Here is a 70,202-nt window from a genome sequence, read left to right on the forward strand (position 1 = left end):
CGGGAAGGGCTGAGGACGCAAACTTCAAACAGAAGCCTGTGCCTTCCACTCCGGCCCTGCCCCTCGCAGACCAGGACCCCTGCCGGGTTCAAGGCCCTACAGCGTGGGCCCCGGGGCCCCGACTGCGCTCGGTGCCGGGCAGCCCTGGCCGCCTCGCCCGCAGGGGACAGTGACCCCGACGGAGAGCCCAATACAGGGGTGCACCCCTCTGGGGTCAACCCACCTGCACATCCCCTGCGAGGTGCAGACCGTTTTACGTAACAGACCTCTGTGTTGTCCCAGGTAAGGTGGGAGAGCGGCGCCCGGGCTGCATCCAGGATTTGGAACTGGCCGAGATCTCCTGGGGGACGTGAGGGGGGGGGGCCGGGCCGGTTAAGAAAGAGTCTTAATAATAATCCCTAGGGAGGAAAATGCTAACAGCAGCAGCAATAAAACAATCGCTTAGGTTCGGGCCTCCTCGGCTTATCCACAACAGCAGCTTCAGGGCAGAGAAAGACACAGGGTAACACTGCCTGCCTTCTTAAAGGGGGACAGAAACGGAAAAGAGTCTTTAACTGCATAGCCTTTTATGTCTATGGAATTCTGATCCATGGGGATGGATTATCCAAAGACGTACGAGGGGAATTTTTAACTATTTTGAGTGGGTCCGTAGTTGTCCAGTAACCCTGAGAGGTAGACAGAGCAAATCGTCCCATTTCATGAAGGAGGAAGCCCAGGGCTCCAAGCAGGGAAAGCAACTGTCCAGGGTTGGGAAGAGGCCGAACGGAGCCAGGCGAAGAGACCCAGACCTCCAGACCCCCAGTCCAGGGGTCTCCTTCAGAGACACCACTGCTGAGAGGCCCGCAGCCCCCAGAGCCCCCTCCAGGTTCAGGCTGAAGGCCGGAGCCTGGTGAACGCACCCACGGCCAGAGCCTCCCCCCAGCAGAGCGCTCCAGGAGCCCCGGGCGCGGCCTCGTGTTCTGTTAGCGGACAACACCCCAGAAAGTCCTTGGGGTTTCAAGTTCAACCCTCATTCCTGAAAATCTCGGAAATGCCCAAGTCCACACGCTATTCTCCAAGTGTGGTGGCCACAACTGCCTTTTCACGAGTCATTAACATGCGGAATCTCAGGGTCATCGTTATGGACTGAGAAGGACTGAGGGGCGGTCAAGTGTAAAAGTAGGCGCTGGACTTAGAGCCAGTGAGATCCTGGGTCCAAAGCCTGGTTCTGCCACTGACGTGTGTGTGTACTGGTCACTTCCCTTATTTTGGCTTCAGCTTCCTCCCATTAAATAAGAATTAAGGACCATGCATAGAGTGAGCAACGTACATTTGACACTGGCAGGTGTGAGGAGTCCCAAGGTGTGGGGTACGCAAGGCAGACTGGATCCACAAACAAGGCAAGGTCGAGTCCTGACAAGCGCTATGAACGTACCCTTAAACTTACCCTGCAACGGGGTGGAGGGCCTCGGAGGCCAGGAAAGCCCTCTCTGAAGAGGCGCCCGGGGCAACGGCAACCGAGTGATGAAGCAGCTGTTACACGGAGATCTGGGGGCGGAATGTGGGCAGGCGGGGCAGCAGGGGAAAGGGCCTGAGGCAGGCGTGTTGGAAGGACCGCAAGGGCTAGTGAGGCTGGACAGTTTGCTTGAGGCAGGGAGATGACGTGGGCAAGGCAGACGGAGGCCCAGCCCTCTAGGAAAGGACTTGGGATGTCATTCTGGTTACAAGAGGAAGTAACTATTAGAAATAAAGGGATTGAATTCCATCTGTGATGGTCCTAACTTTCTATTTCTCAGAAAGCAGAACTCTTTATTCAAATAAGGACAAGTAGAGCCTAAACATAAAGCCAGACACAAGTACTAGCCCAGCTCTACTGGGTGAGAAGCGAGTTAAGGCCCTTCTGACCCCGCGGCCTCTTGGCCTCCCCGCGTCAGCCCACAGCACCCCAAACCCTGCGGCCAGAGGAGCCAGCAGAGCGCTGGGTGATCTCTCTCTGAGGTTCCTCGAGCGCTAACAAGAGCCGCCCCGCCTGTGCTGGCGGGGCGGCCTAGGAGATCACACTGGATACTCGCTGGAGCCTGGACAGGCCTGGGAGGGTTTTAAAGTAAATCTCTGATGTGGACGAGCCTTCTGCAGCAGCAACAATGAAATCTGGCTCGTCAAGGGCTCCAGTTAAAGTCACGCTGCTGAAACCAGAGAGAAAACAGATGGGCGGTTGCCAGGGCCCGGGTCGGGGGAGGACGCTGACACAAAGGGACACCCGGGAACGTTCTGGAGGGAGGAATCGGCTCCCTGTACATGCTGGTGCGGGTACAGGGCTGCCCGCATTTGTCAAGATCACAGACCTGGGCACCTGAGGTGAGAGAGACCTGCTGTGTGTAAGCGGAACTTCAATAAACTTTTTTGATTTTTTTTTTAAAGTCACTTGGCTGGAAGACACCCCAAAGATATCTTATGGGTGAGGAGAAAGGACCTGCTGAGTCCAAGAGCGCAGAATCCAGGAATCGGAAGACTGTCTCCCCGCTGCCAACCCCCACCTCCCAGATTCAGGTCACAGTCTCTTCAGTGCTGAGGTTCATGTTTCTCTGGCTGCAAAATGTAAATAACTGCCTATTTTTACATTGCCTGTTTTTACAACAGGCTTTCCCACTCCACGCAAACGGAAGCAGTGGTCGGGTGTAGGGGAAAGACCCCGATGTGGTGGAGTCAGAAACGCTGGAAGAAAACTTCCTCATCCGTCGCCTCCCAGCTGTGTGCCTGGGGAGGCCTGGCCTGTGTGAGGTGGGGCTGAGCACCAGGGCACATCTGTGCAACCGCTGGCACACTGCAGGCTCTAGAGAGGGTCAGCCGCGTGACCCTAAGGGGGGCTGGCATGTCTAAACCGCTTCCCCATCCCAGACCCAGACCCGGTTGCCCCCGCTGCCCCCCCCCCGCCCCCCAGGAAGAACACCCTGGAGGTGACCAGCAGGAAAGGGAACTGCCGAGCTCTGCCCTGCATTGCACAACCCACTCAGGTACACAGTGCACCCCGGGCCCTGCAGAGGCTGTAATCTGGCCAGGTAAACAGGAACACCCTGCCCCCTCCCTGACCCCCGTCAGCAGCCGGGGAGGGGGGCAGAACGCCCCATCCTTCACGCCCGTCCTTCAGCTGGCCACTTCCCCGGGCTGCTGGCGGCGCCTCAGGGCACAACCCATCCTGGACACACTCCACCCAGCCCACAGCTCTTCCCTCCACCTGCTCCAAAGGGTGGTCCTGAATAATGACTCAAAGCTGCCTGCCACACCTTGTTCTTTTTTTCTATCCTAAGGAGACCCAACACACACAAACTCCAAAGACTACGAAAAAAAAAAAAAAAAAAGGAACCCTCGGGGCAGGGAGTTTCTGCTTTCCCTGTCATCTACTCCAAAGGCGCTAAGGGCTTGCTGAGGGCTTGTAACCGCTGTTGGCAGACTTCTCCATGGTGAGGCAAGCGGGAGGTGACACCCAGAAATTATCCCTATTTTGCAGAAACAAAGAGCTGAGCTTTCTGGCAAAAGGCAACCGGTAGCAGACCCAGGCAGCCCAGCGAAGCCTGGCCCACGGTATGGGGGCTCAACCAGAAAACATGGAAGAAAGGGGGGGCACCCCTGCCCAGGGCTCCTGGGAGCCAGGCCAGAGCCGGTGGGAACGCAAAACCACGAAAGAGAGGAAAGGATGTCAGTCCGACGCCGTTAGGCGTTCGGCGAAGCTACCGAGCAAGAACAATGGTCTCTCAATCCAGCACGGAGGGCTGACACCCAGGTTAAGAGACTGACGGGCGAATCACAAACGCTAGTTGTCAGACCGTCGCCAGGACGCTTCGACAACTACATCCTGCGGTTCTGCAGAGCCACCGCCGGAGCCCGGGGCTCGCCCCCACCTTCCGGGCCGTTTTCAGTTCCCGTCGGGCGGCAGCTGGGGGAGGGGACTCGGGCCGCCCGGCCGAGTCAACTTCCACCACCCGGTCCACAAAGACACTGCAGGGAGGCGTGGCCAGGCCGGAAATTCTGACGAAAAAGTTTTGGCCCTCCGGTCCCAGAAGGAACTACTTCCTGCTCCCTCCTAGTCGTGCGGGGTCGAGGGGGCGAGGATGTTCCTTGAGGCCTGGGGTCCCCACCGAGGGCTGAGCTGGGGGCCTCGACCGCGGTGGGGCAGGGACAGGCCGGCCCGACGCCCCCGGGGCCTGCACCCGAGGCTCCGCACCGCCGGGCACCGGAGACTGGAGCAAAGTCCCCGGGGGTAGGGGGTGTAGCTCGCGGAGCAGGGCCTTCTCTCCGCACCCCCCAAACACGCGCACCCCCGCGCCCCGAGGCCCCCGATCTGCGCACGGAGGCCGGCCCCGACGCCAAGGCCCAGGCCTGCTTGGACGGGAGGAAGGGTAGGGGCCCAGCCGCCGCGGAGCGGTCAGGAGCTCGCCGCGGTCCCCGCCCCCGCAGGGGAGACCCTCCAGGGCGGGGCCCGACCCCTACAGCCGTGGGGGCCCCGGGCCCGGCCTCCCACCTTGACCCGCTGGCCCTGGATCTCCAGCGTCTTCATGGTGAAGTCCACGCCGATGGTGCTGCCCTGGCGCTCCGAGAAGGTACCGGTCTTGAAGCGCTGCACCACGCACGTCTTGCCCACGCTCGCGTCGCCCACCAGCACCAGCTTGAACAGGAAGTCGTACTGCTCGTCCGGGTCCCCGGGGCCTGGCCCCGCCATGGCGCGGGAGCCCAAAGGCCGGCGCTCCGGACGCTGGGGCGGCCTGGGCTCGCGGAAGCTGCGGGCCGCCTGGCGACGTGGAAGCGCCGCAACACCTGGGGAAGGGGCGCCACCGCCCGCCGGCCGCCCCGCCCCGGCCCGCCCCGCCGGCCAGGCCCCGGGGCCGCGGCTCCGCCCGGGACGCGCCGGGTCCGGCCCTCCGCGCCGCGCCAGGCCAGTCCGGCCCTGCGGCCCGCGCCGGGCCCTGCCCCCGTCCTGGCTCCGCCCCCTACGCTGCCCTCGGCCCTGCCCCCAGCGAGGCCCTCCCCCAGGCTCGACCCAATCAGAACCCAACCTCAGGCCCGCCCCGGCCGGACCCCGCCCCCAGCACTGTCCTCGGCACCGCCCAGCCCCTGAGAGCAGCCCTCAGTAGGCCAGCACCCTCGGCCCCGCCCCTAAGCCCGCCCACAGCGCCCCCGTACCCGCCGCGCCCCCACCGCCTATTGACGCCCAGGGATCTCTATCTGGGCCGTCCCAAACTCAGTCTGGAGCGGCTTCGAGAGCAGGGGAGGGTCTCTGGGACTGTTGATTCAGCCCTTGGGCCCAGAATGGCCTCCTGTAGAATGGATCTAGCGTGGACAAGCACGGCAGTGTCACTTCGGGGCTCATACAAGTGGGGCCGACAATGCATTTCCCTGTATTGAAGAAGGGAAGAAGCCAGGAGGAAAAGAGAAGAGGCCAAAACTCAAGCTGGCTACAGAACTGAGAGAACTTGTGGGGCCATGTGCTCAAGGTGACCCCCCAGAAAGCTGGGACCTTGGGACTAGGGAGACCTGTTTGGTGGGGGCTAGTTTTGGGGGATCCAAAGGGCTGGGAGATCCCAGCCCAAAAGGCTGAATAGCAGTGGTGGAAAGTGAGAAGTGAAAGTGAAGTCGCTCAATCGTGTCTGAATCTTGGCTACCCCATGGACCGTAGCTCACCAGACTCCTCCTTCCAGGGGATTTTCCAGGCAAGAATACTGGAGTGGGTTGCTGTTTCCTTCTCCAGGAGAGCTTCCCGACCCAGGGATTGAACCCAGGTCTCCCGCACTGTCAGCAGACGCTTTACAGTGGTGGAATCAGCTGCCCAAATGGGCTGGCTCAGTTGGGAACTTGGGTCCAGTTGAGGGAACTGACCCACCTGAGAAGACTTACCTGAGCTGAGGAACAAGGGAGGGTTGTGGGGAGTTCTGTGGAAGGGCAGACCAGCTCCTCAGACAGTCTGGTCCACCAGAGCTCTTCAGAGAAAGGAGACCCAATTGTCTATAAGGGGCTTTGTTGTTGTTCAGTCACCCAGTTGTTCCTGACTCTTGGTGACCCATGGACTGCAACACACCAGGCCTCCCTGTCTTCCACTGTTTCCCAGAGTTGGCTCAAACTCATGTCCGTCGAGTCGGTGATGCCATCCAGCCATCTCATCCTCTGTTGTCCCCTTCTCCTCCTGCCCTCAATCTTTCCCAGCATTAGGGTCTTTTCAAATGAGTCAGCTCTTTGCATCAGGTGGCCAAAGTACTGGAGCTTCAGCTTCAGCATCAGTGCTTCCAGTGGACACCCAGGACTGATCTCCTCTAGGATGGACTGGTCGGATGTCTTTGCTGTCCATGGGGCTTCTAGATCAAATGGGACCCATTCCCCCAGCGTCTGCACAGTCATCTGGATGGACAGGAACTGATAACATTCCTGCCCTTTGCAAGGGGGCTCCTATAGAACTCCAAATCCATGGGAGTTTACATTTTGATTAATGTCTGTTATGGGTCAGGTATGCTTCTAAGACTTTGGAATATTTAAACGAACAAGGCAGAGAAACATCCATACCCTCCCCAGCAGACAAGGGAAGAGGGACTTCCTGTAGCTTATGGAGACCACAGAGAGCAAGTCCACCAGGACGCCCAAGAGCCTGGACCACCTTTACTGGCTGAGCGAGTAAGACAAACTGAGCCAGGAGGTAAGGCAGACCCATGGAGAAGGGGAAGAGTTACTGAGCTCCACTCCCATGGGAAACGCCCAATGGCACCAGGCAGGGCCCCCCAGGTGCCAGGGAGAGCAGGTCTGGGAGCCCAGCTTTGGTGCATCAGGTTAGGGCCATAGGACACAGCCTCTATCCAGGGCAGAAGCAGACTGAAGGGCCTGGACAGAAGGCTTCCACACACTGGGCTAGCTCTGGGACCTGTCAAAGCCCAGGGCCCCAGAAAGCAGCATCTGCCTTCAGCTCTGAGTGGCCTCCCGCACCACCAGGTGGAGAAGGAAATGTGTGTCCAAGAGACAGGACAGGCCAAGGCCCTGCCACTGGAGGCAGGGGAGAGGAAGGCCGGATGGCTGTGGGTGCACTGGACACCTGACGAGCTGAACTGGCCTTTCCTGGAACTGGTTTGCGGGGGTTGGAATGCTGACCTGGGTATGGATTTTGCCAGAAAACCCAGCCACCATTTGCATTTGTGGTGTGATGGGACGGTTGTAAAACTGGACTGTCGTGAGGGCTGCATGACCCAGATTTATTAAAATCATTAAGCTGTAAGCTAGCAATAGGTTTTTATGGTCTGTCAAGTATATCTCAGTCACGTTGTGAAAAAATTACCTGCATTTCCTCTCTTTGGGGGCAAATTCCTGAGTGGCATTTTATCTGAAACTGAATTATGCTCCTTTGAACTGCAGTAATGCAAAAATCTTGATCTCACCTAATGCCCCAAATCTTAGATAAGTAACACATAGCCCCCAAATTTTTCACAATGTGTCAAGAGGGACTTCGCTGGTGGCTCAGTAGTGAAGAATCCATCTTGCAATGCAGGGGAGGCTGGTTCAATGCCTGGTCCGGGAACTAAGATCCCACACGCCTCAGAGCAACCAGGTCTGCCTGCTCCAACTACTGAGCCAGGCTAGAGGGTCCATGTACAGCAATGAAAGATCTCACATGACACAGCTAAGGCTCAGTGCAGTGAATCAATCAATCAATAAAAATATATTTTTTAAAAATGTGTCACGATTTTAACATTCTTGGGCTTCCGTGGTGGCTCAGCGGTAAAGAACCTGCCTGTCAATGCAGGAGATACAGGTTTGATCTCAGGTCCGGGAAGATCCCACATGGTGTGGAGCAACTAGGTGTGTGCTCCACAGCTACTCAGCACACTTGCCACAACTACAGAGCCTGTGCTCCCCAACGAGAGAAGCCACCGCGATGGGAAGCTCTGCAGCAACAAAGACCCGCAGGGCCAAAAAGAATTTAATATTCTTAAAAGCGAACGGTGGGTTGGCGGGATGAACCTGCACTGTGTGTGCCCTGCCACACGGGGGCGCAAGGCTCGCCGGCAGACGGAAGCATCTGCTGTGACCCCCGAGTCCTCCGGGTCAGAGCTCCGCCAAGAGGAGAGAGGAGGCCTTTCTCCACTTCCTTCCTCCCTTCTTTTCCCACCTTTTCCTGTGTACAGTCACCGCTGTTAAAATATACAGCCTCGAACAACGTCATCCGAGTTTTCTTTCATGGGCAGAGCCCAGGCTAGGGCTGAAAACGTGCCCTGGATCAGAAATAAAGGTGGAAAAACACCAGGAAGACCCAACGCCAGGCATGACAGCGTGCTCCTAATGCCGAAGCACGCCTGCTGCAAAACGCGAGAAAATAAGAGCTGCAAAAATGCAACAATACGCTGCAGCAGCTGCTGACTGAGGAGCTCTGGGCCGGTGCTGGCTGAGGGCTGGGAGCAGCCCCCGGTGGCCAGGGCAACATCAGCATGGGCCCTCTCACCCCTCTGCGGCCCCACCCCGGGGCTGTGCCCCGCCGAAGGACTGCCCTGGCTTCCTCCCCTCGCAGCTTCTCGGCCCCCAGTCCCCACCGAGCAGGCCTGCCACATGCCAGGACAAGCCCCAGATCCTGGGGAACCCCGCTCACCTCTCCCCTGCCCCGCGGCCCCTCATGGCCGTCTGGCCCCACAGGGGTACCAGGGGGCACATCATCCCCCCCGGGGCGGAAACCCAGGCTTGGTGATGCAGATAAGACCGGGCAGCCCTCAGGGGGCCCTCCCTCCACAGGCTGCCCAACTTGTGGGGGAGAGAACCAGATGGTGTGACACCGCCCCCCCCACTGTGGACCTGTCTGCTCTTTGGGGGCCCTGACACTCCCAGGCAGATGTTGCTGTCAGGGCTTCGATGAGAGGGAGGGCACCAGCACCGTCCTCCCACGGGGCTCTGGGAGGAAGCAGTGAGCCACTGATGCCGGCAGAGATGGGGTGCGGCCGTCAGGGGGAAACAAGGCTGACCCCAGCGCCTGCTCACTTCAGGCTGGCCCAGGGTGTCAGGCAAGAGAAAAGTTTTCATCTCCTCCTGGCTTATATACTGCCCCAAAACCAAAGCACAGGGGTCGGGGGGCAGAATGCAGGGGACGAGGGCACTGGGGGCCAGGCTGGGGCGGGCGTGGGGAGGAGGGGAGAGCGGAGAGCGAGCTAGACATGTCTATGTTTTGGAAACTGCTGGCAGAGCCAAAGCTCGTCTGAGCCATGAGAGATATTTCATCAACCAACATTTCCTGGGACGGGTTCTGCTGTATCTGGGCGTGAGCTTCCGTGACCATGGTGATCACGGCTGGCCAGGGGCCACGCTCCCCAGACGTTCCAGGCCTGGGGGAACCCCTGTGAAGTCCTCCAGGGACAAAAAAAGGTAGGGCCCGCGGGGCAGGAAGCCTGGGGCTGGGCCCGTCTCCACCGGGGATGCCTGTGGGTCCTCAGCAAGCCGCTTCCCCATCAGTCCCCAGTTCCCTCACCCGGGACGCTGATGCACACACTGTCTGCAGCCATCCCGGGAGCGACTGCGAGGCCCTGGGCATCTGGAGCAGAAGAGGGAAACCCCTCTGGGCCATCTGAGCTGGGCCCCGCCTGCCGCCTGGCTGGGTCCCAGGCCGGGCGGTCTCAGGGCCCACCTCCCCTCTGCCTGCCCCGTGGGGCTGCCTGTCGCGGGGTGGATGCACAGGCACCAGGTCCAGTCCCGGCCTTTCAGATGGAGATACGGAGGCCCAGGCCAGAGGAGCTGCTCCAAATGCCCCGCATTCTCTCCTGAGCCCCGTCCAGGCCAGGCCCGGGTGGGAGCTGGGTCCCAGGGCCAGGTCTGGCCTTGTCCACCCCTGGGCCCCCAGCCCTCCGGCCTCGACCCCTCCCAGCTCTCCACACATGCCTGCCCAGGGGCTCGGCTGAGGGGCCCCCGGGTGGTCCCCAGCCCAGTCCCGTCCCTCCCCTCCTCCTCACAGCCCTGAAGCTCTGGGTGGTCTCCCCATGGCTGCCACCCACCCGCCCGATGCCCTCCATCTCCTGCTCAGAACTTCTGTTAGGCAGGTCCTGGCTGACGACTGCCCCTTACTCAGGCTGGCACAGCCTGCTTCACAAGGCCCACAGGGCTCTGCCAACGTGCTCAGGACCCCTCTTGAGAGTGGGGATGCCCAGCCTCACCTGCCCCAAGCTGGGGCCCCTGCGGTGGGTTCTCCCCATCAGGAAGGAGAGACTAGGCGGGGTTGGCAGGTCTGGACCACCCTGGGGCACCCTCGGTGCTCCATGCGGGACGCCCCGCACCCTCAGCGCCCGGATGGGCCGAGCCCCCCACACGGGCCCCGTGGACCCCCTCAGGTCCTACCTCGGACAAGGCCTCAAGACAGACAGCCCGGAACCCGAGGCTGCCTTTTGTACAAAAATCTTTAATAAAAATAGCTCTGTGCAGAACCACTCCCAGACGGAAGCGGCAAACGCGGCCCCCCGGCCGGCTGAGGGCGAGACAGGCGGCAGGGCAGCCCCGAGGGTGGCGGGACGTCTTCTCAGCGCGCAGGAGGCATCACGGACATGTCTGCGTGCTCAGGGGCATCCCCAGCTGGCCACCCCCACCACTGACAACACTCGCAGGCCGCGGGACCAGCCTGTCCTTCCCACTCAGGACACGTGTGCGTCCGCTCTCGCGGCCAGGGCGACGCCAGGGGCCCAGCCGCCCAGCCAGGGGGGTGCATGGTGTGAGCAAGGAGGGCGGGGGAGGCTGCAGCAGGGCCGCCTAGCAGCCCAGGAGCCGCCGGGCCTCCTCGCTCTGGGCCTGCAGAGTCTCGCTGGTGTACTTCTGCAGCAGCTCCATCTTCTTCCTGCGCACGAGCGCCTCCTCGATCTGCGGGCGGCAGAGGCGGGGCTGGGGCGGCGTCCACTTTCCCCGACACCTCCTCCCGGCGCACGTGAGCCACAGGGACCCACCGTGCACAGCGGGGCAGGCCACTGCCTCTAAGGTGGATGGACTCCCGCCTTCCCTGGACCCACACCCTAAACTGCGTGCGGTCACCGGCGCCCCTGGAGTCAGAGCTGCCCGCAGGGACGGGAGGGACCCAGAAAAGCGCCCGGCGGGCCCAGCATCCTACCTCCTGCTGCGACGGCACCGGCACGTGCGCAATGAACTTCTGCTGCCCGTCCTCCCCTCCTCTGTCCGGGCCGCCCTCCTCGTCAGACTGCAAGAGAGAACAACCAGAGGCTGTGTGGAGGAGACGCCACGAGAGGCCCGGCCTGCAGCTGTTTAACAGGAGAGACAGCCCCGGGGACGCGCTCTCCTCAGAGACACCCCCAGGACGCAGCGCTGGGCACAAGGGCCAGCAGAACAGTGTGGCCCGCGCGGCCTCCTGCCCGAGGAGGAGAGGAAGCAGAGGAGCCAGTGGCCTCAGTGGGAGCCGGGCCGAGGTGGGGCTGCGGAGGAGGAGCTGGGTGAGACCTTCGTGTGTTTCTCGGGTTGTGAGTCTTGCGAATATATTATCTTGCCGACCCCATGGACTGAAGCCCTCCAGGCTCCTCCGTCCATGGGATTCTCCAGGCCAGAATACTGGAGTGGTTGCCATTTCCTTCTCCAGGGGATCTTCCTGACCATGGGATCCAACTTGCAGGCAGATTCTTTACCATGTGAGTCACCAGGGAAGCCCCGAATATATTATTTTTAAAACTAAACTTGTAAAAACGGACCACATACACAGAAGCATCACTCAGAAGCTGCGTATGAGTCAGCAGCGCTCACTCACGACTAAGGAACGGCCCTGGGGGCCTGAGGGGAGAGGAGGCCCGTGCGGAGCTCTGTCCCATCCACCCCCACCCCAGCGCTGGGCGGACGCAAACAAGAAAGGCTGTTGTGGTCCAGGGAGCCACCCAGTGACGGCAGGCCCAGCCCTGCACACGGGCCACAGCAGGCGGCTCCTCGTGGACACCATGTCGGCAGCATTCAGGATGGGGCCTCCGGGGCCCGGGGGAAGGACGCGCGGGGCCTCTCACAGCTCCTTAACGGCTGCCCTGAGTCTGCGACAGCTCCAACATGCGCGGCTGTCTAAGCCTTCGGTGCCTCCATCGCCCTCCATCGCTCTCCATCGCCCTCCATCGCCCTCCATCGCTCTCCATCGCTCTTACGATGAGGGAAGACCCGCCCCCCCAGGGGCCAGGGCCCCTGCTGGTCCCAGCTCACCTCCCACTGCCTCTGCTCACACCAGGGCTCCTGCTCTGGGCTCCAGCCCTGGGCTCCAGCCACCGGCCGGTCCTCTGGCCCCGGCGCTCCCCCGGGGCTGTCGCGCGTGCTGCCCTGCTGCCCCTGTGCTGGTGACGCCTCCCTGACTTCTGAGCTCAGCTGAAGGGTCACCTCCCCAGGAAGTGTTCATGGCCCTGCCCGCCCCGCGTCGCTACCCAGAGCTCCTGTCACACGTGCCGTTTTCCTGCGGGGTCTGCTGACCGGGCTGCCCCTTGGATCCTGAGCTACCGACGGAGCGTGTGGCTGCTATGCCCCTCGAGTGGGCCTCACTCACTCATTAGTGGCCACCAAGGAAACAAACATCCTTTGAAAACGCGAACAGGTTGTTTGCACCCAGAGAAAATCTTCGCAGGGCACGCTGCCATCCTGCTTCAAATGCCTGCCTGAGGGCCGCCCCGCAGGCCTGCCGGACCCGTGCAATGGTGAGCCGGTCGCCAAGCTCCCCCGAGCCTGCGCCCGTGCCGCTGTTGTGCTGGCGCGCCACGCGACGCCTCAGGGGCTGACCTGTCGTCCCGGCCCGGCCGGCTCCCCTCCCCTGGCTCAGTCCACACATCCACTCCATCCCGGGCCTGCCCGACGCGGGAGCTGGGAGCAGGGGCTCTGCCTGCGGGACCACAGCTCCACCCCACCTGGGACCCCCGAGGGAGCCTCTGCTCTGGTTTCCCACGGTAAGGTGGGCGTGAGTGCTTAGGGCCCACAGAAGCGCTACCGGCTCTGGCACTGAAGCTCAAACAATGAGGTCAGGGCTTCAAAGCTGCCTACAAATCCAGGCCCAGCAGGTCCGGAGGGCCCAGCTCTGAGACGCAGGTAAGTCACCCCGACATGGAACGCAGGTCCCCGAGTGCTCTCAGTGGTCCTCACTGTGACCCCGAGGGGACCTCCACCCTCCATCCAGGGGCAGACCGGGCCTTGACCCTGCCCAGGCCTGTGCGCCCTCCCCCAGCCGCTCTCCAAGGCGCCGCAGCGGCCACCCTACCTCCTCCTCGGCCACAGCGTAGATGTTCACCTCCTCCTCCTCCTCCCCCTCCTCTTCCTCTCCTCTCGCCAGGCGGGCCTCTCGCTCTGCCTTCCACTTCTCCACTAGTTCGGCTCTGTCTGCAGACGAGGGACAGCAGGCGTCAGTCACCCTGACCTCCGAGAAAGCCACATGCTATGCGGGGCAAAGGTGACCAAGGCCTGCCCTCTGCGAAGGGTGACCCTCCTCCGGCCCTGGCGGGAGGGCATCAGACGGGAGGGCAGGGGTCCCACGGCAGCTCCGGGGCGGCTGGCGGGGGACACGCCTGGATCCTCCCCGGTTCAACACCCTGAGGTTCCTCAAAAAACCAAAACCAGGACTAACACAGGATCCAGCGATTCCATTCCTGGGTTCACACACGAAATAAATAGAGATACTAATCAGAAAAAACACAGCACCCCAACGTTCAGAGCAGCACCATTTACAACAGCCAAGGCGTGGAAGCAACCGAAGGGTCTCGACAGATGAACGAATAAAGACACATCACGGACTCCTACTCAGAAAAGAAGGGTGCTGCGCCACCCGCAGCGGCATGGGTGGGCCTGGACATTGCCCACCAAGCGAGGTAAGCCAGGCCAAGACAAACCCTCCAAGGTATCACTCACGTGTGGGGTGTAAAGAATACAACAGGATATACTGTGCAACACAGGGAATGTAGAAAACAGGTTTCGAATAACTTGCCAATGGAATGTGCCTTTAAAAACTGAATGATTATACTGCACACCTGTACGTAATATTGTACACCAACTAAACTTCAACTTTTCACGAAGTCCTGATAGAAAATAAATTCCTTACAAAAAGAAAAAGAAAACCTCCTTTCCCAAAGGCAAGAAAAGCAAGCAGAGGCCGCCAGTGAAGCGGAACGCCCGCAGACCTACGTCTCTTTTCATATTCCTGCTCCAAGGGCACGATGACACCGTCGTCTTCATCGAGGTAACCGTAGTATTCAAAGTCGATCGCCTTCATGAGCTCGGCTCGGGTCTTTCTTGGAGGAGGAAGCGCTGAAAGAAAGAACTCTTCAGCTTAGCCGGGTTCCCCGTCACGGCCACACTCATGCCTGCTCCCCAGTCGGCGCGACGCAGGCGTGCAGTATGTGCGCTCCTGAAAACGGCACCAAACAGGCACTTCGCCACCCGAGCAATGGGACCACACACGACACTACCCTTTTTAAAACCAGCGCTGACGTTTCAGACGCAGTCCGTTTAGAAGGGATCTATCGTTCTTTAAAAAGCAACAACAAAAGCCGGCAAAGCTTTATGGACAGAGATGATCATCATGGCATTGTTTATACAACAGTGAAAACTTGGACCCCCACGGGACTATGAACGCCTGGCGGGGGGAGGGTGTCCTGTGACCCCCCCGCCCGCGGCTTCACGAGCTGCTTTCACAGGAAATGCCATAATAGCTAATGAAAAAACATGAGACAAAAGAAACTACAAGCAAAAAAGATACATGAGAAATCTCCTGAAGAAAATACATTCAGACTAAGTATTACTGTTCAGGATATGTAGCAATTCTGGAAAATCCAAAGGAAAATGAAAGTCCAGCTGACTGGTCAAAGAATAAAAGCTGATTAACTGAAGGAGAAGAAACCTCTAAGTATGAACATTTCAATAATTAATAGTAACTGAATTCAACTGTCAATTTCATTAGGAATCAGGGAAACAAAAAATAGAAACAGCATACTGTTTCAAGTACCAGCAACAATGTTATAGTTGCGAAGATGCGGAAGTAACTACAAGTCTACACAGGAGGGGTGGGCACAGCCGGCACGGGTCACCCAAGACTCCTCCATCCTTTGCGTCACTCGGCTTTGTAAGGAGAACTGTGGGGCACAGGGACGGCCCACACACGACGGCACAGGCAGGGGAAGCCCCCTTCCACCGGCCCACGCAGGTACCAGCAACCCTGCCCAGCCTGGGCCACGAGGGCCGCGCCCAGGACGGGCTCGGAGCACTGAGGGCATCCCGGCCGCAGGAGGGAGCTGGGATCCAGCTGACGCCAGCGGGGATCACCCTGCGCCCGTGCTTGAACCGTTTGGGGGGCGGGGGGTGATGGAGGTAAACTCTCGCTGAGAGAGGACAAAGCCTAAGTGGATGATGGACAGCCTGCCACCCCAAAGGAGACTGAGGCATAGGGAAGCGCTCGCAGGATGGAAGCTGAAACGGCAGCAGGAGCAAGGGCTCTGGGCCAGCCATTCCTGAGGACAAACGCGTCAGTTACAGGAGCCAGAAACGGACTTCTCTGCCTCAAGGGAGCCGGGCTGACTCAGCTGATGAGATATGCACAGAAGAGCACGGGAAGGCCTGGCAGGGAGCACTCCAGACAGTAACGGCGACGGGGCATCCCTAGCAGAGCAATGGGACGGCGGCAGAGGGGGCTGTGCTACCATTTAAATTATACGCCTGAAGACTAACTTCGGCACTTTCTTCTTAAAAAAAAAAAAAAAGAAAATCGATGCCTGGAGTACATAAGAACATAGGAATAAATTTAAAGCCAAGGTAAATGCAAAAACAAAAAATCAGGACAACCTCACTTTACAAGCCTTAAAAACTGAAAGGAACACACCCCAACATGTCAACAACCATAAACTGTAAGATGTGAAAACGTGGGTGTTTTTTCTGATTTTCTGTATTTTACGTGTCTGTAATAGGATTTTATTGCTTTAATAATAAATAGAAAAGGTCAGTTTTCATTCCAATCCCAAAGAAAGGCAATGCCAAAGAATGCTCAAACGACCACACAATTGCACTCATCTCACACACTAGTAAAGTAATGCTCAAAATTCTCCAAGCCAGGCTTCAGCAATATGTGAACCGTGAACTTCCTGATGTTCAAGCTGGTTTTAGAAAAGGCAGAGGAACCAGAGATCAAATTGCCAACATCCTCTGGATCATGGAAAAAGCAAAAGAGTTCCAGAAAAACATCTATTTCTGCTTTATTGACTATGCCAAAGCCTTTGACTGTGTGGATCACAATAAACTGTGGAAAATTCTGAAAGAGATGGGAATACCAGACCACCTGATCTGCCTCTTGAGAAATCTGTATGCAGGTCAGGAAGCAACAGTTAGAACTGGACATGGAACAGACTGGTTCCAAACAGGAAAAGGAGTACGTCAAGGCTGTATCTTGTCACCCTGCTTATTTAACTTATATGCAGAGTACATCATGAGAAACGCTGGACTGGAAGAAACACAAGCTGGAATCAAGATTGCCGGGAGAAATATCAATCACCTCAGATATGCAGATGACACCACCCTTATGGCAGAAAGTGAAGAGGAACTAAAAAGCCTCTTGATGAAAGTGAAAGTGGAGAGTGAAAAAGTTGGCTTAAAGCTCAACATTCAGAAAATGAAGATCATGGCATCCGGTCCCATCACTTCATGGGAAATAGATGGGGAAACAGTGGAAACAGTGTCAGACTTTATTTTTGGGGGCTCCAAAATCACTGCAGATGGTGACTGCAACCATGAAATTAAAAGACGGTTACTCCTTGGAAGGAAACTTATGACCAACCTAGATAGCATACTCAAAAGCAGAGACATTACTTGGCCAACAAAGGTCCGTCTAGTCAAGGCTATGGTTTTTCCTGTGGTCATGTATGGATGTGAGAGTTGGACTGTGAAGAGGGCTGAGCGCCGAAGAATTGATGCTTTTGAACTGTGGTGTTGGAGAAGACTCTTGAGAGTCCCTTGGACTGCAAGGAGATCCAACCAGTCCATTCTGAAGGGGATCAGCCCTGGGATTTCTTTGGAAGGAATGATGCTAAAGCTGAAACTCCAGTACTTTGGCCACCTCATGGGAAGAGTTGACTCCTTGGAAAAGACTCTGATGCTGGGAGGGATAGGGGGCAGGAGGAGAAGGGGATGACAGAGGATGAGATGGCTGGATGGCATCACTAACTCGATGGACGTGAGTCTGAGTGAACTCCGGGAGTTGGTGATGGACAGGGAGGCGTGGCGTGCTGCGATTCATGGGGTCACAAAGAGTCGGACACGACTGAACGACTGATCTGATCTGATGATGTTTAAATTCTGAACGATTCTAAGCAATGTGAATGACACATGCAGAGCCAGCTTGCACACAGAATGAATTTAAGAAGAAGCAGGGCTTGGGAGCTCCCTGCTGGTCCAGTGGTTAGGATTCCAGGCTATCACTGACAGGGCCCGGGTTCAATTCCTGGTAAGGGAACTGAGATCCCACAAGCCTCCCAGGGAGGCCAAAAAAGAGAACAAACAGGGTTTCATGAAAGTAGACTCGGAAAGGGTCAGCAGAACACCAGCAGTGGGAGGAATCCTGGTCTTGCCCTTCTCTGCTTTCCAGACTTTTTCCTATGGGATGCTTGGACTGCTTTTCAAAAAGTCAAAAATCAGACGCAGGCAGTCCAGACCAGTGGCATTCTGGAGGTCCCCAGAGCCAGGGTGTCTGACTCGGACCCTCTCTTCTCCCAGCGCACAGCAGCCTTGGCCCGAGGTGGCGTCAGTCCTTCAGTTAACAGCTTTTTCAGCCCAACAAGTACCTGAAACATGGACCTGACTGCATAGACTTGAGCCGCCCCGACAGGCGCCAACGGGGAGGCTCCGCGCCCACAGCGTCCCTGCGCTCACAGCGCCTCTGCGTTCACTCGGAGACGAGCCTGTGCAGGGCCTGCGATCTGGTGCCCGCAGCCCTGGGTTCCCACTCCCGCCCAAGGTGTGCCCTGGGCTTGCCCCTCAACGCCCAGTGCTCGAGGGTTCCCATTTAAACCCTGGGAACGATAATACCCTGACGACACGGGGCTGCCGCGCAGCTGAGCACACGAAGAGTGCCCTGCACACAGCATCACTTACAACCAGAACCGAGACCTAGGCTGACAGCCTCGCCAACGCCAGCCACTCACGTTCTTTCTCGAACAGCTCTCTGACGCCAGGCAGGTCTTTGGCTGCTCCGAAGTACTTGTAGCCTCGATTTCCCGGGACTTCCTTCCCTTCGTGATCCAGCATTTTAGGGCCAACTTTCTTATGGGGAAGGAAAAAGAGAAAATGGACCTGATCTGTAAACCCACTATTTCCACGTTTGCAGCTACAGTTGAAGACAGTGGTGCTAAAAGTAGCAGGCACAAAAATTCACTTCGGTACTTTTTTTAACCCTTTAAAAATCAACCTAAATACCTAATGGTAAGAGGATGATTTAAATAAATTATAGTATGTTCCTGGGTGGAATATATTCTATGGCTGACAAATGACGGTTCATATGAAACACTTATACTGGCCGAGAAACTGCTTACAACACAATGTTAAGTGAAGAAAAAACAAAGCTTTAAAAAGCTGCAAAAAATCTAAATGACAACTAGTAGAAGAGGAGGAGCAATGAAATATCCAGAAGATGGAACTGCTAAGTCATTTCAGTCGTGTCCGACGCTGTGCGACCCCACAGACGGCAGCCAACCAGGCTCCCCCGTCCGTGGGATTCTCCAGGCAAGAACACTGGAGTGGGTTTTCCAATGAAAGAAAGTGAAAAGTGAAAGTGAAGTCGCTGAGTCTTGTCCGACTCTTAGTGACCCCATGGACTGCGGCCCACCAGGCTCCTCCATCCATGGGATTTTCCAGGCAAGAGTACTGGAGTGGGGTGCCATCGCCTTCTCCGAGAAGATGGAACCCCATCCGTTAAAAACGATGACGGTAACAGCCGCAGGCCACAGGCGGTGCGTGTGGACGAGGCTCTGTACTGCAGGTGGGAGGCCGTGAGGCGTGGAGCGTGGTGGAGCGTGGTGAAACAGCCAGATGACGGAGCCAGAGGTGAATGCGTGGAGCGTGGTGAAACAGCCAGATGGCTGAGCCAGAGGCGAATGCCGCTAAGTGTGTTACCTTTACACCCAGGAAGTAAACGTCAACTTCTTCCACATTAAAAAGCTCCAGAAGGAATTAGACAGAAACATTACTACTGACTTGGGAGCTTCTGTAACCCTCCAGGAGGGTAACAAGCGGCACTAACGCCGTCCGACGGAGAAAACCAGGGTCACAGAAGTAACGAGGGTGCGGAGGCAATGCTCCCAGCACGTGCTCAAGGAATGGGAAGATATACGCCTCGGCTAGGCCAGGCACTGAGCTGAGAATTACGGCTCTGTGTTAAGAGGGGGCCGGACTAAGACACAGAAACACCGCCCACGTTTCTTACCTGACAGTCCACTGCCCAGACACAACTGGTTCAAAGACCTGGGCAAGTGGGGCAGGTCTGGGTCAGGAAATCCACTACATGGGTCACAACTGTGAACTTTTAAACCATCAGAATAGAGCAGAACAGAAAATATCAAAGTGCAGCGACGCACAGCAGGCATCTTCTCGGCACATCTGCGTGCTGCCCGGCTGTGACACAGTGGCCGTGGGCGATTTATGGACATAATCAGGGTCAGGGTCCTAAAAGCCTGAGGTCACTGTTCTAAAATACTGCCTTTAAAGAATCCAGAGGGAAAAAAAGAATTCAAAGCAAGCACGGAGCGGCCTGTCTCAGGGCCCCCTCAAGCACAGACGCTGCGGTGGAAGGGCCGTCCCAATTCTCAAGGAGCTCAGAGACACACGTGCAGCACCAAGGCCATCTCACGGGGCCCAGGAGATGGAGCGGCTCACTCTGGACGCCTGGCTGGTACACACTCCCAGGCCCGCGCTGGGGCCTTCTGCACCACCGGCCCTGTGCTTTCCCAGTTCCCATGCACACAGAGCAGGCCCTTCCAGGCTCCTTTCATTTCTCAGGGGCCTCGTCCCAGGCAGGCCTGCGGGGGCTGCAGTGAGACAGGACCCACCCTGCCTAGAAAGCCCGAGCCGGGCCCTGGGCCGCTGCTTACTCACCCCGTAGTCAGGGCCGCCTAGCTCCTTGATCCGGACCTCCCAGTGTCCTTTCTCTCGAAGCAGCTTGTTAATCTCATCATTCAGGTCGCGAATCCGGAATTCACCTAAACCAGCTAAGAAAAGAGAAATGTCGTATCATTTCCTGACAATACCGCTTCATGTCACACCCGTGAGTGAGTGTCAACACTGACAGAGGTGGGCAACGCAAAAACACTACTTCAGCTTACGAGAAAAACCATCCACCCCGCAATCACGGGAGGGTGATGATCGTGAACAGAGTTCCAGCGGCACCAGAAAAACTCTGAAAAAAATTTCCTCCCCATTAGCAACCAGAGAAATACAAACTGAAGCTGTCCTGCAGCTCCATTTACACCAGCACCAACACATCACATCTCAGCGGTGGGGCGCTCAGCGTCTAGGACGCAGGGAGGCAGCGTCAGCAAAGCAGCCTGCCGGTCCCTGGGAACACCTCTGACAAGGAGCCCAAGGGGTGGATTTGAGGGGACAGCACAGGAGGCTGCTAGGGCGCTGTCACTGGTGACCGGGACGTCCCACCAGAGGCGGGAAGACGGTCAGGGATCCCCGGCGTGCTGACGTGAAGCACCCTATGCCCACAGGGAGGGAGACGGCCTCTTTCCTCCCCTGAATCGCTTCTGTTTGTCAGGCTGGCAGACCACACGCATGTGCCCCTACGTCTGGACTCCTTATGCTGTTCCCTGGTCTGTCTGTCTGTCTCTCACCAGGACCCTGTTATCTTGACACCTTTAGCTTTACACTGAATCACAAATTAGATATTATGGGTACTCCAGTTTTGTTCTTCAAAGTTCTTCTGGCTGCAGACAGTTTCACACGGAAAGGCAAAGCTGTGAATTTTACAGTTCGTCAACAGAAACTGGAAAACCACGCTGGGGTTCTGTGATACCTTGTAAAAAGGAAAAGAGCTGACCTCTTTCAGATGTTGAGTCTTCCCCTTCACAAACACGATGTCTCCATTTCACTGGTTCTTGACTACCTGGCACCACTGCTTCAGTTTTTACCATACAGACCATGTGCATATCTTACTAGACTTATACCTAAGTGTTTCTTGCCTTTTGATGCTTCTGTAAAGTAATATAACTTTAAAGTTATATTATATATATATATATATATATATATATATAAAGTTAAAGTAAATAACACTTTTAAACATGCTCTAGTTCCAAACGTTCCTGCTAGTACAGAAATCAAACTGACTTTGTTTGTATGCACTTTTTAGTCTGTCATCTGGCTAAACTCAGTTGTTCACTGTGGAAATCCTTCTGTAGATTCCTTGGAATTTCCTACACAGAAAATTAAGTCATCTTGGAATAGAGCATTTTTCTTCCTTTCAGTCTTTGGGTCTTTTATTTCCTTTTCTTGCTTTACTATACTGGCCAGGAGTTCCAGTGCAATATTGAGTGGAAGGGGTGAGAAAGGAATCTTCACCTTGCTCCTGATCCGAGGGGGAGAGCGTCCAATCTTGCCGCAGTAAGCATGATGATCACTACAGGCTTTTTGGTAGAAGTGTTTTATCAGGGAAAGGAAAAAGTTCCAGTTTATTCCTGGTTAGCTGAGTTTTTATGAATGAATGATGAACTGTGTCAAATACTTCTGCATCTACTGAGATGATACGGTTTTTATTCTTTAAAATGATGACACAGTGAATTAATTTTTGAATGCTGAATCAACCATACAATCCTTTGTTGAGATTTTTACGGCCAAATTCAGTAAGGAATATTGGTCTGTAGTTTTTTTCTCTTCTTATAATGTCTTTTTCTGATTTCAGGATCAAGGGAACACATACTAAAATACATAAAAAAGTAAATTAGGAAGTGTTCCTTCTTCACTCTTCTGGAAGAAGCTGTAGAGCTGGTATTCCTTAAACATCTGAACTGGCCAGTGGAGCCATCTGGGTCTGGAATCTTCTTTGCTGGAAAGTTTTTAACTATGAATTCAATTTCTCTAATAAATAAAGCCCCCTCCAGATACCACGAAATTTCCAGGGCGGGGGGAGACTGGAGGGGTAACACTGCCGATGGTTAGGAACCAGTATGTTAGCATGTGTCTTTTAAGGAGCGGCCCATTTCATCCAAGTTGCTGAGTGATAGCCCTGAAGTTGTATCTAATGTCCCCTTATCTTTTTAATGGTTAGTGAGTAGTGACATTCCCAATTTCATTCTTGTTGTTTCTAACCTGTGTCTTTTTTTCTTGATCAGTCTAACTGGACTAGAAGTTTATCGATTTTACTCAACCCACTTTTGATCTAATTTCTCTACTCATCTTCTGTTTCCTTCTTTCCTTCTGCTTACTTTGGAATTAATTTGCTCTTCCTTTTTGGTTTCTCAGGGGAGAAGCTTGGATCACTGACCTGAGACCTTTCTTATTTTATTTTAACGCTATAAATTTTCATCTAAGCACTGCTTTTTTCATACCCTGAATTGTGACATTACATTTTCATTATCACTCAATTTAAAATATTTTCTAATTTTCTTAAGGTTTTCCTGTAGGTATATGGGTTGTTTAGGAGTATGTTTAATTTCTAAATATTTAGGAAGTTGCCAGGTATCTTTCTGTTACCGATTTCTACATTAACTGTGTTTTAATCAGTAAATTATACTTTGCAAAATTTTAATCATTTTATGTTTGCTAGCATTTATTTTACAATCCAAAATATGCTCTATTTTGGTGAATATTCCATTTGCTCTTCAAAAAGAAAGTGTATTCTTTGTGAGGTGAGTGCTCTATACACGGGAAGTAGGTCAAACTGCCTGCCAGTACTGCTCAGTTCTCCTGTCCTTACTCCTGTCCCACCGACTACTGAGAGGCGGCTGATGCCCCTACGCCTAACTGGAGAAGTGAGAATCAAGCACTTTAAAGAGAGAGGCTGGCTTACCATTCTGAATTTGAGCCACTTTTTTTGAGATCTCTCCAATGATCTATGAAAAAAATAAAAGGTAATACATTTTTATGACTTTTGAGTAAGTCTGAAACCATAAGAAATATCTAATTAAAAATGCTTAGAAATGTGGTTTAAGAGTCATGCAGGTAATAGAATTCAGAGACTTGTTACTTCTGCTAAGATCAAATTCGCCCAGACCGCACCTGTCGTCTCCACTTCTCGGCCTTAGGCAGCTCAGTGCATTCTGAGGCGAGGAAGGGTCTTCGCTCCTGAGGAAAAGCAAAGCACACATGATGCCACTATCTTGTGTGAAATTACAAGCTTCGTGTGACTTCACAGCTGATTCCCGCCTGAAGCTCAGATGTCTAACGGTCTAAAGACACCTGCAGCTTCAGTCCCCGGCGGCTTTCATCAAGCCTTCAGGCTCACTCTGCAATCTCTCCGTAGGAAACAACCGCACAGGCAAAAACCCTCCCTGCATCGTCCCTGGGTCGGGGGCCAATACTCAGGTAAAAGTCCACTGCGCTTGGGCACGACCGTGAGCAAAGCGGGGGTTAACCTGAGTCTAACTTCGTCAGCCCTCAGGATCCGTGGCTCCTCTGCAACCACAGATCCAACCAACCACAACCGGGGAGCTCCACAGTAGTTACTGCTGGAAAATATGTGTGTGAGTGAATCCACGCAGTGCAAACTTGGGTTGTTCGGGGTCAGGTGTCACAGACAGATGCGAAGTGCACCTAGCTATACCCGTCTCACGGCACGTTTACACGACCGTAAGCGACGACAGCTGTCAGGGTCTAGAACAGACACATACGCGCGTCTGTGTACACGGCTGTACGTGTGGGTGCAGGGGCAGGTGAGCAGATGCTTTTAAAAGACAAAACAAAAATACTCAGAGAACAGCATATATGACCCCTAACCTGGCTGAGTCTCCATGAGCGGAGGCCAGGCGCTGGTCTCGGGTTAGAGCTGCTTCCCAGAGCATACCCCACTTTCTACTACTCAGCATGAGCCCGGGCTGGGATAGCAGGGAGACCCAAGCATCCCGTCACCAAGGATACAGATCATCACACAGCCCCTGCGACAGGGCACTTCACCTGGGCCTCAGGTGAACAGACTCTTAGGATACGGGGAAGCGCAGGCGAGAAGAGGAGGGTCTGGAGTCTGAAGTCTGCCTGCGCTCGTCCTTCCTACTGGAAAACCCACGAGGAAGCTTTAAACCAACCTTTACTTTCCCCTCTTCCAGCTGAGCCTGGCGAAATCTTGCTAAGGCCGTCCTACCGGGAAGAGAGAAGACCGTTAGATCCTGCTCACAGGCCTCTCATCAGCCAAGTTCCTGGACGGGCAGGTCTGCTCATGACCACGTTAGCTGCCGCTCCTCACTCATACACACACATACACACTGCTGTCAAGCAACCAGAGACATCATGGCTTTCCATGTTCCAAAGAGCAGGGTTCATACAGTCTTGTGCTCCTGAACACCCCCATATCCCCTCTACCCACACGGCAGGTAAGGACAGTGGGAAGTTCAGCGCCCCGCTACGGTATTAAAACACTGGCATGATGGACTGCGGCTCTCACGGGCCAGCCTCCCCTTCAGCGTAAGTTCTGGGAGCGGCGAGAAAACACTTCAGGGGAGATAAATACATGGGCAGATGCGTGCACGCTACTTCAACACAGGGAGAGGAAGAGACGTGTACCCAAAGACCAAACAGAAAAAGAGCTCCAAGCTGGCAATTAAGCAGCATAAAATTTGCAGACAAAAGGGACTTGATACTTACATGGCCTTTTCCGCATTTCGGGCCTAAAAGGAAAAGAGAGGGGAAGAAAAATGTCCGTGTTTTAAAGAGCTTTTTCTTTTACTTTTTAGAAAAAGGTTTTACTTAAAGAAATGCTTCACCAGGACACAGTCAGAAACATGAGAACAGCAATAACAACAAAAATCAAAAGATGCCCAAATCCCGTGACTCAACTCAGCCGCTCTCTCTACCTAAACTCCTCCACCGTGACCATGCCCTTGGATCTGGCCACCCCTCCTTCAGAATCCACCTGTTTCATCATCATCCCAGATAATTCTCCCGTCACCCCTTCTTCCCAGCTAGGCTGCTCCCCTTTGTCTGGGTCTATACCTACCAGACACTTTCCACCCAGCATCACAACTCTCTGTTCTCTGCCAGTGGAACTTGAGGAAGGAAAGACTGGCTTTTACAAGTGAGTTTTATGGAGATTGTTGCACTTAGGGCAGTCACGTATCCCTGAAACACAGCGTCGGGTAGGGAACACGTTTTCTGGGTTGCAGTGTAAGGAGAGCACGTGCTGAGTCCAGGACCTGAGTGTCTCTCCACTCTCCCACTTAGCATCCCTGAGAAATTCTCTCTCAGGCTCGGCTTCCCCACCTCTAGGCAGGGATGGGACCTTTTACTTCACAGAGGCGTCAGGATGGTTCAATCAGATAAATACGTGAAGACGTCAGTGAGGCAGTATACAGGTGCTCAGCAAGCGTGAGCTCCACTTAAGTCTTTCTGACTTTTTCTTACAAGTGACACAGCAATAAACTTGCTAAGTGCTTGAAAGATAAATGAACACGACATCTACTAAGGAAAGAAAGAGAGAGGCTCTCCCAGGAGAAGCCACCTTCTTGAAGGCTGAGGTTGTGTCCTACCTACTTCATTAAAGCCTATAGAGTCTCAGTATCTAACGTAATTTGTGAAACGCCATGATGGACACTAGGAATCTGGCCACGATCCTTCCTTCTGAGGGAAGTCAGAGGAACCTCCCCCCCCAGCACAATGAATCATTTGACAAGGGGACGTAACCACGGTTACAACTCAGTGGACATCTGTGGCTGCTGTTCGGTCACCCAGTCGTGTCTGACTCTTTGCAACCCCATGGACTGCAGCATGCCAGGCTTCCCTGTCCTTCACTATCTTTCAGAGTTTGCTCAAACTCATGCCCATTGAGTCGGCCATGCCATCCAACCATCTCATCCTCAGTTGCCCCCTCTCCTCCTGCCCTCAGTCTTTCAGGGCTTCCCTGGTGGCTCAGACCTTAAAGAATCCGCCTGCAATGCGGGAGACCCAGGTTCGTTCCCTGAGTCGGGGAGATGCCCTGGAGAAGGGAATAGATACCCACTCCCGTATTCTTGCCTGGAGAATCCCATGGCGGGCTACAGTCCACAGGGACACGAAGGGTCGGGCAGGACTGAGAGGCTAACACTTTCAATGGACATGAATTCGGGTAAATTCAGGGAGACAGTGGAGGTCAGGGGAGCCCGGAGTGCTGTGGTCCACGGGTGTGCAGAGTCGGACACGACTGAGCAAGCGAACAACAACGAAATCCAGGGTTATGGAAACCCACAGAAAGGAGTGTGTGTGATGGCCACAGTTTGCCAGAAACATCCAAAGCCAGGGCCCCTTCTCCTCTGTTAGAGAACGGAGAGGAGACTCCCTACGTTTGTCAGAGTTCGGAAACGACAGCCTGCGGGCTGAGGCGGCCAGTGTGAAGGAGTAATGGGGGACGGGGGGCATGTTCTTCCAGGGCTGGAGAGCGGAGAAGGCTGCTTTCTGCGCGCTGGTTTCTCATCAACCGACAGACTTCCATGACGCCTTCGATCACTTGCTACTGCGCCGAGCTCCTCGCACGGGCGCTTCGCTTGGTGAGAACATCACGGTCACCAACGCACACGCGCGTCTTCCCGTCCCCGGACCCTGCCCTGGGGGGGCTGCCCCCGCCTCCTCCGGCCTCACGCGGCGGGAAGGCCCAGTGTCCCGAACGCGGGCGCCGGAGCCCCCGGGCTCCCCGGCCCCGGCCCGCCGCTCTCCTCCCTCGCTCCCCGCCCCGCTCACCATGCTGCGAGGGAGCGCGCCGCCCTCAGGCCGCGCGGCACCGGCCCACGGACCTCCGCCGCCCCGGGAGCGGCCAATCCGGACGGGAACTGAAGGGTCTAGCCTTCCGTAACCACCGGCTTCCCCGTCGGAAGGATAACTAAGGGACCGGAAGTGAGGAACCGGAAGCGAAACTCAGAATTGACCTGGGGACGGGAAGGAAGTGCAGGCGCGCTCCCGTTGGCAGCCTTCCCTGGGCGTCAGGACGTCGCACCGACGTGTGCGCACGAAAATTAGGGGCGCGGCAGAACTGCGCTTGCGCAACGGAACGGAAGCGTCTCCGACTAGGACCGGGGGTGGTGGGGCGGTGGTGGTGCTGGTATTGCTCTCGCGATAACAACGTTGAGATTTCCCGTGATAACTCGCGGTCCCGTCGTCTTGTGTGAGGCTGCTTGGGCCGTGGCTGCCCCTGGAGGTTCGCGTCCCTGCTGCCCCGTCACGTCGTGGAGCGGAGACACGCCGCTGGAAGTTCCTCGTTCTCAACCCTCTGAGTGGACGGGGGGCCCTCCTGCGGCCCGCGTGCTCGCCAGTGGCGGGAGGTTGCCTCGCCAGCTCCCCCTCCCCTCAGGCGTTTATTTCGGGTCTGTGCTTCTGAGATTTTCTCCTGGAATCGCGGGGTCTGTCCGAGCTGGACCAAGGCTTGAGGTCACCCTTTTAAAATAAACGTAAGGCCCGGGGGCGAAAAGGGCCGCTACTGCCGGAGCTCAGTCGGTGGTTACTGGGCACGTCGCGGGGATCAGAAGGGCCTTAGCCCAGGGACCAGGGAGGCAGAGAGGCCATCGCTAGGGATGGACCTGGGGGCTCCTCCCGCAGAGCCCCGGTGGCCACTTCAGGGTCCGGTTGGGCACTTCGGCTAGTTCCAGCACCTCCCCCTCGGCCAGCATGGTGCTTTGCGGAAGCAACTTCCTGCGACACGGGGCCTAATCTTTGCTGGGTGCTCCGGCTGCAGCCGGGAAGCACAGGCCATCGGGGGACGCAGCCAACGTTTGTGGTTCAGACAGGACGGACGAGTGCTTGGAACATCAGGGGCAAGTTCAGGCTGTCCTGCCACAGTCCATCGTCCACCTCCCTGACAGCTAGGTGTGGGCTTGCCAGGAAACCCTGGCCTATGGGAATGGAGGGGAAGGAATGTGTGCCACTTAGGTGGCGCCCTGAAAAGTGTGGATGTGCCTTGCCCGAAAACTTCGCTGCTTTAGCACTGTGAGCTTTGGGGCTCTCTTCCAGGCTGATGGCCACTTTCAACCATCTCAGCAGAAGCCAGGAATACAGACGGGTTATCCAGAAGAGATGTACAGAGAAACCTCTTGTCAGATGGAGTTAATTCCCATGACACACGCAGGAGACCTCCAAGGTTGAACATTTCACACCAGCAGAACCACTGCCAGCTTGGATGGCAAGAGACAGAGGGTACAAAAGAGGGCTTTTAATCCCGGAAGATTCTAGGGGCAGGAAACAGGCTGATCAAAGTGTGCAGCCATGAACAGGTGCTACCCTTCATGGAAAGGAACCGATGGCTCCTGGGGAGGCAGCTCAGGCCCAGAGGATGTGCTCAGGCCCTAAAACCTAACACCGCTTGCCCCGCTGGGTTCTGTAACCGGTTGAAACCAGTGAGGCCTTTTCCTTCCAGTCTCCTGTCCTGAAGGGCAGTGTTCTGTGTCTTTTCCCTGGGGCCCTATGCCTCCCACTCATCTTGGGGAGCAAGTTACAAAGCTACCGACAGGAGTGATGCCCCTGGCTGAATCGTACCCACCTCACCCATACCTGATTTAAGACAGAGACGGGGGCCTCTGTAGCCGACCAGACTTGTAACTTTGATGGGATGACGCTTTTGGTGATGTTAGGATGAGATGGTGACAAGGTCCATCTGAGGCAGAAGCATGCCCTCCCTTCACGTACGCGTCCTGGTCCCCCAAGCCCAAGCCCTGGAAATTAGCCGAGTCTCCTTGTAATATGAATGGACCTTGGAGCCTTGTGTCCTTAGTGGAAAATAAAGATGCCAGTATGAGACTAAAATAACGCAGCTCTCCTGAGAGGACTGCATCTCACAGCTGTGTCGCAGGATTCAGTCAACTTTGGGCTGCTTTGTTCCAGCATAGAGTTAACCAGCAGAATACCAGAAACTCCCATGCTCATGAGGGAATGGTATTCTGTTGGGTCTAATAGAATTAACAGCCAAGAAAAGAGTAAAAATGAGTTATGGTATAATCCTTGGGAAGGGGTATGATTGGAGCATCCCAAAATTTTCAGAAAAATATCAGTTACTAATAAGACCATTATACTTGTAGTGTTTCTGCTTCAAATTTCCAAAGCGAAATTGCATTTATAATCAAAGCTTAGGATGGGAACTAATTTTGAATCAAGGTCTAAATGCCCAAGAAAAGCCGATTTTCAAAATGCAGCTCAGGGTTAGACAAGAACGCGTTAAATGAAGTGTGACGCAGTGGGCGGTTCCAATGGGGCAGAGCCCAGCTGCTGCTGCTGTCCCGAGGGGCAGGGCCCATCCGGCCTCCCGCAGCACCTCCTCCACCTGCCCGCTGCCTCCGGGAGTCTGCAGTTAGTGGCTCAACACTCACGTGTTTGATAACTGGCTCATCCCACCCCATTTCAGGGTTGCCAGACGTTGAGAGGTGCTCCTCTCAGCAGCATGTAGTGTGTGGCACTGCAGGAAGTTTGAAAACAAACAGGTACCACTGATCATTCGACCCTTTACCGACGATGTCTCTTGTCACCCAATCACTCTCTCAGTGATTCTGCAAGACAGCTTTTCTTCACTTTACAGATGAGCTCAGAACTACCGGCTGAGTTTCAAGTATAAGCCAACAACTGACCCTGAGCAGAGATTTCAGTGTGGTCTCCTGCCTACATGCTGCTACACAGCTTCAAACATGAGCAAGGCTCTGCTGCTAAAACCAGGAGAGTTTTGGAGATCCAGGTACTGAGATAGCTGGGGGAGGTGAGAACTGACTTAGCCAGGTGTTAGAAGTCACTCACAACTCTCACGGTCGGTGACTGCCACCTCTGACCTCTGCTGTATCCAGCTTCCTGCTGCCAAATACTTCACCCAGAATATTAGTGAATAATAAGCAAACGGCCTCAGCTTGGACAAGTGTCACCTCATCTGCGTTTAAACAGACCACATCATTTGCAGAGTTTCACTTCCCCAAACTGAAAGTACCACCTGCAGGCACTGAAAGAAAGGCCCACCCCAGGCTCCCCGGTCGCTCAGTCGTACAGTCCATCTCCCGATCGAGTGTGATTCCTGATCTGGGAAGATCCCTCACGACTTGGAGCAACTAAGCCCATGCTCCCCAACCACTGAGCCTGTGCTCTAGAGCCCGGGAGCCAAAGCCACTGAAGCTCACGCACCCTAGAGCTGATAACAGAAGCCCCTGCAATGAGCAGCCCACACCCCACACCCCACAGCTATGGAGTAGGCCTCTGCTCCACACAACCAGAAAAAGCCCACGCAGCAACGAAGGCCCAGCACAGCACCCCCAAAAGAAATGCCCATCCCTGTAATCAATCAGCTGGAAGTCTTCTCTAGACCTTGACACACTCATCCGGCTCATCAATCCTTGGTTGGAAGGCTCCCTAAAGCTCCAGTCATCAAACAAGGCTGCCTCAGACATGGGAGTGCTGAAAAATCTGGGCCTAATGCACACACCTCTGTGGCCTGACCAGGAAGTACAGACGTAGTTCCCATCTCCCAGACTGACAGCGCTTCTCTGGTGCCTCAGATGGTAAAGAATCTGCCCGCAATACAGGAGACCTGGGTTCATCTTGCTCCAGCAACTGTCATGACAGGGCACGAGAGGGCAAGCTGACTGCAGCTGCGAAGCTGAAGGCAGAGGAGGGCTCGGCTGGGGAGCAAGGGCCGCGAGGCAGCATGGAGAGAAGCGCAGGGAGCCCTGCTCCTTAAGGAAGCCAAGCTCGGGGAACTGGGGAAGGCCTACCGAGAAGCCACTGAAGTTATTACCTCTGCCACCAAATTCTCTGCCCAACAGTGGTCACGCAGCAGTGTTCTCCGGTGGAGACCAGAGTGGTCAGGTTCCAGGCCAGGGTTCGTGGTTGATACTGCAAAGTACCTTCCATGGAAGACACGGCAGTGAACACAGAAGCAGCCCGATCGGCTGAAGGGCGTGCACTTCGCTCACTGCAGCTGCCTTGGTCACCTCGGGCCCGTCTAGGGAGGTATGTTTTCACAAGCACAAGGGCAGAAACCCAAGTGTGAAAACACGACGTTTGTGATCTTGAAGACACCACTGTGACCCTCACATACGTTACCAGCCAGCTCAGGGGACAGGTCTGACACCACAGCTTGTGACCAAAACCTTTACCGAGATTACAAGCAGTCAAGTTCATTCCCAAGGTTAGTAGCGGAGGTGGAAATGAACAGATGGGAAGCTGTTACGTTCAATGTAATTTCTTTCAATTCTAAGGCAAGTAACAAGGATAATTAAATGTACATGAACCTTTGTAAGTCAGAGCACAAGCTCTGGACTGAGTTGTTCTCAAATTATAATCACACCACTGGGGCCATGACCTTGCCTTCTTATCCTGGGAGTCACCGAGCATCTTACAAAATACTGCTCGGTACCCACCCTGAGAAGTCATGCCCAGTGCTAGCCTCTTTAATTCTAACAGAGGTGTTCTTGAACACCTACTCTATTAAACTGTTGTTAAAAATGTTTTAAATGGTTGCAGCAGTTACATGAGTCCAATAAACAACGTCGGAGAAGGCAATGGCACCCCACTCCAGTACTCTTGCCTAGAAAATCCCATGGATGGAGGAGCCTGGTAGGCTGCAGTCCGTGGGGTTGCTAAGTCGAACACGACTGAGCGACTTTGCTTTCCCTTTTCGCTTTCATGCATTGGAGAAAGAAACGGCAACCCACTCCAGTGTTCTTGCCTGGAGGATCCCAGGACGGGGGAGCCTGGTGGGCTGCCGTCTATGGGGTCACACAGAGTTGGACACGACTGAAGTGACTTAGCAATAAACAACATGCTCAAAATCTTTTGGACAACTACAATTTCTACCAGGTTTAAAAAAATGACAGAGTTAAGTTTAACGAGGATGGACACGACCAGTACTAATACATAATTAAGGGAAACAGATTCCAGAACAGGGAACAGACGGTACAGGTACACACTACTGACTTCTCTGACAGTCCGAATTTAAGACTTTGCCTCTGACACTTAAGAGTAGACAACAATATCTCATTAGAAGCCTCACCTACTGACCGTGGAACTGCTTTAAAGTCAAGGACAGCCTGTTCCATGAATAATTTAACATATAAAATAGTCAAAATAACTCAAACACAACAGCTACCAACATCCCAGACAAAATCTTTCAAGGCACTGTTTTCCCTACAACTGCAACAGAAATCTGACTATTTCTATCTAAAAAAAAATCAACTCTTTGTAAGTGGATGATACTCATTATTTACCAGAATCTTCAAAACCCTCACGGGCACTGTATCACGTAGTACAGCCTGGTTTTGTTGAACCAGGGAGCGACGTCTTCATCTTTCCCACTGTACATAAAGAACAGGAAGATAGATTACTGACTTTTCAAGGGAAACGCTTGTCATTTCAACGCAAGAGGTCAAGTTCTCTATCCACAGTAAAACCGATGAAATGCAACATCACTGTTTTGTACTTGTGCCAGAAAACTAAAATTATCATGATCTCAAACATGCTTAACATCTGAGATACAACACTGGCTTCATAAAAATATCAAAGGGACTTCGCTGGCTGTCCCAGGTTAAAGACTGCAAGCTTCCAGGCCAGAGACACAGGGAAGTAAGATCCCATGTCGTGCGACTCAGCCAAAAAGAATGCAACCCAACCACACAAGCAAAACCCAACGGTAAGCTTGCACACTCATAAGGAAATGCACTGGTGCTGGGGTTGCACCTTCTTGCCGCTCGGGTGACTCCAGCGCTGCGTGACCCACCGTCACACACTGCCTGGATTACACGCAGCGCGCAGCACACACAGCCCACGCAAGGGGAGGAAACCGCCCGGCAGGATGAAGGGCCAACGAACCACCCTGGGAAGCTCCGGGCACCGGCTACGGGGCAGGGGCAGGGGCGTTCAGAGCCCGTAGAGAGGAAGGGTACTTCAGGTTCCAGGCAGCTGCACATTCTTCAAGCAACTTAAGCTTTTAGGAACTCATGTATAGTGAGTTCATTAAATGACTTCTAAGGTCCATGTCAACTCTAGATCAGACCCTAAGAGAAAACACAAGGAAGCCAACATTTCAGAGCCCTGTTAAGTCCAGGAAAATCTGAAATGCTACAACTGTAATGGTGGGGCTTCCTGGTGGGCCAGCGCGTCAGGCCTTCCTTCCAGTGCCAGGGGCGCAGGGTCATCCCCAGCCCAGGAGCCAAGATCCCACACACCTTGAGGCCAAAAAATCATAAAACAACTTCAATATAGTAAGAAATTCAATGAAGACTTTAAAGAGAGTCCACTTAAAAAACTTTAACAAAAACCATCCATGGTGTCAGAACTGTTCCCAGTCAACGTGGAACTAAAGGCCATCATTATAATGGACAAGAAGACTTAAACTGTCTATGTCCTTGCAGAGCTGACAGAGCTTCTGAAGCTTTTTCACAGCTACATTTCCTTACAGAAGACAAGACTGAGTTAGTACAAAAAGAAAACTCCAAACTGTCAGCTTCTGGTCCTCCGCTCCCCTTTAATATGGCATTTTGCACTATATACATTAATGAAAAGTTGAAACAAACAAAAAGAACTTTAGTCAAACTCCCCTTCCTCCTCCAGCTTTATTGGATAGTTTAAAATTACATTTCTATTTTCTAGGACTTCAGTTGCTTTTTCCATCTGACTTTTAAAAACTGATTACAGCAAATGAAACACAGTTGTCTAAGTGATATAGTATACAAAAATAACATCTTGATTTCTGTGAAAATGCATTTCTCTGCAATTCCTGAATAGCTCCAAATTATGCTAACTCTGAGCATAGGTGTTTACTCTGGGTTTTAGGGTTAGTCTTTGAACACGTGTTCTACACCGTTGCCATCACCATCTATTTGCCCAGCATCGACGCTGCGGTGAGGCTGTTCCTGCTCAGGCTTTCATCCCGAGTGCTCGCGCACAGCCGTTAACACGCGTGTTTGTCTTTTTGTTGACTCCCACTCAGCTGTATGTTCTTTGTAGGGCCTGGTACAGATGTCACTTGATGTTATTTAATAGCTACTGAGGTCAGACAATCCAAGGCAGTCATTATGCTAAAATTAAAGTTATTTATGGAAGCTCACAGACACTTCCAGGATCGGTTTTACCTCCTACATGGGAACATATTCGAGAAACCCAGAACGGGCTTCCTGGTCTGACTCAACTCTTCCCATTCATCAATCCCTATTCACCAGTGGCGCGGAAAGGGGGTTCTTTAACAAAGCATTATACAGTAACACCTCTACCAAACTAAACATAAACTTTTTTTTTTGTAGTTAAATGCAGAAAGTCGATTTTTTTTTCCACCCCTTTCCTCCTTTTACACGGCAAGTAAAGCTCACTGGCCTGGGAGGAGCCTCTGTCTGCCAACCTTTGGCCAGTGAAGAGGATTCAGAGAAAATAATACAACCATCAATCAGAAAAGGAGGGGCGACAAAGGAAAGCGATTAAGCTGTGGCCTCGATCGTGCATTCCCGTGCAAGGTGCCCTGACTCGCCACAGCGGTAACAGTTGACTTCACTCGTCTTGCTGCAGTTGATGGCGACGTGACCAGTTTCGCCACACCTAGGAGAGGAAATTAAGACAGCTTTCACAAGAGCGCTCAGAGAACGTCAGAGTGTACTGAGGGATCAGTTACTGCAAAACAAAAGGCGATGCTGAGTGAGGTATACACTGTGTTCCTCAGACAGTGAGTCTTATTAACCCCTCAATCAAGACCGAGGAGGAGGAACCGGACAGCAAAGCTACTCAACTGAGCAGTCCATAGCATAAAATCAAAAATCTTGCCACAGGAGATCATCCAACATCACCACCAAACACTGGCCAATATGGTTTATCTTTACACAAACAAACCCCTAAGATTTCACAAGTATGTGCATACCAAAACTTATGAAACCGCAGCTTTAACGTGTGCATATGTTACGTCAATTCATAAGCAGAGACTTCTGATTTCATGACAAAAGATGTGTGTGTGAATTACACCTACAAAACATACGCTTTGTCGTTTTCTACAAAGTCTCTGAAGGTGCCAAGCTATCACACCCTAACATTCTTTCCCACACGCAAACCCCTCGTGCGGTCAGGGCCATGTCAGGGCCGCGGCGCCCCCGGGGCCTCCCACGGAGGGCCAGCGCAGGCGCCCGCAGCCCCCGCAGCTCACCTGTAGCACTTCACTTTGGTGCAGTCTTTCTGGATGTGCCCGAACTCGCCGCAGGAGTAGCACTTCTGCTCGTCGGCGTGGTCGCAGTCGCGGGCCAGGTGGCCGGGCTTGCCGCAGTTGTAGCAGCACTGCTCCCGCTCCCGCTTGGGCTCCTTGCAGTCCTTGGCGATGTGGCCGCCTCGGCCGCAGTTATAGCAGGCTTCAGCAGTGGGGAAAGGGCAGAGCCAGACTGTAACGCCTCACAGGTGGCGCCAGGCTCCGCGCCGCACCCCGGGGGGAACCACCTCCAGCACGCTCCCCTCGCCCGGCTCTGCAAGGCGGGAGAGGAAGGGTTAAACACTTACCATCCTCCTGAAGGTCACAGTCCTTGGCAAGGTGACCAGACTCTCCACAGCGATAACAGATGTCTGGAAGAGACGAGGAGACAAACTGGAAACCTATTTTGGACAGAGACAAAGCATGCGTGGCTAATTAGCCCAGTCTTGATACTCATGAATACTGAAGTACTTCAGAATTCTTTATTCGACAAAAATACCTCTATCCGAGGTAAAACCACCTCTGCCACGGCTTCTCATTCCACGACCGCGGCCTCCACCAGTGGGGCACTCCCGGGCCCAGTGGCCAGACCGTCCGCACTTGAAGCACTCGTTGCTGCTCATGGCTGCAGTCAGATCTTCAAAACATTAGAAACGACATTATGAAGCCACTCAACAGCACTTACGGCTTTTATTCCCTGTTCAGTGTATTTCTGGATAGTTATTCTTGAGGAACAAAAGCCAACCAATATACTGCTTAGAAAAACAGTCAGATAACTACACACTTAGGCATTATGATTATGAAATATATTAAAAATGAAACAAAAACACTTTGCATAATTGTTACGATTATGCACAGGCGTTAACCCAGTTACTAGGGGGACTTACAGGGTGAGTGTAAATGAATATCCGTCATTAGAGATTAAAACTTGATGGTGGGCAACTGAAAGTCACATACTGGTTATAAACCTGGAGCGACCCCGTGGATCTGCAGCATCGATTGAGAGCAGAGGTAAAACCCCCCTGAGCACCAGAGCACCCCACACGGCGCCTGATGACACCGCAGCCCTGCCTGCCTGCCGACTGAGCACTCGAGGGCAGACGTGCTCGAGAGGCGCAGCAAATGCTGGCTCGAGAGGTGCGGTTTGTTAAAAGCAGTAGAGAAACGACAAAGAGAAACACCGAAGTCAAGTCCTGGTAGCACTGGGCCATCGCCCCCTCCTCTAGATTCTCCCATTTCCAAATTTTCTTCTGCAATTTTACATCTAAAACAAGGTTACTTGGAATTTCACAGTAGACTCCTTTATTGGGTATTGTTTCAAAATAAAAGCGAAACTCCAACTAAAGCAAATGCATTTTATACTTCTTACGTAACAACCTAAAAATAAGCAGGGGCTATTCCTAGAAAAGAATGGAGAACAGAATGGAACGTTGCAGGACCAACTCCCATGAAGCTGGCCTTTAAAAAACTAGCTAAAAACAGTGTGACCTTTACCTCTCCACACGTCCCTGCATCTAACATGCTTTGCCCTTAATTCCAGTGTCAAATGGTGCACAAAGTTTTTAACTTGATGGAACAAAACCTAGTGACTAAAATTATGCTCAAGTTTAGTTTCAAAAGTTTCCACTGTCAAACATCCAAAAGACTCATACCTGTCCCATGCGTCTGAAATCAGAGCCGGGATAAATCTTCAGAGGACACTGTCTGCCAACTCGCACACTCGCCCTGCACACTCATCCCCAACAGCGGAGGGACAGCGCGCTTGAGCAGGGCGCCCACACTCCACGCTGTCCCAAGGTACATTTCCGCTCAGAAGAAACCAGTCCGTGACGATTAAAAAGGCATTTGGCAAAATTACATCTGCTTTCCTATATGGGTGCTGGCATTTTAAGTCAAGTAGAGGGCTGGTTTCCAGAGAAAACACTAGAGATTAAAAAGTGAGCAGCACATAAAACAATCAAAGGAAAAGTGCTTACGGCACTTCGTCCTCCCCTCACTCCCACTTCCATTCTGCATCTTCTCTGGTTTGCTGAGGACCAATCTGAGTACAGATGGACTTCCCAGGTGGCCCAGTGCTAACAAACCCACCTGCCAATGCAGGAGACGCAAGGGACACAGGTTCACTTCCTGGGTTGGGAAGATCCCCTGGAGTAGGAAATAGCAAGCCAGTCCAGCATTCTTGCCTCAAAGTGCCATGGACAGAGGAGGCGGTGGGCTACTCTCCACAGGGTCAGAGAGTCAGACGCCACTGAGCACGCACGCACGCCTGAGCACTGTGACTCCTGGTCCCAAGGGTTCTTTCCTTTCACAAGGCAGTCCAGGCAATCTGACAGGCTCTGAGCATTTTATAACTTTTTATTTCAACGAGATATTTATCTTTCAGAAAAATGACAACCCAGTTTCAACATGCATTTTCAAAGCCAAAGTAAATGAGAGTTCTGGGCAATCTCCCTTTTACACTGCTGCTTTAGAAACACCTCTTGCTTACTTCACAATGGTGAAGCATAGGGGAGACACATTATAACGAATCATCACATGTTTATCAGTGGAAGAACGTTAACAGTGAAAATGTTAGGGTTACTTCCAGCCTACAGATAATAGGTAAAAAATTTAGCTTCCTAAGAAGTGATTAACCCACGTGTGGATTTTTCATGAACTGTTTCTTCCTCTTTGGCCAAGCCAATCTCAGTGAGCTGTTCCATATTTTTACTTGAGAGCTCTTAGGTAATGACCATTCATCCACCTGACTGCCACTGTTTTAGAGGCACACTACCTACCCTAGGAGACAGGCTGCTGTCCTAGGACTGGCCTCACACACGAACATATTAAGTCTTTAGAGAGTTTCATGCCGTTCCTTAGGAAAACTAGAGGCAGTAAGGGAAGACGGCGCTGTGAATTAATTCCGGCTCCACGATTCCCACTGCTCTTGGCTGGGAGTCTTGCTGCACTGTCTGCCTCCGCCTCTCGCACCTGTCACAACGTTTTCCAACCTTCAAGGGCCAACTCAAATAAATGCCAGCTCTATAAAAGAACCTGACCACATCACCAGCCTGGAACTCTTTTTCCTGCTAAGACTCAGGGCACTGTGCCTGGTCTACTGTTTTTCTTTTTATCATACTCCTTGAGGCTACAGACCAAGGTATCCACCTTTGAATGATACCCCATACAATCACCCTTTTAGTAGCAGTTATGTATCTCGGGATTTGAACTGCTGAGGTTTTTTTTTTTTGGGGGGGGGGGGGAGGGGGGACCAATAGTCATTTGCTGAATGAAATAAACTTGTGTTTCTTGTATTGACCCAACCCAATCCAGTAATTACTGACCAAAAAAAAAAAAAAACCACCTAAATTTTTGCAATCAGATGAGCTGCTGCACTATGCATTTAAAAGAATGACAATGGAAATTCCCTGGTGGTCCAGCAGCTAGGACTCAGCACGTTCACTGCCAGGGTACAGGTTCAATTCCCGGTCAAGAGACTAAGATCCCACAAGCAATGCAGTATGGCCAAAAGACAAAGAGTAACAATGAATTTTACATCCTCATTAAGGACTGACTACAATCTAGATTCAGTATGCGTTTCAGATTGTCTGTTACAATCCCCACATGTAACTGAGAAATTTTCACCCCAGGTCACTAAGAAGTCAGTAGCCAAGCCAGGACCTCTGCTTGCCACCCAGACTCTTATTACTCCAAGGATTCAACAAGATCCCAGTAATCTTCTATGGAATGCTGCAAAACATACATATACTAATTTAAAAAGCAAATACTGTATTTTCACTGTCCCTTGGCAGTAAGAGAGCATATTTTCCTTCTCGCTGCTACAATCACTGCTGCTATCTACCCCCATGTATTCTCACAATGTAAAAAGATTTGGGAACCACAGGGTTAACCACTTAACTACTCGCCGTGTTGCCTAAGGACACCTGACACCCCTCCTGTCCTGGTCTGTAGCCAGAATCCTTACCAGGTGCCTTGTGCTCAGCACATGCTCAACTAAACTTCTAAGGGCTGATGGCTGCTGCTCACAGTTCCTCTCCTCTCCACACTTTCCCTGCTGAGGTTCAAGTGCAGACAGGCAGAACTCACTCTAAGGAGTTCCCCAGCAGCCCGCTGGTCAGGATGCAGGGCTTTCACTGCCAGGGCCTGGTTCTTTCTCTGCTCGGGGATTTAGCCCACGAGCCTCGCAACACGGCCAATCTACAAAGCAGGCTTAGAGCAGGCCTAACTCCGCTTACACTCCAGTCTCTCGGCCTATAACCTTCCTTCTTGAGAAGCAAAAGGGTCACTTCCAAATGAGCTCCCATTTCCCTAGGAAGCAGTATATTTCCCTTCAGCCACAGCGAACTGAATTTTTATGACACAAGCCACACTTAAGATGTGGCAGGGCCCAGGGCACGCCTGGCGCAGTCAAAAGTGCGACCTGAGAAGGGCCACGTGAGCTGAACTGGGAGGTCCGACTATTCCGATTCTGCATTCATCTAGGCTGTGAGGCTTCACTCCTGCAACTAGTACCGAAACACTAACAGTTACACAGAGTTGTCTTCACTGAGGTAAATCTACCACATTTTTGATACTAATAACAAAGCCAATAAACTGCTTTGATTAAACCTAACAGCACCTGGCCAACACGAACAGTGAGTCCCAATGAGTAGGAGCCAGTAACAGTCCATAAACACATCTAAAATAAGCAGCAGCCAAGGGCGTCCGTGGCTGAGGAGCACGGGTGAGGCCGCTCTCCTGACACAGCTCTGCTGCTCCCTATCTGCGGTATCTCCACTCATCATCCCCAAGCCCACAGAGGGCCCTCTGCCCTCTGAATGCACTCACCCATCATTACACTCCACTAAGCCAGTTCCAACGTGGTACCCAAACACTTCAGTGTGAAGTAAAAATAAAGGAAGCAAGTGAAATTGTGTAGTGCCTGCATTCTGCCCAGAAGAATGCAGAACAGAGAACAATACTAGGAGCAGTTCTGGCTTATCCTGCATTTGCTGTGTGATCTTGTTACTTACACCCATTTCCGCATATCTGGAAAGGTTTTAATTAGTAGCTAAATATCTACTATGAGTCAAGAACTAACATACATATTATCTATAATCCCTGCAACTTTGCAAGTTATGTATCCTTGTTCCCATTTCACTGATAAGGAAACTGAGGATCTGAGACCAAGTAACTTACCCAAGGCCACACAACTAGAAAGTTCGAGTCAGGATTTCAACTGTGAGCTCCAAGTCCTCTGCGGAGGCTTTTGTTAGGATTAAGTGATAAAGTTCATGAAAATGCTATCAGAAAAGTATACCAAATTAGAGAACTCAAAATAAAATAGAACTGATACGTTTTTAAAAACCCACGCCCATGAAATAATTTAGCCATCTTAGATTTTAACCTCCCTCAAAGCAGAATTTAGGAGTGGCTGCTGCTGCTGCTAAGTTGCTTCAGTTGTGTCCGACTCTGTGCAACCCCGTAGACGGCAGCCCACCAGGCTCCCCCGTCCCTGGGATTCTCCAGGCAAGAATAGGAGTGGCAAAGACTGGCAACCTGACCTCATCTGCAATTAACAAGCCACTCCAAGTGAACACCATACTGCATGTTCAGTCCCCTTTAATAGAGCCCACCCACTCACAATGTGAATGCTGGTGGCTATCTTTACTGAATTAGACCAGCATCTTTTTAACATGAAAATGGTGCACACTTTGCTGGAGTCTCTCAAGACCATGCCTTGACTGCAGTAGCATCTGCCACTGCCAGCTAGGAGTTCTAAAGCCTGCCAACACAGAAAGGGTGCTCCACAGAGCAGGCCAGGAGGCCTTGGCACCAGTCTTTTGCTCTCCACTTACTGTCAGATGGCTAGGAAAAGGAAAGAGGCCAACAATTTTTTAAAAAAGAAACTCATTCCTGCAGGCGCGGGAGGAGGGAAGCAGAATCTCTCTCATGGTCAAGCATTTAGACAAGAGACCAATCCCCTCAAGTAGTTAAAACTGTGGTTCTCTTGTCTTTAAGCTTTCCATGTAGATGCCACATACTTTAATTAAGATTTCAAGAAAAGCAAAAAGAATCCTCATCTATAGTACCTTAAAAAGAGATTCTGCCTGTTCCAGATGTTCAAATCTAAGTGTCATAAATGCCCCTTAAACTGCACGTTTAAAATGCCTAGTTTGTTGTCAACAGGGAAAGGACCGTGGACCTTTGGTTGCTAAGAAAAACTTAACCCAAGTTCTCTGTGACATATTAGGTAACTACATAAATATATACCTTGTTGTTTTTTTTAATTGTTGCCAAGAGTTACAACTTGGAAAAAAACTTTAAGTTCTTTATTCAGCCCTTGGGAATATAATAAATTATCCCTTTTATATTCCAGTACATAGAGCTCCTCCTAAACAAGAATCAGGTTCAACAAACTAAAACAGCATCAAACTATGAACGTGGCACTTCGTAGGTATTTGATTAAGCCATGACCACATGAATTTTTAAGTATTTGAAAGTAATTGCTTTGCAGAGAGGGAAAAAGTCTTAAGAGGTAGGAATAACCTCTTATTCATCTCCTTAAGACCCTCAAAACCTTACATTCAACTAATAGGGGTTGAGGAAAAGAATAAAAAGTTGTTAATTTAAATTAAGGTTAACTCACTGAGGCAGAAATTAACTAGTTATGTTTCTCTCCAAAAGTGAGTCAAACAACAATAAAAAAGGGAAAAAATCTTTTCTTAAAAACTTGTCTTTTGGGGGTACAAAATAAGGACGAAAATCAATCCTCCTGAAAAGAAAAAAGAAGGGGGGGAGGGAAGGCAAGCTAATCCAGACTCTTCACTTATTTACCTTATACTTTTCGTGGGTCCTCCTGAACAATGCCTGAAACATACTATCTGAAATCACAGATGCAAACCAACCAAGGTTTGCTTTTCCTAGGACCCCCAGGACCAGATGCAGTCACTTCCTCTGGAAGTGTCCTGTGGCTGAGGCCATGTGGTTAACATGTGGCAACAGGCACAAGCCTTATCCATAATAAAATCAACACCCGAACTCAAATGTGGGCCATTAAGCCTTTACTAAAATAGGTTTTCACGTTTGGAAAAACCAAACGGAGGCTGGTTAACTCATCTTCTCGCCTCGTTTTAAAATTGCATTCATCTACCCGGGAGATGATGCAAAGGTTACTGCCGCTGCCATGATTTTGGAAGTTTGGCCGATTCATGTGTTTTGCCGATAATGGGGTTTTTTCTAGAGGCCTCTGGAACTTAAAGTAATGCTGATTCAAGGAAAACGAACCTTATCTGCCCTTTCCCGAAGTGCAACCTAAGACCAGTAGCTTAGCACGTCCATGACGATAAAAATCCAAGAATCCTGAAGCTGCTGTGGAGCACCGAGACCCGGAGCCGCACGAGCTTTCCAGGGGGGTGTCCCCCACCCTGAGCGGACAGCTCTTCCAAGGCCCCCTCCTGGCCCGAAGAGCCCTTTGGCACGTGGCCCGCGAGGCCCGGCCCCTGCCCCCCGCCGCCCCGCGCCCTCCCCACACGGCCCCCTCCCCGCACCTTCCCGCCAAGCCACCCCCGCCCCCGGAGCCCCCGCCTCAGTCCCAAGGACGCGCGGCCTCGTACGCCGCGGGGCTGCGGCCCGGGCGCGGCCGGGTCCCGGAGGCCCCAGCGAGGCGGCCCCGCGTCCCGGGCGGCGGGCAGAGCGCGGGGGCAGCCGGCCGTGGGGCGCAGGCCAGGCCCGGGCCGCGGCGGCCTGCTTCCCGCCTGACGCAGCAGCGGAGCAGGCCGGAGCGCGGCCGCCATCGCCGCCGCCCGGGCCCGGCCCTCCGCCCGCGGCACCCCACCCCCACCCCCAACCCCGCGCCGCGGTCCCCGGCTCGCTCGCGGCCTCACCTTCCGCGTCGCAGGGGCCCGCAGCGGCCGAGACTCAAGCGCAGACCGGGAGGGCAGCTCGTGAAGCGGCGGCTGTTTATTTTCAGGGACCCTGCCTGCGCCACACGCGGGTCTGCACACGGCCCCGCACACGCCGCTGCGCACGGCTCGCCGCCGCCTCGCCCACGCGGCCAATCAGCGTGCGGCGCTCGGCCGTCCAATCAGGGCCGCCCGCGAGACGGGCCGCCGCGCCCGACGCGGCGCTGGGGGCGGGGCTCTCCCCGCCGCGCGCGGCCCTTCCCGCCGGGCCTTGCGCGCGGCCTTCCCGCCTCGAGGCCGGGCCCGGCCCTGTGAGGGCGGTCGGAGTTCCGGCTCGACGACCCTCCTGGAGGCGGCGGCGGCGGCGGCGGCCAGGGGCTCCGGGAGCGGCTTTCTGTGCTCGTGGGGTCCGGAGGCCTCCTCCCGGGGCCGGGCTCAGCGCCGCCGGAGCCGGGCCCCGCTTCCGGGGCCGGTCGGCTAGGGGGAGCCGGGCTGCCGGTCCCGCCTCACAGCCCCTCCGGGATAAACGTCCCGCCCCAGGGAGCGGGCGCGGGGGAGGCACCGCCGCCCCAACACCCCTTGTCATCGGGGAGCACGTGACGCGTGACGGCCCCCGCGGCCGGAGGGCCACTGCGCCCGGGGTGTCACCGTCCCTGCAGGCCTTCAGGTTTTCTCCAAGAGACACTGAATGTAGCGCAGACACGCTGTCACGGTGAAACCAAGTGAAACTGTTCGATGTAAACTAAGCAGCTACAGACCTTGGTGTCTCATTTTGGAAAGGCTTTCATTAAAAACATGAGGAGAAAAATTTGGAAGAGTTCCCAGTCTCTTGAAGCCTGAAAAGGCCCTAAAATGACCACAGCCTGAGGTCTGGAGGTCTGCCTGCGGCCCGGGTTGGCCGTTACAGCCGGGAGTGTACTTTTCATTCTTTTAATGACTGTCTTGGAAAGCGAGCGCTTGTGTCTATTCAGATGTTAAATTGGGGTGACCAGTCCTTGTTTGCAAGAGAGTTCCATCCGCAGGTGACGACAGACTTGAGCTGTTCATTTGCCCCCAGTTGCGCCTCACTGAATCCTAGCGTCGCGGCTCTAAGGCTTCTAACAGCACGTGGTGAGGAGGTAGAGCAACAGTGTGGTTAAGAGCTCGGGTGTTGAGAGGCTTAAACCTGGTTGCAATCGATCACTGCAAAGCACTTAGAGCTGGGAGCAATTATTGGAGTGGATGGACTACTTTAAGGACCCATGATTTTAACTTGTGTTAATCAAGACAAAGTTAAAATATTTTAAAATTCACTGAAAATGTCCAATGTCTAGTAACGATTGAACTGCCTAGCACTTTCTGCACTGAGTTACCCATAATGCAGTGGTACTATGTGCTTACATAGTTTTATGACCAAGCAGCTTGCACAGCTTCGTCGTTTCCCCTCCGTAATGGATTCCTCTTTATAATATCTTGAGGGAAGCTGTAGTGTGGAACCCTAGTGACACTTAGCTAGTGATTTCCTAAGGCCCAACAGTGAGTCAGTGCGACACAGGAGGCTTTGTGGGAAGTCCAGCCTGGGTGCCTCCATGCCACACTAGGAGATGAGTTAAAACTGTCACAGGAACCAGAAATTAGTATTTTCTGACTCGATTTTGGTTTACCATTCCAACCAAAGTGCTGCATAAAATATTCATTACACAAGGACTGAATGTTCCTAATTTTTTTTTTAAAGGTGGGTGTGAAATAAAGATACTGGACATAATGTTCTTCTACACATTTTAGAAGACTTAAGAGGAGACATCACGTGGCCTTTGCTCTTTGGCTCTGGGAGGAGCAGCTAATGGCTCTTTTCTACCTGGCATCCAGCTTTCTGTAATGATGATTTTTAATAGAGCCAGTCTGGTCTTAAGTCATTCTGACTGTTGCCGAGAAGGTCTGGGATGAAGTGAGTATTGCATGGATATGCCCCTGGGTACAGCTGTTCATTAGTGATGTTTGAAAACAAAGGAAAGAAAAGGCTACCCCACTTAAGAGATAAACTGCCACCTGTACTTGAAGAGTTTTCTGTATTTCCCTCCCCTGGAAATCTGCTTTATCCCCACCTGCCCTCCCATGTCCAGTCTTCCCCAAGGTATTGTGCTCATCTCTGCAGGGGTTACACAGGTGAGTTAAGACAGACCGTGCCCTTGAAGATCTAGCAGGATGACAAGGGCCAAAAGAAAGTATTAAGTGTCCTCAGAGAGGGCCAGCTAAGACGCTGTGATTCAGCATGATTCAGGGTTCCTTCAGATGAATGCCAGTAAAGCAGCAATAACTGCCAACTGCTCGTTTCCGCTTAAAATGCCCAACTGCTCCTAGCACAAGCCCTAGATCCTGTGGTTAAATGGAGATGATACTGTGTCTGTCCTTCTAAAGCCTTCCATGTCTTGTTTTCCCTGCCAACAGGGAAACAGTCTCTGACTTTACTTGAAGTATGCAGCTAAGGTTGAGGAGAATGAATTGTTCCCACCTCTCAGCTTTTGATCCTGAAATAGGAATTAGTTATATAGTACTAATCATACCTAATAGTTAACATAGAGACTTCTTATAACGTGTGGATGTGGATGCTTGCTAAGTCACTTCACTCATGTCCAGACTCTTTGCGACCCTATGCACTGTGGCCCACCAGACTCCTCTGTCCATGGAATTCTCCAGGCAAGAATACTGGAGTGGGGTTGCCATGCCTTCCTCAAGGGGATCTTCCCAACCCAGGTATCAAACACATGTCTCTTATGTCTCCTGCATTGGCAGGCAGGTAATTTATCACTCATGCCCCTTGAGAAGCCCCTGTTATAGCAACAGTGCCTGGCATAAAGTAATTCCTTATAAAGTATTATCAATCAGTATTGTTATTATCATTATTTATTGAGTACTTACTCTATGCCAGGCATTGTTTATAACCTCTGTAATTTTTCACAAAACCCCCTGGAGATAAGTACTTTTATTATCCCTATGGGGAAATTAGTCCAGAGAATATAATCTGAGCAAGGGCACAGAGCAAATAAATAACTGGGCTGCCTTCAAACAGAGGCAGCCGGAGTGCTTCACACAAAGCTCCTGGCCTCCACAGTTACTGAGACCTAATCCTACAATTTCCCATAGACTTCTTAAAGTGACAGAGCAGGGAAGGACAGCTGATGACAAGGAAAATATGAAATGCTGACTAATAGTTTAGTCAGCTTTCCATTGGTTGGCTTCCTCCTCTGTGACCTTAGCAATGACACGATCTCTACTTCTGCAGAGTAACTGGTAAAAGAAAAACTTTATTTGCAAATAAGTTTTAAAAGTTTCAAGATAAAACCTCCATTGTTTTTTTTTTCTTCCTAAAAGAAAAGTAGATGCAGTTACTTAAAAAAAGTAATTTCATATCAATAAAGGACAGAAATGGTATGGACCTAACAGAAGCAGAAGACATTAAGAAGAGGTGGCAAAAATACACAGAACTATACATAAAAGATATCAATGACCCAGATAACCTCGATGGTGTGATCACTCACCTAGAACCAGACATCTTAGAGTGTGAAGTCAAGTGAAGTGGGCCTTAGGAAGCATCACGACAAACAAAGCTAGTGGAGGTGTTCCAGCTGAGCTATTTAAAATCCTAAATTCCAGCTGAGCTATTTCAAATCCTAAAAGATAATGCTGTTAAAACGCTGCACTCAATATGCGAGCAAATGTGGAAAACTCAGCCATGGCCACAGAGAAAAATATCAATAACCTCAGATACGCAGATGACACCACCCTTATGGCAGAAAGCAAAGAAGAGCTGAAGAGCCTCTTGATGAAAGTGAAAGAGGAGAGTGAAAAAGCTGGTTAAAAACTCAACATTCCAAAAACAAAGATCATGGCATCCGGTCCCATCACTTCATGGCAAATAGATGGGGAAACAGTGACAGACTTTATTTTGGGGGGCTCCAAAATCACTGCAGATGGTGACTGCAGCCATGAAATTAAAAGACGCTTGCTCCTTGGAAGAAAAGCTATGACCAACCTAGACAGCATATTAAAAAGCAGAGATGTTACTTTGTCGACAAAGGTCTGTCTGATCAAAGCTGTGGTTTCCCAGTAGTCATTATGGATGTGAGAGTTGGGCCATAAAGAAAGCTGAGCATCTAAGAATTGGTGCTTTAGAACTGTGGTGTTGGAGAAGACTCTTGAAAGTCCGTTGGACTGCAAGAAGGTCAAACCAGTCAGTCCTAAAGGAAATCAGTCCTGAATACTCACTGGAAGGACTGATGCTGAAGCTGAAACTCCATTACTTTGGCCTCCTAATGCAAAGAACTGACTCATTAGAAAAGACCCGGATGCTGGGCAAGATTGAAAGCAGGAGGAGAAGGGGATGACAGAGGATGAGATGGTTGGATGGCATCACTGACTCAATGGACATGGGTTTGGGTGAGCTCTTGGGAGCTGGCGATGGATGGGAGGCCTGGCCTGCTGCGGTCCACGGAGTCACAGCGAGTCGGACACGACTAAGTGACTGAACTGAATTTCGTATCAAGCATCTACATGATTTAGTTAAACTTTGAAATAGGGAGTGAATAGCAAGACAATGGTGTGTTTAAATTGCTTCCAAAGAGTATTGTACAGGATGTCTTCAGTTGTGTTTTGAGAGAGCGCTGTACAGCCTAAAACTGGATCATGCAGTTCTCATAATCTATAAAAATAATGCAAGTGATTTTTAAAGGTTAAATTTTAAAAGAACTACTATATAATTTGGAGAAGGAAATGGCAACCCACTCCAGTATTCTTGCCTGGGAAATCCCATGGATGGAGAAGCCTGGTGGGCTACAGTCCATGACGTCTCAAAGTATCAGAGATGACTGAAGTGACTTAGTGCACACACACTAAATAATTGGCTAAATTAGGATAAAAAATCTAAAAGGACATTTAGCCTAATCTCAGAGTTTTAGTCTTCTCATTTTAAATTTAAATTGAAAGGAGACCAATAGAGTTGCACAGAGTTCCTGCAAGTATATTAATGATTTTTCAGTCATAAAAAAAGAATAAAATAATGCCATTTGCAGCAACATGGATGAATCCAGAGATTATCATATCAGTGAAGTCAGTCAGAAAGAGAAAGACAAATACCATATAATATCACTTATATGTAGAATTTAAAATATGACCTAAGTGAACTTATGTACAAAACAGACAGGCTCACAGACATTCAGAACAGACTTGTGGTTGCCAATGGGAGGGGTTGAGGGAGGCGGACTGGGAGTTTGGGACGGCGGATGCAGACCAGTGCAGGCAGAGTGGCCGACAGCAGGCCCTGCGGGCCCCCTGCACTGCCGGCGGGCTCTTCACGGCGGGGGCCACCAGGGAGGCCCCCTGCGCAGCACAGAGAGCCGCAGTCAGCATCCTGCGATGAGCCGCGATGGACAGGAACACGAGAAGGAGTGCGTGTGTGATGGGGTCACCGCCCCGTACAGCCGGAGCTAACACAACCTGGGAATCAGCTACACTTCCGTAAGATACATTTTTAATGTGAAAAAAACTAATTAAAAATTTTTTTGTGCGGTCATACCCACACCATGTAGGATTTTAGCTCCCAGACCAGGAATCAAACCCAGGCCCGTTGCTTTGGAAGCATGGAGTCGTAACTACTGGACCACCAGTTCAGTTCAGTTCAGTCGCTCAGTCGTGTCCGACTCTTTGCGACCCCATGAATCGCAGCACGCCAGGCTTCCCTGTCCATCACCAACTCCCGGAGTTCACTCAGACTCACGTCCATCGAGTCAGTGATGCCATCCAGCTATCTCATCCTCTGTCGTCCCCTTCTCCTCCTGCCCGCAGTCCCTCCCAGCATCAGAGTCTTTTCCAATGAGTCAACTCTTCGCATGAGGTGGCCAAAGTATTGGAGTTTCAGCTTTAGCATCAGTCCTTTCAATGAACACCCAGGACTGATCTCCTTTAGGATGGACTGGTTGGATCTCCTTGCAGTCCAAGGGACTCTCAAGAGTCTTATCCAACACCACAGTTCAAAAGCATCAACTCTTCAGCGTATATGACGTTATTGATATTTCTCCCTGCAATCTTAATTCCAGCTTGTGCTTCATCCAGCCCAGCATTTCACATGATGTGCTCTGCCTATAAGTTAAATAAGCAGGGTGACAATATACAGCCTTGATGTACTCCTTTCCCAGTTTGAAACCAGTCCTTTGTTCCATGTCTGGTTCTAACTGTTGCTTTTTGACCTACATACAGATTTCTCAGGAGACAGGTAAGGTGGTCTAGTGTTCCCATCTCTTTAAGAATTTTCCAGTTTGTTGTGATCCACACAGTCAAAAGCTTTGGCGTAGTCAATGAAACAGAAGTAGATGTTTTTCTGGAATTCTCTTGCTTTTACTATGATCCAACGGATGTTGGCATTTTGATCTCTGGTTCCTCTGCCTTTTCTAAATCCAGCTTGAACATCTTGAAGTTTTTCGCTCACGTACTGTTGATGCCTGGCTTGGAGAAATTTGAGCATTACTTTGCTATCATGTGAAATGAGTGCAATTGTGTGGTAGTTTGAACATGCTTTGGCATTGCCTCTCTTTGGGACTGGAATGAAAACTGACCTTTTCCAGTCCTGCAGCCACTGCTGAGTTTTCCAGAATTGAGGGCATATTGAGTGCAGAACATTAACAGCATCATCTTTTAGGATTTTAAATAGCTCAGCTGGAATTCTATCACTTCCACTAGCTTTGTAATGATGTTCCTAAGGCCCACTTGACTTCGCATTCCAGGATGTCTGGCTCTAGGTGAGTGATCACACCATCATGGTTATCTGGGTCATGAAGATCTTTTTTGTATAATTATTCTGTGTATTCTTGCGATTTCTCCTTAATATCTTCTGCTTCTGTTAGGTCCCTACCATTTCTGTCCTTTATTGTGCCCATCTTGGCCTGAAACGTTCCCTTGGTATCTCTTAATTTTCTTGAAGAGATCTCTGCTGCTGCTGCTGCTAAGTCGCTTCAGTCGTGTCTGACTCTGTGCGACCCCATAGCAGCAGCCCACCAGGCTCCACCGTCCCTGGGATTCTCCAGGCAAGAACACTGGAGTGGGTTGCCATTTGCTTCTCCATTGCATGAAAGTGAAAAGTGAAAGTGAAGTCGCTCAGTCGCAACCGACTCGTGGGGACCCCATGGACTGTAGCCCACCAGGCTCCTCCATCCATGGGATTTTCTAGGCAAGAGTACTGGAGTGGCTTGCCATTGCCTTCTCCAGAAGAGAGATCTCTAGTCTTTCTCATTCTATTGTTTTCCTCTATTTCTTTGCATTGATCACTTAGGAAGATCTTATCTCTCCTTGCTATTCTTTGGAACTCTGCATTCAGATGGATGTATCTTTCCTTTTCTCTTTCGCCTTTCACTTCCCTTCTTTTCTCAGCTATTTGTAAGGTCTCCTCAGACCTGTTTTGCCTTTCTGCATTTCTTCTTGGGGATGGTTTTGATCACTGCCTCCTGTACAGCGTTATGAACCTCTGTCCACAGATCTTCAGGCACTCATATCTATCAGATACAATCCCTTGAATGTATTTGTCACTTTCACTACATAATCGTAAGGATTTGATTTAGGTCATACCTGAATGCAATGGCACCCCACTCCAGTACTTTTGCCTAGAAAATCCCATGGACGGAGGAGGCTGGTAGGCTGCAGTCCATGGGGTTGCTAGGAGTCGGACACAACTGAACGACTTCACTTTCACTTTTCACTTTCATGCATTGGAGAAGGAAATGGCAACCCACTCCAGTGTTCTTGCCTGGAGAATCCCAGGGACGGGGGAGCCTGGTGGGCTGCTGTCTATGGGGTCGCAAAGAGTTGGACACAACTGAAGCAACTTAGCAGCAGCAGCAGCAGCAGCATACCTGAACGACTTACTGGTTTTCCCTACTTTTTTCAATTTAAGTCTGAATTTTCCAACAATGAGTTCATCATCTGAGCCACATTGAGCTCCCACAGTCAGCTCTACGCTGACTGTATACAGCTTCTCCATCTTTGACTGCAAAGAATATAATCAATCTGATTTCTATATTGATCATCTGGTGATGTGGTGATGTCCATGTATAGAGTCATCTCTTGTGTTCTTGGAAGAGGGTGTTTGCTATGACCAGTGTGTTCTCCTGGCAAAACTGCTAGCCTTTGCCCTGCTTTATTTGGTACCCCAAGGCCAACCTTGCCTGTTACTCCAGATATCTCTGGACTCCTATTTTTGCATTCCAGTTCCCTATGATGAAAAGGACATCATTTTGTTTTTGTTTTTGTTTTTTGGTGTTAGTTCTAGAAGGTCTTGTAGGTTTTCACAGAACTGTTCAATTTCAGCTTCTTCGGCATTAATGGTTGGGGCATAGACGTGGATTTCTGTGATATGAATGGCTTGCCTTGGAAACGAACAGAGATCATTCTGTTGTTTTTGCCATGCTGTCCTTCAGGGGATCTTCCCAACCCAGGGATCAAACCCAGGTCTCCCACATTGTGGGCTGATTCTTTACCGTCTAAGCCACCAGGGAAGCCTGAGCCACCAGGGATTTATCCATTTCCATGTCCATTTCCCTAATGGAGGGTACTTGTGTTATTTCCACTCTTTTATACAATGTTGTAATAAGCACCCTGTGTACAGGTCTCCTGAGGCACATGTGGGAGGGTTTCTGTACGGCATATAAACCCAGGGAGAGGTGTTGACAGTGAACAGGCTGTATTTACACTTTGCTGGTTGCCTGCCATGACTCTCAAAGTGAAGACACCAAATGATACTCCCAGTCACAGAGGATATGGATGCCGTGTTGCTCAATCATTGCCGACACTTTATATCGTGAGATGATTTAATTTTTGCCAATCTGATGGGTGAAACCTAGGGTCTCTCATTTGTTTTTATTGAGATCATTGTAGATTCGCATGTGGTTTGAAGAAATAATACAGACAGATCAGATGTACTCTTTCCCGTATTTCTCCTAATGGTAACATCTTACAAAAGTACGATACGGTATCGCAACCCAGGTATTGAAGTCACAAAACCCACTGCTTTTGTTCAGCTTTCCTCAGTGTCACTGGACTCTGTATATGGGTGTTGTCATGCATACGCATGTCTCACGGGTAGGTCTGTGTACCTGTCTCTGCCATCAAGAGCTGGAGGGCTGCAATGGTGAGTTCAAGCAGAACTCAAAGACACAAATCAGACTGTGATGCCTATCCCCTAGGAGGAACTAGGGCGGTCTTATTTCTGAACTAGTCTTTCTTGACTGCCTTTTCTTTGTTGCTGCTTCCCCTCACTTCCCTGAAGATGCTCAATCACTGGGGCCTGTTCATGGGCAGTTATAGTGGTCAGGCCTCGATCACAACGTGGCTTCGGCCAAAAATGGCTTCCTTTATGTCAGCAAAGCCAGGTATGGTTCCCTTTCTCCAGGGACCCCCCCGACTCTTCTGGGTACACAGTCTCTGACCATGACAAAGCTGCTGCGAACGTCTGTGAACAGGCTTTGTGTGCACGTAATTTCCACCCAGGTTGCTGTCCTCTTCATACAGTGTTTGCCCGTCACAGTGAGGCTGAACACCCGCCACGTGTTTGTAGGCTATTCAAGTCTCCTCCTGTGAGGATGGCTGACTTCGCTCATTTTTGCTGTTTTCTGGTTGCCCTTCTCCGATAAGACTTGAAAGCATTCTATTTTCTGTATACCAGTCCTCTGTCAGTTACACAAGGTTATGTTTGTTGACAGTTTGGCGATGACTGTTTCTCAACATGACACAAAGACTGGGAATTGATAAAGAACTTCTTTTTTTTTTTTTCATGGCTAGCCAATTTTTATTTTTAACATGAACAAATGCAGTCAAATATATCTGACAAACGTAAGAAAAAAAGTCAGATGTCAGTGAATAAGATATTTCACATGATGAAACCTGGAACAAAACCAGTGTTGATAAAATTCCCACTGGCTACTGAGAAGCCGAAAATCTCAAATTCGTGAGGGACACGTCCACTGTTTCTTCCTCCATCATGTCTTTCTATGCTTGACAGCTTTTTCTCAAGTGCACATGGAACATTCTCCAGGAGAGATCACATCCGGGGCCATAAATATAGCCAATTCGGTGATGGACAGGGAGGCCTGGGGTGCTGCGATTCATGGGGTCACAAAGAGTCGGACAGGACTGAGCGACTGAACTGAACTGAATGACCAATTCAGCAGTGAACAACAATCTCACCATGACTAATTTGCTTTTCTTCTGACTGTCCCATGAACTAGAAAAACTGGGTTCTCCGGGGCTGTCCTCTGCTGGGTCCAGGTCCTTTTCAGGTCCTTCTTCTGGTTTTTTATCGCTGTCCTCCTCCTCACCTTCAGCTTCTTGGACCTCCTCATCAGACTCTTCATACTGATAATCACTCGCTTCTTTTGTGAAGTATAATACAGACTTTGGGACCGGAACTGGCATCCAGTCATGCTCCTCTGTGGCAGACATGGCAGGAGAGACTGTGCCAGATGGTGATGGGCCTGCAGTGATGTCCAGGGGAAGATGGCAGCCGCTGAGAGTCGCGGAGGAGACGCCGTTGGCAGCACGGACCGCAGGGTGGGGGTGTGAGCGGCAGAGATGTCAGCTGCACAGGGAACAGGAGTCTGTGAAGTTGCTGGTGTGGGCCCCGCGACAAGAATGGCAAGGGGGTGGCCCGCAGACTGGCCCACCACGACCGAGGCTGAGATGGCGGTGTACAGGCAGGAAAGAACCAGAAGGGCTGGCGACGGTAGGTGGAGCTTTGATAAAGAACTTCTGAAACATGGATTTGGATACTGATGAAAGGACAGAGGGTTTTGTTCAGGCTGCCCACACTGAATTTGGGGAGACAGCTACACGTGCCCCCTCACCCCCACCGTGCTCTGTAGCATCTCCTTTGCCTCTGTTATATGCCAAGAATATGCTTTAACGGCAGCGAGCATCGCAGCCTCTGCCTGCTGCAGGGCAAATGCCAGGCATCTTTACGTTTTGGTCTCCTTCAGAGGAGGCATTTGGACGCACGTTGCGTCACAAACCCCTGCTTCTCAGCATCTCGACCCGCCCTGGAAAACTGCTGACTTCATGGCGTACTTCCTTCTGCGTGCTGCCGTTCTCCCCAGCGCTGCAGCCAGCGTAGAATCCTGACTCACCCTCCAGCCAGCCACCAAGAATGCTGATGACGCTGGTACGGTCAGTGCTCGCCAAGTGGCTCTGACAGGGGAAACAGCTTCTGGACAAGCCCAGGCCAGTGCCATCTCAGGCGCCCGGGGGGCCTCATTGCTCAGCCTCTCACTCTTCCTGCCTTGGCAGGAGTGGAGGCCATGCCCCTGCAGTCCTGGCCATGAAGCTGTGCCCTAGACGAGCTGGCACAGCCTACACTCTCCTTCTGAGCTCAGTGAGCAGTCTCTCCTGTCTGCACTGGAGTCCTGGCTGGGGCACAGTACCCACAGCGCAATGGTCTGCAGAGCCGGGTTAACAAGTCCAAAGTCAGCTTGCCCTTCAGTAAATTACCCTGTAAAGCATTCACTGACCAAAATTATCTTGACTAGTTTCCCTTACGCATGTTATGCTCAGTCACTCCAGTTGTGTCCGACTCTTTGCAGCCCCATGGACTGCAGCCTGCAGGCTCCTCTGTCCATGGGATTCTCCAGGCAAGAATACTGGAGTGGGTTGCCATGCCCTCCTTCAGGGGATCTTCCCGACACAGGGATCGAACCTGGGTCTCCTTCATTGGAGGCAGACTCTTTACCACTAGCACCACCTGGGAAACCCACTCAAAGGTCTGTGGTGAAGATCAAATAGACAAAATATATGAAAATGCTTTGCAAATGCCACCATGTTTTATCAAGATAAACTGAGATTAGGATCAGTTATTTTTGGCCTCACACAGGTCATGGAATTCTTTTTTCTACACTGATTTATTACAAATAACGGAAATATTTTGGACACTTGAACAAGTAATCATAGCATTTCTATTGCACTTGAAGAGTGATCAGAAGTAATTTTTCTCTTTGTTTAGGGGTTGGTTTCCTCATTTGATTTAATAAGAGTTCTCAGGGGACTAAAACTGACTCTAAAAGCTACTGATGCTGAAGATTTATCCAAAATGAAGTTTGCTTTCGGGGGCACAGCATTCAGAGACGGCTCTGGACCAAACTGAAATAGGTGGTGAATTTGATCGTCCCTCTGCTTCCTGACTTCTTTCTGGACACTCCCCAACCATATCTAGTTTCTTCGGGACTTCCTGAGTCAAGCAGGGCTGCTTCCTTCTCTCTTCAAGGCTGACCAGCCCATTCCATCAGGGGCTAGGATGTCATTTAGTATGCTAGGATAATAAGAACCTCATTTGCATAGTACTTCATAAAAGAGTAACACTTGGGTAGGAACCTGGTGTGAGAGGATCAGGCACCACTCAGCGGGGCAGCTCTGCCTTTGCTCCGTCATTTAGCTGTCATCTTACTCTTTGAACCTACGAGGTTAAGAAACCTTATAGATCCTAGCACGACCTCCCTAGACAGGCTCCAGAAAGGCTTCTTAAATAAAAGTAGCTGGCTGATTTATTTATTCGGCTGTGCTGGGTCTTACTTGTGGCACACGGGATCTTCTGTCTTCATTGCAACACGTGGGGTCTGGTTCTCTGACCAGGGATCGAACCTGGGCCTTTTGCATTGGGAGCACGAAGTCTTAGCCACTGGGCCACCGGGGAGGTCGCAGGATCTGGATATTTAAGTAGGGGGCATTAGCATCCTGACCGACTGCTTTTCACAGGTGAGATGGCTGGATGCTGTTACGTGGTATGTGACGGGGCATCAACTACAATTGGGTCATGTGGTAATAAAATCTGCTCTCAAGCCCTTTTCAATCCTTCTGGCACCAAAGAGAAGTCTCAGTTTGGTGCTTACCAGCATTTAGCTCCTCTGTGACACTGCCTAACCTTCCAGAATGAGGGGCGCCTAGGTCAAGTGGCCATCCTAGGTGTTATCATTTTGCTGTGATAACATAATGTGCAAGTTAGAGTGTTTCCCTCACTTGTGTAGTAGAGTCTCTTTTTGTTGTTTTTAGACATACACACAATTTATTTTCTGGCAGAACCACCTGAGAGAAAGTTGCAAACTCTGAACATTGTGTTTACAGGGATAACCAACATATAACATTATACTGGTTTCGGGTGTACATCATAATGACTCGATATTTGTACATATCGGAAAATGACCACCACAAAAATCTAGTTAGCATCCATCACCACACAGTTACTCATTTTTTGTGTGTGATGAGACTTTTAAGACCTATTCTCTTGGAGGGATAAATCAGAAGTTTGGAATTAACATATACGCACTACTATATATACACAATAGACAGCCAACAAGGACCTACTGCATAGCACAGGGAACTATTATCAAAACTTTGTAATAACCTGTATGGGGAAAAAATCTGAAAAAAATAGATATATATGTATATGTATAACTGAATCCCCTTACTGTATACCCGAAACTGACACAAGATAGTAAATCAATTATACTTTAATAAAAAGATTTTTTTTTAAATTCTTACCATAAATTAAAAAGACTTATCAGGACCCCCCCCCAGCGGTGGTCCAGTGGTTAAAGGGTGCAGGTTCCATCCCTGGTTGGGGAACTAACATCCTGCATGCCGCATGGCACAGCCAAAAAAAAAAAAGACATTCTCTCAACAACTTTCAAATATGTGATGCAGTATCATTAACTGTAGGGTTTCTCCGATGGCTCAGCAGAAAAAATCCCCTGCATGTGGGAGAAGTGGGTTCGATCCCTGGGTCGGGAAGATCTCCTATAAGAGGAGATGGCAGCCCATTCCAGTATTCTTGCCTGAAAAATCCCACGGACAGAGAAGCCTGGTGGGCTGCAATCCATGAGGTTGCAAAGAGCAACGCACAACTGAACACACGTGCGTCTTTACCTGTGATCAACATGCTCTCCGTTATGCTCCCAGGACGTTCATTTTATAACCGGAAGTCTGTGCCTCTTGCCCAGCTTCTCTGTTCTCACCGAGCCACTCCCTGCACACCCAGCAACCCCCGGCATGTCCTCTGTTTCTATGAGCTCAATCTTTTTTAACTCTACATATGAGAGCTCATACAGTAACTGTCTTTCTATGATTTATTTCACTGAGAATAATGCCCTCAAGGTCCATCCATGTTATTACAAATGGCAGAATTTCCTTCTCTTTTTTAATGCCTGAATAATATTCTGTTGTTTATAGGTACATAATTTCATTATCCAATCAGCCAAAAGACACTGAGGTTGCTTCTGAAAGCTCCCTCTTAAAATAAGAATAAAATGTGAGTCAACCTAAAAACACGATGCAGTACATGAGAGCAGACAGTGTGTGTCAGTTGCTCAGTCGTGTCCGACTCTCTGCGACCCCATGGACTGTAGCTCACCAGGCTCCTCTGTCCATGGAATTCTACAGACAAGAACACTGGAGTGGGCTGCCATTCCCTTCTCCAGAGGATCTTCCCGACCCAGGGATCAAACCTGGGTCTCCTGCACTGCGGGCGGATTCGTTATCATCTGAGCTGCCAGGGAAGCCTAAATGAGAGCAGAGGAAGAGGGGAAGAACACAAGCGTGAGCAGTCCCAGGGACAGACGGGTGCGACAGCAATGCTGTGCGGGTGTGCCCGTGGAGCCAGCGTGGGAGCCCCGGGCAGCCGAGCTGCCACCGGGGACAGCCGGCTGGGGGCTGCTGCGCAGGGGTGCGGAGGGAAGCGCTCACAGAAGGGGCTGTGGAGACGTCCACCCCCGAATGCAGTGTACGCTTGAAAAATTCAGTGTGGGTGGCAGGTCTTTTTGACACAGGCAGCCTCTCAAGTGCAGAGTAACAGCCTGACTCTGTGTGTGTGTGTGCACGCAGCACCTTGCACACCTTTCATGACTGGAAGATTGGAAGAGTAACACAGTGGTGGAAGCCCCTCTCAAACAACCCAAGGGTGTTTCTGCCTCGAGGGGATCTGAGACCCCACTGCAGGCAAAGGTTTGTCTTTGATTTTCTCTTTTATGCCGTTCTCACGCTCCCTTTCCCAGTCTATGACCGTCTCAGGACGCTCAGGTAGTGGCCCTGCTGAACAGAGCCCACAGACCCCTCTGTTGCAGAGGTTAGGGGACCTTCGCCAATGGTCTTAGTTCTTCCAGTTTCTTCCACGGGTTCCTCTTGGAGACCCCGTTAAATCCTTCATGGTGGATTCCATAGAGGCTGACAAATACAGTCTCCTCAAGGTTCTCCATGTATTAACCACAGACTCTTACCTACTTTTTCCTTCCACAATCTTTTAAGACCTTTGTACACTTCATTCTTCTATGAAGGACAGTTGGGTTTACATAGGGACATATGTTTATATATGCCCCTATTACATAAGGCCGTAAACAATAAAACTGTAGTTTAAGATCTGCAAGGAGGGGGAAGAAGGGAAATCTGAAAAATCAAGTCATAGGGAATTTTTGAAAAAGCAAGTATTAGTTTCATTACAGGATTCTAAACTGTAGACCTTCCAAGGTCAGGGGAGGCAAGATGGAGCTGAGGTTTACAGAAGCAGCTCCTGGCAGTGGATCCTCACGGGGTGAACAAGGGCTTTATTGTCCCTCGATGCAGCACTCCTGAGGTTGCCCAACTGCCTGTGGGCCTCAGAGCCAGCATTTCTCAGACCTCACTACAAAGGTGCTAGGACAAGGCATTTCCCACAGGCCTTTCCTGTTTCCAGGCCCCTTCCAACATCATCCCGGTGACATCACTGGCATGGGTGTTATGCTGCCTTTGCAATGATGATACAGCAAAGAGTGTGGAATATCCAGAACTGATGTTAATGCAAATGGTTCTTCTAGGGAACGCTGACACTTAGCTCACCAGAGGGCTTGACTTTAGAATAATGTACGTAAGAAGCACTGTTTACCCTGTGAAGTGCTCTCCATTTGTTAGTTGTTATTATCACAACATCAGAAAACAACCCAAGGGCCTCACAAGGAGGTTACACCAGGTCACGGTTACTCTTCATGAAACGGCACTGACCCTTCAACCTTTGTGGTCAGTTAATCATTTTGGCAAAATACCTCAAGACTTGCCATCTCATTCACTCTTACCATCAATTGAAGACTTTTATGACAATAAAGTGGGAAGAATAGAGCCATTTTCAATACCCAGATATGCCATGAAAGTCACCCTTTTATAGGACACAATTCACTGGGTTTTAGTACTTTCACAGAGCCATGCAACCATCACCATTAACCAAATGCAGGCTTCTTCTTCTTCTTTTTAGGGCAGGTTTAGGTTCAGAGTAAGTTTAAGTGGAGAGTACAGAGTTGCCCCATCCCTGCCCTGGAAATCCCGGCAGCCAGCGCTCATTCCAGTCTCTCCTGGTTTTGCCTTTTCCAGAGTGCCATAGAGTTGAAATCTCACATTTTGTAGCTCTTTCAGATTGGCTCCTTTCACTTGGTCACATGCATTTCCTTTTTCTTCACAGCCTTTCACAGCTTGATAGCTCACTGCTTTTTAGTGCCGAATAACACTCTTCTGTGGCCTGAATGTACCACACTTTGTGTATCCATTCGCTTACTGAAGGACGTATGGTTGCTTCCGAGTTTTGGCAATTATAAATAAATATGCAATAAATGTCTGTGTGCAGGTTCTTCTGTTGACACATGTTTTCACCTCCTTTGGGGAAACACCAGGGCGCATGACTTGCTGCTGGATCGTACGGGAAGAGTATGTTGTTCTGCAAGAATCTGCCAAGATGCCTTCCCACCAGCAACACGTGAGAGTCCATGTTGTCCCACATCCGCGCCAATAAGGTCAGTCTTTGGTTTGTGGCCGTTCTGACAGGCGTGTAGAGGAGTCTCATCGGAGTAGTATTATTAATCGACTTATTACTTGGAGCTGCGCTGGGTCTTTGTTGCTGCACGCAGGCATTCTCTAGGTGTGCAGGGCAAGGGGCACTCTTCGTCACAAGGCGCAGCTGCTCGTGGCGGCGGCCTCTCTGGTTGCGGGGCACGGGCTCTAGACAGGAGGGCTCAGGAGTTGCGGCAGCACAAGCATAGTGGCCCCGTGGCGCGCGGGAATCTTCCCAGACCAGGGATCAAACCCATGTCCCCTAAATGGCCAGGCAGAGTCTGATTCCCTGGCCTGCAAGGAAAGTCCTCTCCCTGCTGTTTTAGTTTGCAGTTCCCTGATGACACACGATCCTGAGCATCCCTTCACCGTTTCCAGCTCTAGGTCTTCTTTGCTGAGGTGCCTATTCAGCTGTTGGGTCATTTTTAAATCGAGTTGTTCTTTTTCTTATGGTTGAGTTTTAAGAATTCTATGTATATTCAGAAGATTTAAGTTTCTCTGAGACCTCTTTAACCCATGTGCTATTTAGAAGTGTGCTGTTTAATCTCCAAGTATTGAGGGGTTTTCCAGGTCTCTCTCTGTTACTCGTTGCTCTTTAATCCCACATGGCCTAGGAGCAGGCTGGGACCACATTCCCACCCCGTGTCACACAGAAGAGTCGCCGCCCTGAGTGCTAACATCACTGAATCTGCAGCATCTGAGCCAAGCCTGACTGTAACTCTAATCTGGAAGGTTTAATCATCTAAAAAAAAAAGTCCAAATCTCCACCTCCCTATGTTTTAAGCTGATTTATACCATTTAAATTAAAAGGCTCAGTGTTCAGTAAAGGAAAACTAAGCAGATTTCTGTTTAATGAGCCAGGGCCTAAATGTACCAAGCTCTGGGGATTTGGACTACATTCTCTTTTTGAATTTTCTTATTGTGGTAAAATATACCTAAGTAAAATTTACCTTCTCGACCGTTTTCCAGCACAGAGTTCAGTGGTATCAAGTCCATTGACACTGCTCTACCGCCATCCGCCTCCAGAGCTTTCTCATCCACCCACACTGAGCCTCTGCCCCCATTACACATGGCCTCCCCCTCCCCCGCCATGACGCCCCCACCCCCCCCACCCTCCTTTCCGTCTCCATGGATTTGACTGCTCTCGAGACCTCATGCAAGGGGATCACACGGTATTCGTCTTGTTGTGACTGGCAGAATTTCCTTTCTTTTTACATCTCTATCTGATTTTTTATTTCTCCATTTTGTTTCAAATTAAAACTTCAACAGTACAAATCAGTCCTGATTTAGCAAATGAACGTGCTGTGCAAAGCTGGCCTAAAGACAGCATAACCAGCGGCTCCAGACGCTGCTGCCTTTGCAAGGATGGTCATTTGCTCACAGAGCTCAAACTTCTCTATTGACCGTGGCTGAGAAGTTGCAGAGCATTATTTAGCATTATTATTATTTCTTTGCCAAAAGAGAATCTAAATTGTGCTGAATCAGAGCAACTGTACACAACGGGTACACTTTATCAGGCAGGCTCGGAGATTCTCAGCCTGTGTCCTGCAACTGTGCTTCTGAGAAACAGATACAAATGAGTTGGCAGCGTCCATAAACAAAATATTTCAGGCCCTCCTAATCTAGGACAAGGCAACTAATATATTAATAAATTGTGGTTTGTACTGCATTATACAAATCTTTATGAAAGGTGAGCATTAATTGAGGCAAGGAAATTTCCAGTCTATAGGAAAATGACAATATATCAAATAGCTAATGATTTATTCTTATAACTTAAAATTCTATATATACTTTTTTCGTATAATATTTTCTAAATATGGTAATTTTATCACCTATTCCCATTGTAAATTTATCAAACCAAAAAGTCAAAGCAATAACTGCTGGTGTGCTAGGGAAAATATGCAACCAAAAAACACTGCTTTCTCACATTGTTATCACCTTTAATATGTGCTTGTAGTCTATATGTATATGTATACATTATACATGTTTATATTATTACGAAGAATATGTAAAAATATCTTTACAGATGTAAAACTGCCTGGTATTTACTGGTTTTGACCAAACTGAAAAGACCTCCTCCAAGTGTATAAATTGCGACAAATAAAAGCTGCCTTGATAATTTTATCAACATCCACCATAGGAGGAAAATTCAAGACAAAATAAACACTATTAGTTAAAAATGAGTTCCCTGGTTGTGCAGTGGATAGGAATCTGCCTGCTAATGCAGGGGACACGGGTTCAATCCTTGGTTCAGGAAAATTCGACATGCCATGGAGCAAAATGAAACCTGAGAATATCAGAAGTATTGTGAAAATACAGTATGTAATCAAGTTCTTTTACTCCAAGTATCAAGACAGTCTTCTGAAAATAGGAACTCAGATTTCACATCTCCTGACATTCTCCACAAATCAACAAGCTCAGAAAACTTCACGGATTTGCTGATGGTCACAGAGCCAGGGAGAAATATCAATAACCTCAGATATGCAGATGACACCACCCTTATGGCAGAAAGTGAAGAGGAATTAAAAAGCCTCTTGATGAAAGTGAAAGAGGAGAGTGAAAAAGTTGGCTTAAAGCTCAACATTCAGAAAACGAAGATCATGGCATCCGGTCCCATCACTTCATGGGAAATAGATGGGGAAACAGTGAAAACAGTGTCAGACTTTACTTTTTTGGGCTCCAGGATCACTGCAGATGGTGACTGCAGCCATGAAATTCAAAGATGCTTACTCCTTGGAAGGAAAGTTATGACCAACCTAGATAGCATATTCAAAAGCAGAGACATTACTTTGCCAACAAAGGTCTGTCTAGTCAAGGTTATGGTTTTTCCTGTGGTCATGTATGGATGTGAGAGTTGGACTGTGAAGAAGGCTGAGCGCCGAAGAATTGATGCTTTTGAACCTTGGTGTTGGAGAAGACTCTTGAGAGTCCCTTGGACTGCAAGGAGATCTAACCAGTCCATTCTGAAGGAGATTAGCCCTGGGATTTCTTTGGAAGGAATGATGCTAAAGCTGAAACTCCAGTACTTTGGCCACCTCATGCGAAGAGTTGACTCATTGGAAAAGACTCTGATGCTGGGAGGGATTGGGGGCAGGAGGAGAAGGGGACGACAGAGGATGAGATGGCTGGATGGCATCACTGACTCGATGGACGTGCGTCTGAGTGAATTCCGGGAGTTGGTGATGGACAGGGAGGCCTGGCGTGCTGCGATTCATGGGGTTGCAAAGAGTCGGACACGACTGAGCGACTCAACTAACTAACTAACTAACGGAGCCAGGACACCAACCCTTCCCCCAAATGCATGTAGGAGAAAAAATACAAGACAGAAACATGCTGGAAGAGGGGAAATGTGTTTTGCTGAGCAGTTTTTTTTTGAACAATTTTATACAGTGGGTTGCATTCGGCTTACAGAGAGAGGAGATCACTACAGAATTTAATACTGACACCAAAAAGAAAAGAAACCCTCAGGTATGGCATTGAAGTCACCCAGAAATAAACAGTTTACACAGGAGGAGTGATTTCCTAGTCCCTGAGAAACACCACAGCAGGCCAAGAGGGAGGGGCCTGGGGAAGGTTGTTTTCTTCCAGCCTTGCTCCCAACCTTGGAGGAGCCCTTGTACAATATCCCTGGGAATGTAAAATGGTGCGGCCACTGTGGAAAACAGTTTGATGGTTCCTCAAAAAGTCAAACACAGAACGACTGTACGACCCAGGCATTTCATTCTGAGGCATATACCCATGTAAATGAAAACACTCAAATAAACACATGCAGGCCAGTGCTCACTGGAGAACTGTTTGCAGCAGCCAAAAGGCTGAAATGACCCAAGTGTCCATCAACAGATGATGAATAAATAGTGATATAGTCACTCAATGGAATGCTACTCAGCCATAAAACAGGAATGAACACAGAAAATGAAGTGCTTACAAGGATGGAAAGGAACTGGGGCCACCTCGTACTGCTGGTGGGAATGTGACACGGTGCAGTCACTGTGGAAAACAGTTTGCTGGTTCCTCAAAGAATTGAACATAGAATTACCTTGCTGCTGCTGCTGCCACTAAGTCGCTTCCGTCGTGTCCGACTCTGTGCGACCCCACAGACGGCAGCCCACCAGGCTCCCCCATCCCTGGGATTCTCCAGGCAAGAACACTGGAGTGGGTTGCCATTTCCTTCTCCTTATGATCCAGCAATTCCACTTCTGGTATATACCCCAAACTATTAAAAGCAGGGAGTTGAATGGATACTTGACATCAACTGCTCATAGCAGCACTATTCACAGTAGCCGAGGGGTGGACGCCACCCAAATATCCAGCCATGGCTGAATGATAAGCAGTGAGAGGATAAACAATGGGTAAACCAATATTCTGCTTTAAAGATGAGTGAGATTCTGACACGTGCTACAACACGGATGAACCTCAAAAGACATTAAAAGTGAAAGGCGCTTTTAAAAGTCAAAGTCGCTCAGTTGTGTCAGACCCTTTGTGACCCCACGGACATACAGTCCATGGAATTCTCCAGGTCAGAACACTGGAGTGGGTAGTCATTGCCTTCTCCAGGGATCTTCCCAACCTAGGGATCGAACCCAGGTCTCCCACATTGCAGGCCGATTTCTTTACCAGCTGAGCCACATGGGAAGGCCCTAAAAGACATTATGCTCAGTGAAATAAGCTGTCACAAAAGAAAAAACAGCTTGACTTCACTTAGATGCGGTCCCAGGAGGAGTCAATTTTATAGAGACAGACAGTAGAATGGGGGTTGGCAGGGGCTGAAGAAGTGGTGGAGGTGGGGGAAGTCAGTGTTTAATGGGGACAGAATCTGAGTTTGGAAAGATAAGAAAACTGTTAAGATGGACAGTGACGGTTACACAGCAACACGAATGTACTTAATAGCGCTCACTGAGCACTCAACAGATGGTAAAATGGTAAATTTTATATTCCATACATTTTACCAAAATGAAAACGAAAGCATGATCTATTCAGTGCGCACGCACACACACACACACACACACACACACACGGATGAAGTTCTGATGCACTCTCTAACGTGCAAATCTTCGAAACATTCATAAATGAAATAAGCTGGACACAAAAAACAACTACTACCCGATTCCACTTACATGAACTATCTGTCTCAAGCAAATTCATAGAGGCAGCAAGTGGATGAGAGCTTACTGAGGGCTGGGAGCAAGGGAGCTCTTGCTTCATGGGACAGAGTTTCTGTTTGGGGTGGCAGGAAAGTTTTAGAAGCAGATAGTGCTCATGGCTGCACAACTCGGTAATTAATGCCACTGAATGGCACAATCTCAGTGAAAACGGCAAATTACATACACATATCTTTCCCCACCAAAATGAACAAGTAAACAAAACCAAGCAGACACAAGTCCCTCAGCGGTAGCAGAGCTTTGCGGAACTCCAGGTGCACGCCCACCTGGTGGGCGGAGCCTCCTGCTCCTGCCGACGTCCAGTCCTTAGGGCCCAGCTCCACCGCGCCTTCGCCAATTCCCAGTCTGAAAGCCTTGCCTCGTCCAGTGAGTAACTGGTCGCTCCTGCACCGCCGACTGCCCCACCCTGCCCCTTCCAAGGCCTCAGCTCTGAGTCATCTGGGCTCTCACTGGGTTGTCTGCTTGGTAATCTTATGACCTCTGAGAGGTAGGAGAGCGAGCAGAGGCAGGGCTGGCCAAGGTCACGGCTCGGGACACAGAAAGGCCACTGGACTTGGCGTCAAGAGGACAGAGGTTCTGGGTCTCCTCTGCCACCAGCTAACAGAGTGACCACGGACCAACCATTGTGCCTCTCTATTCTCATCTGTAAAATGAGAGGGCCGGACTGGGATCTCCAAGACTGTTTTGAGTTCCAGGCTCTGGGGACTAAACTCGGGCACAAAATACAGCAAGACAGAAGAAACCTTCTTCAAAGGAGAACATTTTCCTGACATTTTCAGCTGATGATTTTATTCCCATCAGGGCACCTGGGGCAGCCTTTAAGGTTTCTTGAGACATAAATGAAAAAAAAAATGTAATGCACCCAAGCTAAGAGTTTTGAGGATGAGTTACGCAATAATTTCGTTGCTCATTACAGTATTAGAACTTTCCTAGAGAAACTGTTCAGGGGCAATAGCAGTTGTTCTTCCTACTCTTAGCCCACAAACGCAAGGCTGAGATACTGAAGAGGCTCTGGGTGTCGTAATGCATCGTTGAATGTAGAAGCAACTAGGAGGGGTCAGCAAGACAGGTGTGGCTGTGGGACACTACACTGCGACGACAAAGAATCGGTGCGACTCCCTGCCACAGCACGACGCGCCTCCAGTCACAGACGCTGCACAGCTCCCCTCGGTGAAGCACCCAGAAGTGGGTGAAGCTGGGACTTCTGTGGGTCCAGTGGTTAAGAACCCACCTTGCAATGCAGGAAAAGCAGGTTTGATTCCCGGTCAGGGAACTAAGATCCCACGTGCCCCAGGGCAACAGAGCCCAAGATGAATACTTCTGGGTATTATCCTAATGAAATATTCAGTGATGTGCTCAACTATTGACTTATAAGCACGTTCAGTGAGGACCGTTGTTACAGACTGCATGTTTGTGCCCTCTCAACATTCATGTGAAGTGAAAGTGAAGTCGCTCAGTCATGTCCGACCCTCAGCGACCCCATGGACTGCAGCCTTCCAGGCTCCTCCGTCCATGGGATTTTCCAGGCAAGAGTACTGGAGTGGGGTGCCATTGCCTTCTCCCTCAACATTCATACTGAAACTCTAATCAGCAATGTGACACTAAGAGTACTGGGCTGTGGAGCCTTTAGAAGGTAATTAGCTCAGAAGGGTGGAGCCCTCTTAAGGAGGATTAGTGCCTTTATAAGAAGAGGTCAGAGAGTGAGCAGGTTCCTTTTCTGCTATCTGCGAGTACAATGAAAGGAGAGCTGTCTGCAAAACAGGAAGTGGACCCTCAGCAGACACCAGCTCTGCCAGAACCTTGATCTTGGGTTGTCAGCCTCCAGAACTATGAGAAACAAAAGCCTGTTGTTTAAACCAGCCAGGTGGTCACAGCAGCCCAAATAAGACTGAGGTTATTGTTTACAATAGTGAAAAAGAAGAAACAATCTACATGTCTTAAGGAATAGGTTTTATATATATTTAAATATATATATCAGATCAGATCAGATCAGATCAGTCGCTCAGTCGTGTCTGACTCTTTGCGACCCCATGAACCGCAGCACGCCAGGCCTCCCTGTCCATCACCAACTCCTGGAGTTCACTCAGACTCACGTCCATCGAGTCAGTGATGCCATCCAGCCACCTCATCCTCTGTCGTCCCCTTCTCCTCCTGCCCCCAATCCCTCCCAGCATCAGAGTCTTTTCTAATGAGTCAGCTCTTTGCATGAGGTGGCCAAAGTACTGGAGTTTCAGCTTTAGCATCAGTCCTTCCAATGAACACCCAGGACTGATCTCCTTCAGAATGGACTGGTTGGATCTCCTTGCAGTCCAAGGGACTCTCAAGAGTCTTCTCCAACACCAAGGTTCAAAAGCATCAATTCTTCGGCGCTCAGCCTTCTTCACAGTCCAACTCTCACATCCATACATGACCACAGGAAAAACCATAGCCTTGACTAGACGGACCTTTGTTGGCAAAGTAATGTCTCTGCTTTTGAATACGCTATCTAGGTTGGTCATAACCTTCCTTCCAAGGAGTAAGCGTCTTTGAATTTCATGGCTGCAGTCACCATCTGCAGTGATTTTGGAGCCCAAAAAAATAAAGTCTGACACTGTTTCCACTGTTTCCCATCTATTTCCCAGGAAGTGATGGGACCGGATGCCATGATCTTCATTTTCTGAATGTTGAGCTTTAAGCCAACTTTTTCACTCTCCACTTTCACTTTCATCAAGAGGCTTTTGAGTTCCTCTTCACTTTCTGCCATAAGGGTGGTGTCATCTGCGTATCTGAGGTGATTGATATTTCTCCCGGCAATCTTGATTCCAGCTTGTGCTTCTTCCAGTCCAGCGTTTCTCATGATGTACTCTGCATATAAGTTAAATAAGCAGGGTGACAAGATACAGCCTTGACGTACTCCTTTTCCTATTTGGAACCAATCTGTTGTTCCATGTCCAGTTCTAACTGTTGCTTCCTGACCTGCATACAGATTTCTCAAGAGGCAGGTCAGGTGGTCTGGTATTCCCATCTCTTTCAGAATTTTCCACAGTTTATTGTGATCCACACAGTCAAAGGCTTTGGCATAGTCAATAAAGCAGAAATAGATGTTTTTCTGGAACTCTCTTGCTTTTTCCATGATCCAGAGGATGTTGGCAATTTGATCTCTGGTTCCTCTGCCTTTCCTAAAACCAGCTTGAACATCAGGCAGCTGTAAAGAGGATGTGGGGGTAGGGAGAGGGGAGAGATGGGACCCCCAGATGAGGTGTGGGGTGCACAGAGCAGGTAACAGCGTTTGGGGTTTTGTTCTGACACAAACCAGGAAGCAGGGCTTGTAGGCACACACGGGGCTGATGTGTCATACCTTGAACCTCTGTGTCTGTCACTGGACCCGATTTACACTCAGATAATGAAACCATTCAAGATGCTGTGCTGGTATTTCTCTGTTGGGCTTCCCTGATATCTCAGTTGGTAAAGAATTCACCTGCAATGCAGGAGACCCCGGTTTGATTCCTGGGTCGGGAAGATCTCCAGCAGATCTTCCCGACCCAGGCTACCTGCTCCAGTATTCTAGCCTGGAGTATTTCTCTAGATTACTGACATATTTTTAAAATCACATAATAGAGAATTCCCTGGCAGTCTGGTGGTTAGACTCTGTGTTTTCACTGTCAAGGGCATGGGTTCGATCCCTGATCAGGGAAGTAGGATCACACAAGCTGTGCAGTGCAGCTAAAAAATAAAAATTACAAAACACCTTCAAAACCTAGGCCATTACTCTTGGGAGATTATTGAAAGTAATTAAATTAATACTTATTAATATATAATTAAATCAAGTATCCAAGAGAATAATAATTCTAATTACTTTATGGGCCATCTCTGGGTGTGACAATGGGCCACTTTAACAATTACAGTTGTGAAGGTGGAAATACACGAGAAGGGCTTTCCCGGTGGCTCAGCAGTAAAGAATCTGCCTGTAACGCAGGAGCTGCAGGAGATGCGGGTTCAATCCCTGAGTTAGGAATGTCCCCTGCAGGAGGGCATGACAACCCACACCAGTGTTCTTGCCTGGGAAATCCCATGGACAGAGGAGCCTGGCGGGCTGCAGTCCACGGGTCGCAAAGAGTAGGACATGACTGAGTGACTAAGCACTCACACGAGAAACGCTTACATCTCAAGTGAAGAGATAGAACACGGCAGCATATAGATATTACGCTTATCAAGGAATCCAGAAGCCATAAAAGCAAAGATATGCATATTTGACTACTTGACATTCTAAGTTTTAAGACAAAAAACACTTTAAAAGTTAGAAGACAAAGGACAGAGCAGGAAAAAATGATACTGTCTACAACAAAAGTTAAGATCTATAGTAAACAAAGAGTTCCTACAAATTAAAATCCAATTGAAAAACAAGTCAGTGGTCTGACAGACAATCCATAAAAGAGAGAATGCAAGAAGCACAACCCCAGAGCTTCCCTGGTGGCTCAGTGGTAAAGATACAGCCTGCCAACGCAGGCGGCACGGGCCATATCCCTGATCTGGGAAGATCCCACAGGCTGGGGACCAACGAGGACCCTGCACCACCACCACTGAGCCTGCTCTCTGAAGCCCAAGCCCCACACCGAGCCCACGTGCGCCACTGCTGCAGAGGGAGCGCTCCAGAGCCCACGCGCTGCGACGAGAGAGGCTCACACGCTGCAGCTCCCTGCAACGAGGACCCAGCACAGCCATAAACAAATAAATGAAAACAGAAGAAGCACTCTCGGCCCTCGAGGAAATGCAAACTCAGGCAGCAACAGCAGCCTCATTTTCATCTGATGAGTTGGCAAAAACGGAAAAGAATAACACCCAGTGCCTGTAGAGATTCGGAGAAAAAGACATTCCTGTTCGTTGCTGGTAGGAACGTGGCCAGCTGTGACTTTTCTGGAAAGGAACTTGGTTCTCTGAAAACCACACTTGACAGCAAAAAGGAAGAAACTTCTGACATGAGCTATGAGGTGGATGAATGTCCAGGATGTTGGGCCAAGTGGACAAGCCAGACCTGGGCGAGACACGCAGGGGGATCCCAGGTACCCTAAGTTCCAAGAAGGG

General features: G+C 50.6%; 3 protein-coding genes across 9 annotated transcripts in view; all 3 read right to left on the reverse strand.

Moving 5' to 3' along the window:
• Positions 1 to 4,999, reverse strand: part of RAB43 (RAB43, member RAS oncogene family) — a 19,935-nt gene extending 14,936 nt beyond the window's left edge. The window contains exon 1 of one of the 2 annotated variants that reach the window (XM_044933844.1): positions 4,499 to 4,999. In XM_044933844.1, the coding sequence (XP_044789779.1) occupies positions 4,499 to 4,696 (198 nt within the window). In that variant the 5' untranslated portion in view covers positions 4,697 to 4,999. The remainder of the gene's footprint in view (positions 1 to 4,498) is intronic. The other variant, XM_006078858.3, reaches the window with a different exon arrangement.
• A 5,362-nt stretch (positions 5,000 to 10,361) lies between these two features.
• Positions 10,362 to 26,982, reverse strand: LOC102394666 (pre-mRNA-splicing factor ISY1 homolog). The gene is made up of 11 exons (XM_006078857.3): positions 26,818 to 26,982; positions 24,754 to 24,776; positions 24,198 to 24,249; positions 23,176 to 23,241; positions 22,967 to 23,009; positions 20,056 to 20,168; positions 18,111 to 18,228; positions 14,110 to 14,232; positions 13,193 to 13,311; positions 11,078 to 11,164; positions 10,362 to 10,833 (listed from the first exon to the last, which is right to left on the reverse strand). The coding sequence occupies exons 1-11, from the start codon at positions 26,818 to 26,820 to the stop codon at positions 10,726 to 10,728; spliced, it is 855 nt and encodes a 284-aa protein (XP_006078919.1). The 5' UTR covers positions 26,821 to 26,982; the 3' UTR covers positions 10,362 to 10,725.
• Positions 26,983 to 33,628: 6,646 nt separating this feature from the next.
• On the reverse strand, positions 33,629 to 43,288 carry LOC102393710 (CCHC-type zinc finger nucleic acid binding protein). 6 transcript variants are annotated; one of them, XM_025272473.2, is made up of 5 exons: positions 43,120 to 43,288; positions 35,754 to 35,891; positions 35,563 to 35,625; positions 35,219 to 35,420; positions 33,629 to 34,623 (listed from the first exon to the last, which is right to left on the reverse strand). In XM_025272473.2, the coding sequence occupies exons 2-5, from the start codon at positions 35,875 to 35,877 to the stop codon at positions 34,506 to 34,508; spliced, it is 507 nt and encodes a 168-aa protein (XP_025128258.1). In that variant the 5' UTR covers positions 35,878 to 35,891; positions 43,120 to 43,288; the 3' UTR covers positions 33,629 to 34,505. The 6 variants fall into 6 exon arrangements, with proteins under 6 accessions (XP_025128258.1, XP_025128256.1, XP_025128254.1 ...); XM_025272471.2 differs by having other exon boundaries at positions 35,563 to 35,655; positions 35,775 to 35,891; positions 43,120 to 43,286; XM_025272469.2 differs by having other exon boundaries at positions 35,563 to 35,655; positions 43,120 to 43,285.
• Between the last annotated feature and the right edge of the window lie 26,914 nt (positions 43,289 to 70,202).

This window comes from Bubalus bubalis, chromosome 21 (genome assembly GCF_019923935.1).
Source record: "Bubalus bubalis isolate 160015118507 breed Murrah chromosome 21, NDDB_SH_1, whole genome shotgun sequence".
NCBI lineage: Eukaryota > Metazoa > Chordata > Mammalia > Artiodactyla > Bovidae > Bubalus > Bubalus bubalis.

What these genes read in the sequence shown, in the direction of transcription:
- LOC102393710 (XM_025272469.2), bottom strand. Translation starts at nt 35,877, where the DNA reads ATGAGCAGCAACGAGTGCTTCAAGTGCGGACGGTCTGGCCACTGGGCC. An exon ending in TGGTTTTACCTCGGATAGAG is followed by an intron (nt 35,656 to 35,753) that starts GTATTTTTGTCG and finishes TGTCCAAAATAG; the next exon opens with GTTTCCAGTTTGTCTCCTCG. An exon ending in CTGTGACCTTCAGGAGGATG is followed by an intron (nt 35,421 to 35,562) that starts GTAAGTGTTTAA and finishes TCCCCACTGCTG; the next exon opens with AAGCCTGCTATAACTGCGGC.
- LOC102394666 (XM_006078857.3), bottom strand. An exon ending in CGAAATGCGGAAAAGGCCAT is followed by an intron (nt 24,250 to 24,753) that starts GTAAGTATCAAG and finishes TCTTCCCGGTAG; the next exon opens with GACGGCCTTAGCAAGATTTC. An exon ending in ACGCTGTGGCCGAGGAGGAG is followed by an intron (nt 11,165 to 13,192) that starts GTAGGGTGGCCG and finishes TCTCTCTTGCAG; the next exon opens with TCTGACGAGGAGGGCGGCCC.